This window comes from Dreissena polymorpha, chromosome 7 (assembly GCF_020536995.1).
Source record: "Dreissena polymorpha isolate Duluth1 chromosome 7, UMN_Dpol_1.0, whole genome shotgun sequence".
NCBI lineage: Eukaryota > Metazoa > Mollusca > Bivalvia > Myida > Dreissenidae > Dreissena > Dreissena polymorpha.
Window position 1 is genome coordinate 92,671,136 of NC_068361.1, and position 72,089 is coordinate 92,743,224.

At 35.8% G+C, this 72,089-nt stretch overlaps 3 protein-coding genes across 14 annotated transcripts in view; 2 read left to right on the top strand and 1 right to left on the bottom strand.

Moving 5' to 3' along the window:
* The first annotated feature begins 5,905 nt into the window (after nt 1-5,905).
* LOC127840059 (zinc finger protein ZFP2-like) lies at nt 5,906-8,098 on the top strand. Its single transcript, XM_052368447.1, has 2 exons — nt 5,906-6,160; nt 6,840-8,098. The coding sequence occupies exon 2, from the start codon at nt 6,846-6,848 to the stop codon at nt 7,911-7,913; it is 1,068 nt and encodes a 355-aa protein (XP_052224407.1). The 5' UTR covers nt 5,906-6,160; nt 6,840-6,845; the 3' UTR covers nt 7,914-8,098.
* A 9,829-nt stretch (nt 8,099-17,927) lies between these two features.
* LOC127836811 (protein zyg-11 homolog B-like) lies at nt 17,928-58,960 on the top strand. Of its 12 annotated transcripts, XR_008028930.1 has the most exons (16): nt 18,096-18,202; nt 29,066-29,986; nt 38,549-38,660; nt 40,390-40,530; nt 42,036-42,212; nt 42,461-42,625; nt 44,089-44,230; nt 46,084-46,154; nt 47,067-47,129; nt 47,790-47,857; nt 48,392-48,521; nt 50,555-50,607; nt 51,047-51,144; nt 52,690-53,295; nt 53,366-53,447; nt 53,518-58,960. XR_008028930.1 is itself a non-coding variant. In XM_052363409.1 (14 exons), exons 2-14 carry the CDS (start codon nt 29,076-29,078, stop codon nt 52,836-52,838), a joined length of 2,280 nt encoding a protein of 759 aa, XP_052219369.1. In that variant the 5' UTR covers nt 17,928-17,993; nt 29,066-29,075; the 3' UTR covers nt 52,839-58,960. The 12 variants fall into 12 exon arrangements, 2 of the variants coding, with proteins under 2 accessions (XP_052219369.1, XP_052219368.1); XR_008028933.1 differs by having other exon boundaries at nt 52,690-56,461; nt 56,992-58,960; XR_008028929.1 differs by having other exon boundaries at nt 52,690-56,331; nt 56,477-58,960.
* Nucleotides 58,961-63,953: 4,993 nt separating this feature from the next.
* LOC127836814 (proteasome subunit beta type-2-like) overlaps nt 63,954-72,089 on the bottom strand; it is a 17,119-nt gene continuing 8,983 nt past the window's right edge. Inside the window, exons 4-6 of the mRNA XM_052363419.1 lie at nt 69,532-69,694; nt 66,549-66,598; nt 63,954-64,601 (exon numbers count right to left, since the gene is read on the bottom strand). Of these exons, the coding sequence (XP_052219379.1) occupies nt 64,494-64,601; nt 66,549-66,598; nt 69,532-69,694 (321 nt within the window). The 3' untranslated portion in view covers nt 63,954-64,493. The remainder of the gene's footprint in view (nt 64,602-66,548; nt 66,599-69,531; nt 69,695-72,089) is intronic.

Here is a 72,089-nt window from a genome sequence, read left to right on the forward strand (position 1 = left end):
GTGCGTTGCTATACATGTACCTACCACACTTATCAGTCCTTCTGAATCTGATGTACTCCTCCGTCAAAATATTGTTGCCCGTTTCTTAGGAGACTGGTGATTGCAATTGGGAGTAATTCTCATGGAAATTGTGCATTTTAATTATTAATATTGTCAAAACATTTATTTCGACACATGAAGCATGTTAACAAATTATTATTTAATTAATAACCGAAATCTGTAAATGTTTTGTTGCATTTTCAAATGAGCATAATTAAATTTGAAATCCGAAACGTACTTCGGAATTTTAATGTTAACTCGACCAGTATCAAATTTTAGCTTCAAATGAACATTATACATGCATTTCATCTTCATCCTTTGTCACGATAAACAGTGCATGAAAATAATGCAGCTTATGTAAAACGTCACTTTACAGCATTGAAAGCGTTGGTTTATTGATTTGTATGCCCCAAAAGGGCGGCATACAGTTTTCACACTGTCCGTCAGTCGGTCAGTTGGCCGGTCTGTCCGACCGTCACACTTTTCATGTCCGCTCTCTAATTCAAGTAGTTCTCATCAGATCTTTACCAAATTTGGTCAGAAGTTGTACATGTGTATCTAGATAATGTCTAGGCCAAGTTCGAACATAGGTCATGCCGAGCCAAAAGCTAGGTTGCGGGGTCACTTTGTGCGTTTCAAACAATCAGCATGGTGTCCGCTCTCTAATTCAAGTAGTTTTCATCCAATCTTCTCCAAACTTGGTCAGAAGTTGTATCTAGATCATGTCTACGCCAAGTTCGCACATGGGCCATGCCGGGCCAAATACTAGGTCACAGGATCACTTAGTGCGTTTTAAACATTCAGCATGGTGTCCACTCTCTAATGTAAGTAGTTTTCATCCGATCTTCACCAAACTGTGTCACAAATTTTATTTTGATAAATTCTAGGCCAAGTTCGAACATGGGCCATGCTGGGCCAAAAACTAGGTCATGGGGTCAATGAAAGCCATTTCAAGTACAAGTTTTTTCTAGATGATCTCTAGGCCAAGTTCGAACATGGGCTACGCCGGGCCAAAAACTAGGTTAGGTAATTACTTCGTGCGTTTTAAACAAAAAATAGTTGGGGGCATCTGTGTCGTGTAGAAACATTCCTTGTTGTATAAAAAACTATGTACATGAAAAAAGAGCGGTGCAGTAAATAAAGGCAGAATGCATAAAATAAAAGAGGAGAAAAATTTCGTCATCTTGAGATCCCGACTTAGCTAACTCGTGGCCACGAGTTAGTCCCCAATCAAATACTATCTTGTTCCCTCAAATTTATCAGCCAATGAAAACGTCCCAAAAGCAAGGCTTTGATATAACATATATCGGCGCTGACTACTACTACTACTACTACTACTACTACCACTACGACGACGCAAAACGCCGACGACTACTACTACTACTACTACTCTACTACTACTACTACTACTACTACTACTACTACTACTACTACTACTACTACTACTACTACTACTACTACTACTACTACTACTACTACTACTACTACTACTACTACTACTACTACTACTACTACTACTACTACTACTACTACTACTACTACTACTACTACTACTACTACTACTACTACTACTACTACTACTACTACTACTACTACTACTACTACTACTACTACTACTACTACTACTACTACCACCACCACCACCACCACCACCACCACCACCTACCACCACTACCACCACCACCACTACTACTACTACTACTACTACTATCGGTACTACTACTACTACTACTACTACTACTACTACTACTACTACTACTACTACTACTACTACTACTACTACTACTACTACCAGTGTCGTAGCCAGACCCAAATTTAAGCAGAGGCAGTATCTTATGTCCTTCTAGGGGGGTGCGGGGGCATGCCCCCTGGAGTTTGTTTTTAACCTAGAACGTCTCTGGTGCGTTTTGAAGGCCATTAAAAAAACTTCATTTTATACCTAAATTATCGGAATCGTGGACGCTACATATTACCGTTTGGTATCAATAAAGTTCACACAAAAATCTGCAACACGTTCATTGTCAATTTTATATTCTGGTACCATAAACCGTGTTTGAAGTGACAATGATGTAACAAACTTAAATATAGAAAAATAGTCATATACTTCATTTGAAGTCAGATAGAAAAAAGAAAAAATTGAGACGCAGCTCTCTCATACAAGCCATAGTATGTATATGGATAATATAATGTGCTTTACATAATTATTATTGAAATACTAAAATAAAATAGATCTAACTTATAATATGAAGGAACATATTTATCTAGCGAATAATGTTTCATGAACATGTTTTATTATTCTTCCACTTTTAAATATCAATCTTATTGAACGCTAATTCAACTCTCATGTCTCCAGTCGAATCCAACATTTGAAGAATCAACTCGAATGTGTTTATGCACAAACATTAAAAGGATGCCATTTAGCCGTTCCTCTTTCATAGTAGAACGTGCCCACGTTTTAAGCCTTCGCAATGCGCTAAAACTCCGCTCACATGTACAAGAACCAATAAAAAAATATTATTTCTTAAGTTAACATCAAATCAGCATCCGCAAACTTGCTGTTGTAGTTCAGACAAGTTCACCGTGAAAAAATTCGTGGACGATTTGTTTTTTTCCATTTAGAGCTTGAAAGCACAATATGTCTCTTAAAAGAAATATTTAAATGCATTAAATCAAAAGAGTTTTCAATCATAAACACATATAAAAAGGATAATTGATGGAATTTACTTAAACACGGACCTACTGGGATTCGAACCAACGCAGTGACAACAAAATAGTGAGCAATGGATCCAGAGTCTGACGCCGTACCGATTGCGCCACAGGGGCATATTGTTTATCATGAGGAGTACAAATATTTAACTTAAATCAGTAACGTTTTTGGCCAATTTTTTTTCAATTTTCTTATGTTAACATGTCTTATGTTTTAGCACTGCGTCATCATTTTCTGTTAGTTGACAGTTCTATCATCAACGTTCTATCATCAACTTCATTGACTATTAAAATGAAAATACTGGAACTTCTTTATATCAAAAAAGTTTAATACGCGGAATATCATTATTTGAAAATTCTAATGTAAACAAAGATTCTTACCACCTGAAACGGTCCCGGATTAATCTCGACGCCGGCCATTAATATACGGATTTTCCTAATCATTTTGCTAAGCCATTGGCATCAATTGAAGTTATTAAAATGAAATATTTATCTGCCTCAACATGAACCAATTGTACTCAATGATAATATTTGTTTGTGAATATCATAGTGCCTTAAATTCATTAAATTGCCTCAATTTCTTAAAAAGATTTAAACTACTACTACTACTACTACTACTACTACTACTACTACTACTACTACTACTACTACTACTACTACTACTACTACTTCTACAACTACTACTTCTACTACTACTACCACTACTTCTACTACTACTACTTCTACTACTACTACTACTACTACTGCTACTGCTACAACTACTACGACAAACACTTCGACGACGACGACAACGGACGACGACGGACGACTAACGGACAACCGACCGTCGACCAACCGACGGACGATGGACGACGACCGACCGAGGGACGACTGATGGACGACCAACGGAAGACCGATGTTTGGACGAGGGACGACCGACTGAAGACCGACGGAGGACGCCGGATGGACGACCGACGGACCTCTTCCGGAGGACGACCGAGGGATGACCGACCGACGATGGACGACTGACGGACCACGAGTTAGATATGTCGTGGCCACGAGATAGAAAAAAGAGGAGTGCTTTTTTCTATTTCGTGATCTCGAGATCCCGACTTAGCTAACTCGTGGCCACGAGATAGAAAAAAGAGGAGTGCAATTTAAAAAAAGAGGAGTGAATGTCACCTCTATGCCACCGTACGTCATTAAATTTCTACGATTGTTGTTTTCAATGAAAGTGACGTCATTTGCAAAATATTTATGAATGAAAACGACGTCATATGTTTGTACAATCCAATGACGTCAATAAATAGTGAACTGTGTAATTTAGCGAAAACGTATATTACCAACATAGCGTTCAAACCAAAGATCTATCAAAAATCTTTGCATCCACATTTTAAAAATAATTATTCTATAAATTTTATTTTCCTGCTTAAATTCTAATTGTTATTTTCATTTGAAATATTCAGAGACTACAATGTCGTCTAAGATGAGCCTGTGCAGACTGCACAGGCTAATACGCGATGATATTTTACGCATATGCCTTAAACCTGTTTTTGCCAGAGCGCAACCATTAAGGACATTATATACACATGAAGACCAATTTGAGCTCACTGCGTAATATACAGATGAATTAAAGGGACGTTGTCTCAGATTTTGACATAGATTGAAGTTTGCCATTAACTGCTTTGTATTGATAAATAAAAACATTGGATCTAAAAAGCTTCAGTAAAAGCAATAATAAAATTAAAGAAAGGAAAAGTAACCCTCAATTGGGCTAGAACCACTGACCCCTGGAGTAAAAGTCTAACGCTTAGACCATGCGGCCATCCGTGCTTATACAATCATAATGTATTCTATACTTTATATAAGCAATCCTCGTGGTGTCACAAAATATAACGACATCAAAAGACCTCTCCAAATTATTCAATCTTTTAGCGTTGCAACGCTTTATAATTTTCAGGTTTTTGAATCGTCACAAGATGCATATAATGGATATTTTAGAGCATGGTAAATGTTTAGTATTAGTGTTTCCTCACAAATATCATAACTACAACTAAAATTTGCGAATCTGAAACATTTTTTTTTATTTCGATATGCATGTTAAAAAACTCTTAACTGGGGTATATCTAGTAGGTATTGCATTGCACGTGTTTGATGTTCATCTGCTCGTTGGTATGTACATTTTCAAAAAGTAAAATGACTCTAAAGTACCTCACCAAATAAACGTGGTATTCATATAAAAAGTGATATCATTATTATGAATAAGTCTTCATTTATCCATTTGTCTCATGTAAGTGATTAATGAACGCATTTCAGTAAATAATGAATTAACTAACAAATAATACATTTATGTCTACAAATGAAGAGCATTTTTAGTTTATGCAAAACATTTTTACCAACGTTATATGAATTAAAACAATTGTTGAAAACACATTCGTATGTTAATTGATTATGAAAAAACACTTGTAACAGAAAAGGGGATATGTTAAGTTAATGCACAATCTTTAATATGTGTTTCTATTCGTCGGTATATGATGATTTAATAACCAAATACATGTATATTCATATGGTAATTATGACATGTAACGGGTTCGATCCCCACTGTGAAGCGTTCTTTAGATTTCTCAAAAATACATCAATTACTGGTTCTACCCAGGAAACGGACTCGAGGGTATTTCAATAAGCATTAGATTTTCGGTGCAATCGAGCCAAAATAAATGGGTTGTAAATAATCTATACCTATCATGGTTTAAACTATGCCGAAGGACAAAATAAATAACATACTACAAGATTTCTACTGTATCTTATTTCTATGTTATGGTGTATGTCTTATCGAAGCTTTGTTAAGCAATGTATACTTGTTCTACTACGGTAATTGTAATATCTGCTGTTATATTTTTATTACATTCATTATGAATTAAATGATAAAGAAAACGTCAAGGTTATTGTTCTGGGTAGAAATAGGAGAAAGAGTTTTTAAATTATTATTATTTGTTAATTAGACACATGTAATCAGCAATCAAGTCCAATCAAATAAAATAACAGTAGTTGTTGTTTGTTTAATTGACTCCCATTCCTATCGCTGTTTTTCACAGTTTTCAAATGGAGTTTTTTTTTGAAGGGCTCAGTGTCACTGACTTAAATATATAATTGTAATAATTAAAGATTATGACGACTTTGATGTACCAAACTGTGAAAACATAACAGTTGTTTGTGATAATTATCGACTGAAGCTAAGCCAGGAGGCTTTGTTTGCCAGTACGTTGATTTAAAAGGCGTTTTTATCACAGAAGAACATCAAAATAGGATCACTGTTTGTGACTGGATGGATTAGTTTAAAATAACACACGCGATAATTAATTAGAATTAAACGCATTGTACAGAAATAGTTATTATACATAGTTTTTATATTTGTGTATGGATATATCAAGACAAGGTAATTGCATTTTCATTATTCGTTCATGAATAACTAAAGAAACATACTGTTCGTGTTCTATATCGCATGTGTTTTGTTATGTTGTGTATCGTAAAAATGTATGTTTTTATGCCATGCTGTAATGTTGTTTTAAAATGCATACTGTAATCAACAAATCATAAAGATCTGAAGGTATCTGATTTATGTCAATAAATGGTAGAACGTCACTTTTTGTATAAACATTTGAATTTTCAAATGGTTAACCGTTTGCGTTCTTATTGCTTTAACAAATATCCATAAGCTGATTTCAGTATCATTGACGCGCGTGTATAACTCTCTTTCAATTTTAAATCTGAACGAATATGTGAACATGATATCGGTTTATAACGTGAAATCTGTCATTGATGTTTTTAAATATCGTTAAATATTTCTCGTGCAAAATTCAAGTAACGGGCAATGTTCAAGTAATTCACACCAGAGCGGAAATGCCATGAGAAAGCATTTAATCGTCACCAAATGCACTTAAAATCGACTGGTTAACGTTTACAAACATTAACAACGTTGCTAAACGTGCAAACGGCTATGTAACGAACTATATATTAAAGGTACCTTTAAAAGTTAATGTATCGGAGTTTATAATTTTTGGCATTGATTAATTTTTTTGTTTGATTTTGAACAACGCATTTTCTTATTCTTTCAGATTAGCATGGCCACATTGCTGGGGCATGTCATGTCCTTAGTCCTGGATAAGAGCAGTAAAGTAGACAATCTCATCCCCTGTTACCGAGGCGACGACTTCATGGCAGACGAACTGACACCACGTGAACACATCTCGTCATCTCCCGAGACGTTTGCTACGGAATATGTTGTCTCTATGGATACTGATTCTTCTGTCAATTACGACTGCGCTTGGACCACATCCGGTTCCGGTGCGACGACGGAAGACGCGTACAAGTTCTCTGCAGGCGTATTTGAGATTAACCAGCCTTTTACGCTTGTTGCCAAGGACTATGTGAAACCCAAGAAAACTAACTCGTTCTCTATAGATTCCATACTAGGAAACAGGACTTCCGATACTCCGACAGTGGACAGTGCGGCTCCATCGTGGTTAGCAAATGCTTGTGTTAATTATTCGATGCAAACGCTCAACTGGAATACATGTCAAAAATATATACCCGATGGAAATTATCATGAACCGGAACAGGCCAGACTCTACTGGTGCCACGCTTGTGACGAGTTATGTGAAGACGAGACCGAGGCAGCCAGGCACCAGAGGGAACACGCCGACAACAGGGATCACTGCTTGCTAAAGGATCCTCTATTCTCCAAACACGGATACACCAGTGTCCACCAGAAAACATCGTATTCAAAACGACTGAAGTGTGGATTGTGTGACAAGATCGTGACCAGTGACTTCTTGCGTCGCCATATGCGCGCGCATCATTGTAACAAGTGCGATGTGTGTGAAGTCGCATTGAGAAGTAACTCAAACATTAATAAAAATATTCGCGCGCATGCTGAGCCTATGTCAGTGTCGTGTGAGAAATGTAAGTCGAAAGCTGGATTAAGACGAGTTTTGACCGTCCACAATTTAAACGTTCATCGCCAAACATTGTGCAAATATTGTGGACTGAAGTTCAACAATAAGTACGCATGCGCACAACACGAACGCTCGCACACCGGAAGAAAGCCGTACGCATGTCAAGTTCCCGGATGTGGAAAGACGTTTGCGCAGGACTTACAGCTCCAGCTTCACTCCAAAGTTCATTTCTGAATTGTGATTGAACAGTAAATATATAACTTATGTAGACACAGTAAAATTTAGTGTCTACATTTGTCTCTAACTGTTGTTTTAAGTGCTATTCTAGTGCTTGTTGTTGTAAACTTGTTCAGCATTAAATAGTATAAATATATCAATGTGCAAGAAGATACCTTTACCTTATTTAATACTTCATTTTGTATGAGCGTGTTGTATACGTTATATATAATTAGGAAATAGAAATTGAAATGTTACGATTCTTTTTTATCAATTCCCTTTTTTGAAAGAAAAATCAGAAGCGTTAAGAGAAACAATATCGTTTATGAAAAGAAGTATGCAATGGCATGACTATATAATTTATATTACAAATACACGACCTTTTAAAAAATCGACATATTTGATAACGTCTGACAGTTGGGCAATTATAGTTTACTATTAAAATGTATACACACATTTAACTAAAAACTATTTGAGACAAAATCGTCAATGAATCAATAGCAAATATCTTTTTAATATTTCTAATTTTAGTAACAAGAATTGTGCACAGATTCTCAAAGGTGTCACTTAATGAAAATTAAGTAAATAAACTATACGAATTTGAATGAATCTTAAATCTTAATGATTATACAAAATTTCTTTAAAAAAAATTGGACCTGAGCTTGGTTTTAACATTGGACCTCTAGAAGCCAAAGCTGACTACCTTCCACTACACGACGCAGCCATTTGTTTTAAGGACTTGGTTTGAGCGCTGTGTCATTATTTAAAGTTTTCGCAAAATTATCGACACATATCATTGCTTTCGCTTTATTATTTTTCAAATTCGATTGATGTATTTCAATTGGGCATACGTTTTGAAAATTGTCCTATATGCGATGTAATATTTTGCGTCTTTAAATAAAATGCGAGATAATTTTTTTCGGCATAGCTGTTCAGCTGTTCACATGAATTGACCTTTATCAACACGCTTTCCTCATCAAACGCTCGTTTTAGGTTACAGTATACTGAATAATCGTGACATACTGTCTAAAAAGATATCATACTGTAGTTGACTCGAAGGCGTTTTTACGCTTTAAACTATTCTAAGGATTTTATCTTTAGGAGATAATGGTAGGGCGTGAATAGGTTTTCACTACTAAATCCATGAAAAAATAATATACTTAAAGACCTATAGTAAAGCATTGCACTGAAAAAGGTATTCAGAATCGTGTTAGAAACGAAATAATATTTTTCTATGATGGTTTGTTATCGAATAACCTACAGTAAGGAGTATAGATGCGTATTATCAAATCACTCGTGATTTAATTCCTATGCATCTATACTCCTTACTGTGTGTTATTCGACAACAAACCATGATAGAAAATATTATTTCTTAAGTATATTATGACCGTAATCGTCACCCTATACCGCGAACGAATAACTAAATTGTTCCCGGAACGGGCTACATGCTACTATACTGGCTGTTCATATATTTGTCTTTGGCGTCTGTATTTAAATTTTCCTTTTTCCTAGAATAAAACTGTATATTTACCATCATCGGATAAATATGAACATAATAAATAGAGCAACTGTAAAAATAATGAACGCTGTTTATACATGTCAGTGTTAATAGCTAATCACAGCTTATGTTATTTTGTTAATATGCCGTCCGAATAATATGTATAACATATTGTACGTATTGCATTGTTTTGTATGTGTTTATTGTTTATTAACGTATTGTGTACACATTACTCAAACGAATCGGACGCAGTTGGAGATTGTCTTTCTCGAACAAATTCCCCTTTGTATCGTGTATTATAGTAACAATATCTACAGCAACTATTGTTGTTTACATTGCGCACTATATAACTAATACAAACTAGAACCAGACAATATTGTTAGAACTCGTTTTGTTATGTTGCCGTTATTGTATACCTTGTACACTTGGGTGCAAATAAAGAGTTGTTGCGTTAAAAATAAAAACAGTCAATACAATTTAATAAAAGAAATATCCTACCACCAGCCCGAATGAATAGCTCGGAATTTTCTCATTTGTTGAAAATACCTAAACTTAGCGAAATAGAAAATGTTATCACTGACTTAAAAAAAGCTAAATTATGTTACGAGAACCTAGGTGAATTTCCTTGTTGTGTAGTATAGCGTAAAGGATGAACGCTGGACATATTTGTCTACTTCTTAGACAGGTTTAATCGTTACATAATTGCACTGAAAAGGCCCTTATTTATGGACATGTAAACTTTCTTCGGTTAATTATAAGTATAACATTTACCCTTTCATTTGACACATCGCAATAAATGTTGGCCCACTTACATCGCACATTTTCAGGGTCAGTTGTTCTTCAGTAAATCGTCAGTGGAAGACATAATGGGCTATCGATAAATAAAAAATAACCTATTTGTGAATGCTTCTTATTTGAATTGTGAGAAACATAAGTACATAAATAGTATACTGTCGCGATAAAAGGAAAATCGGTGGTATAATGGGGGCGAAGGGGGGGGGGGGGCATGGGTTCGATTCCCACTGTGGGAGCGTTCTTTAAATCTCATTCAAAGACAAAAAGTGGTTCTATGCACAGGAAACGGACTCGATAGCGTTTCATGTAAGAAGTAAGTACTTCTTATGCAATCGAGCTAAAATAAATAAGTTTAAACAGGGGAGCAACATATATTCAACAATTTTGAACAAACTTGGATGATGAACACCATCTGGCTTGTCGAAAACTGGCCGATCATTACATACGAACAATGACGTTAAAGGTTATGATAACCGCCTTACCGGTAATCGCAGGTCAAAAACGTTTAAAATCTCTAAAGGGGCCTTTTTACGTTTTGGTAAATTGACAAAATTATTTTAAAAAAATCGGATTCGCTAATTTTCGTTTTAGTTATGATATTTGTGAGGAAATAGTAATTATGAACTTTTACCATGCTCTAAAATGTCCTTTATATGTATCTTTTGATGATTTGAAAACCTGAAAATTATAAAGCGTTGCAACGCGAAATGAATTAATGATTTGGAGAGTTCTGTTGTTGTCGTTTATTTTTGGGAAACTACAAGGATTGATGATGTAAGTAAACATCCGCTCATATCATGAGCACGGATGGTCGAGTGGTCTATGCGGGAGACTTTTTACTCCATCACTCCAGGGGTCAGTGATTCGAGCCAAATTGATGATTACTTTTGTTCTTTTTAAATTGTATTCTTTTTTTCACTGAGACTTTTAGGTCCAATGTTTAAATTTATCAATATAAAGCATTTAATGACAAGCTTCAATACATGCCAAAATCTGATAAGGTCCCTTTAAAACAACAAACCTGGAAAATACACAAATTTCTGGATATCGTCTATCATAATGTTGTAAACCTTTACAAATAACGCATTTTGCAAACGTGCGGTTAACCATATGAATGCAATTATGTGTATTAACAGAAAAGTCAATATTTCATTAAATGTATGAATGCAACATTAAATGAACATGAAAAACATATTATTTCGTACATGGGCATCATGGTCCGAAAATGGGGTTCGTACAATCATACTACATACCAGTGTCATAGAACGTAAAAATATGCTGTACATTTAAATTTTTAATATTTTATTAAATTAATGAATGTACTATTGGATGAACATGAAATTAAATGTACTATTGGATGAACATGAAATTACTGTTATTTTGCATATGAATTGTCTCGTTTGCAAAAGTGGTCTGTTTGGTCTGAAAATCTGGTCTGTATGGTCCGTGCCGTCCGTAAATATAAGAAAGAAAGAATTACAAAAATACTGTTGGTTTCTTTCATTGAAAAATGTGTCTAAAATAGTTTTAGTATGTGTTTGTATTGAAATTGTTATATTTAAGGCACTTCCTATTACAAATGCTTTTAAATGTCAATTTATATCAATTTATTCACAAATTCGATAAATGTAATCAATACATTCATTTCATTATGAATGTACGTTTTATAAATTATCGATGTTATTTTCAAAGCGTCGGTTTATGAGGTATAAAGGACAATATTTAAACACAATTAATAGTAAATGTTCAATTTATTACTAAATTGTATTTCACATATTCAAAACTCATATACTAAATGTGGTATACAATTAAGTGAATGTTATTGTATCTTCCTACACAAATCAATATTCATAAAACTTGTTTAAAGCTAAACAATAATACATCGAAAAGCACTACAAAAATAGTACTTAATAGTAAATACAATCGCGAAAGACACAGACAGACACTCAATATTACTGTGTCTCAACAAACTATATTTATTGATCAATAAATCACAAATGAACTTTCGCGTGAAGCTGAAGCTGTATGTCCTGCGCAAACGTCTTTCTACATCCAGGAACTTGACATGCATACGGCTTTCTTCCGGTGTGTGAGCGTTCGTGTTGTGCGCATGCGTACTTATTGATGAACTTGAGTCCACAATATTTGCACAAGGTATGGCGAGGAACATGTAAATTGTGGACGCTCAAAACTCGTCTGCTTACTGCGTTCGACTTACATCTCTCACACGACACTGACATAGACCCTGAATGCGCGCGCACATTTTTCTTTATATTTGCGTAACTTCTCAATCCGACTGCACACACATCGCACTTGTGCCAGTGATGCGCGCGCATGTGGCGGCGCAAGAAGTCACTGGTCACGGTCTTGTCACACAATCCACACTTCAGTCATTTCGAATACGATATTTTCTTGTGGACACTGGTGTATCCGTGTTTGTAGAATAGAGGTTCCTTTAGCAAGCAGGGATCCCTGTTGTCGGCGTGTTCCCTCTGGTGCCTGGCTGCCTCGGTCTCGTTTTCACACAACTCATCACACGCGTGGCACCAGTACAAACTTCCGGTTCCGGTTCATGATAATTTCCATTGGGTATTCATATTTGACGTATAGTCCAGTCGGGCGTTTGCATCTGATAATTAACACTAGAACTTGCTAACCATGAAGGAGACGCAGTGTCCACTGTCGGACCATCGATTGTCCAGTTTCCTAGTATTGAATCTATAGAGAACGAGTTAGTTTTCTTGGGTGTCACCGAGTCCTTGGCAACTTGCGTTTTAGGCTGGTCAATCTGAATTGTATGTGCGGAGAACTCGATATCCGCTGGGGTACCGGAACAGCATGTGATCTCCGCGCCATCGTTATTGCCAGACGACGAGGCCGTTTCCGTGAATACGTCGTATACCGCCGCAAACGTCTCGGGAGATGACGGGATGTGTTCACGTAGTGTCACTTCGTCTGCCATGAAGTCGTCGCCTCGGTAACAGGGAATGAGATCGTCTGCTTTACTGCTCTTATCCAGGACTATGGACATGACATGCCCCAGCAATGTGGCCATGCTAATCTGAAAGTATACGAAAAAAAAATGTTGTTCAAAATCAAACAAAATAAAAAATCGAAACCATCAGTATGAATTGAACTATGATAAAACTTAGGTGAACAATACCGTTTAATATAGTTTGGTACGTATGAGCTTGTTTTGCAACGTTGTTTATACCGGTACTCGTAAAACAACTAGACAAAGTATTCTGATTGCATTCGGACTAGAATTGAAATGTATTTATTAACAGGATGTTTTCGTGCTGATGTGATTTACGTGAACCATTTCCCGTTACTCGGATTGTACACGCGAATTTAATTAATAATTTATGAAGACGAATTTCAATTTGAAAATTGTGAAATTAAAATTGATAAAAAAACTGTGAAATTTTCCCTTATTTACAGAAAAACATCTTCATCAAAGTTTCGTTAGATTTGTAGATTACATTGTGTTTCTTTAACTGTAACTACAGAAAGGTCAAGAAATATACATTTTAATATTGTATAAACATGACAATACAACGCTGTTAGAAACAAACAATTGGTCTCTTGAGTTATTCATTAACGAGTGTTTAAAATGTACCTACAGTGTCTTGATATATCCATACACAAAAATTAAAAAATTATGTCAAACAGTTGTACTGTTGATTCCGTTTTCAATATTAATTAGATTTACAAGAGTGTTTTTGATAGAATCTCAAATACTTGTCTTATTTTGATGTGCTACTATCATAAAATCGCCTTTTAAATCAACATAATGACAAACAAGGCCCCTTGGCTTAGCATTTTGTAGATAGTTATCACAAACCAATCTTATTTTTTCACAGTTTGTTACATCAAAGTCACTCTTATCTTTAATCATTACAATTATATATTGAGCCAGTGACACTGAGCCATTCACGAAATAACTCCAGGTGAAAACTGTGAAAAACAGTGATCTCATTGCGAACAAAACAAATTAACCGTGTTTTTTTATTTGATTGGACTTGATTGCCTATTTCGTGTGTCTTATTAACACATAGTGATTATTTAAAAAGTCTTACTATTTCTTCCACATAAAACATCGATCTTTACAGTTTGTATTTCTCGTTTTTAAATGAGAGTTACTTGAAAAAAGAGAGATCCGGTGGCTAAATTATAATTTACTTGACAACGCTAATATATATATAAAACGTAACATATAAAGATATAACAAACATTATACAGAAGACATATTTGTAGAGGTTGTACAAACATGTGTGTGTGTTTTATTTCGTAAGTCGACATCGTTTAAACCATACGCTCTTTAAATAATTGGTTTCCAGTGTTCACGCAAAAGAAGTGATGCAAAATCCCGAGAATCTACAGTTAGTGACGGCGACAGAAAATTAAAAAGTTCACAGCGTTTGCTGCGTAAAGCACGGAAAATACTGATAAATTGATTTTCTTAACTGCAGCTAGATTCAGCCATATGATCTATGCGACAGGTCGCGTTTAGCATGTAAATACGTACATACATAGGTATACAATCAGTCCTAAACATGTGCATAGTACTGGGCCCGGGGCTGGGGCGAGTTAATGTTCGAGCACTCGACGCATATGGGCGGACTGGACAAAGCAAGAAACATGACGGCGGAAAGGAAAGGATCCCTCAGTTTTTACCCAATGACCTTACCTTAGACCACATTGGTCCAATGTTCGAACTTAAATTAGATATTTTAAGAACTGTAAATTTTCGTCATGGGTGGCTACCTGCTTTTGTCAATTTCGAAATATATAAGGTCCTTCCAAATGAAGAAATAATATTTAAAAAAAATTGCTTAGATGAATAACTATAAAAATTGTAATCGTATAGAAATTCAAAGAAAACCAAGTGTTTAGTGAATTGAATTTAAAACGACTTGTACCTACTTGAACCGCGCTCTGGGCTTAATTCATGTGAGCACAGGCTAATTGGGAAGACACTTTCCGCCTATGAGCACATGCTAATCGGGTAGAAACTTTCCGCCTGTAAGCACATGCTAATCTGGAGGACACTGTACGCATGTGAGCACAGGCCAATCGGGAAGACACTTTCCGCCTATGAGCACAGGCCAATCGGGAAGACACTTTCCGCCTATGAGCACAGGCCAATCGGGAAGACACTTTCCGCCTATGAGCATAGGCTAATCGGGAAGACACTTTCCGCCTTAAGGTAGCGCACCTCTAATGATTTCCCGCGATTTCTTCGAAGGTTGAAGAGCCTACTATTAGGTGCCGTAGCCTAGTGGTTAAGGCGATAGACTATAAATATTTTGGGATATTCCCGCGCAGGTTCGAATCCTGCCGACGACGTATACTTTTTTGCGACGCGTTTTATTTATTTTCTAACGTAATTTGATTTAATATGGCATATAAGCTATATTTATTGTTAAATATGTAGCAATTTTTATGCACATTCTTCAATTATTAAAATTAAAACAACGTTATGGCGAAATTGGGTGATTTACTGTTGAAAATACGAACCATGCATGTTGCATTTTTATTTTTATTTCAAAAAGTAAACGGTAAATCTGTCTAGTTCTTGGTATTTTTGCTGTATATAGTGTTTCTATAAAAACTAAGTTTAAAATATGACTTAAATGATACTATTTTGAAAATTTTATGACACTTTGTTTTTAACCGACCCAATTTTTACTTGGCTGAAATCACTTACATTTCATGGCGCTCTTCCATAGATAAAAATTTGTAAAAAATATATGTCTGTAAAAGAATACTTATTTCATCTTGTTTAAACTTTAAACACCTTTACAGCATCTGTACACCCCAACTGCATGCACATATTTGAAAATTTGAATGAATTATGGAACTTTTATATACCCCAGGGGTGAAAATAAACTGGACAAAAGCCGAGCGTGGGGGTGGTTTTGAAAAAATCGGTATATTTTTTTTTTTAAAGCATGGAAAGCCTACCTACAAATTTGCATGTAGTTCAGTGAAATGATGCTGATTAAGAAAATAATTAATTAGATTATATTTGGATATGTGCCAATTAGAGGTGCGCTACCTTAACTTGATACTCGCAAAGAATATACTTCCTTTAAAAAAACATAAAAGCGGAAAAGGCTGTCCCTGATTAGCCTGCGCGGACTGAAACGATGGAGAAATGAAAAGTTAAAGTAATGCATTATTATGTACTCACTTTTTATATGAATACAACGTTTCGCGATTGTATGTACTTTTCGAGTGAATTCACTTTTGGATGACGGTCCGAACAGGAGCAGATGAACGGAGGATGGGAATGACACAAAAAATAACAGCCCACCGTCACTGTGACACAGTGTTCGGTATACCAATTTATTACGTTAAACAGTATTGGTATACTTTAAATGAAATTTTCCTCCAAGCACCAGTACACTCAGAACCTTCTGATAAGTAGCAAAATCTGTATTTTCAACTCTAAACATATAGTAACATTATTTGATTATTTCCATTGCTCAGATGGGTACGAAATGATATTAGAACCTAAATAATTTCCGTATTATATTATGTATCGGTCCATAATTGGGGAGGCGGTCCAGTTTCTGTTCTGTGGACATAAAGGGGTTTGTTTGAGAAGGTTGTCCTCTCCCGTGGTTCCGAAAAAACAACAATTACAATTAATATGGTCCGTTTTAATGACGGAGTTTAAAAAGTGATATGAGAAAAAATAACATTAACATTACATTCACAACACTAATATTTTATTCCTTATAGGCATGTTTAACACCTGAAATGGGAAGACTGTAATAAATAATCACATGAAAATACACAACAACCAATATTATATGATATGAGTAGTAAAGAATATATATACATTTATACCGAGGTAGGTATTTTATGCCGTTTTATAACTTTTATTACTTGTACAACTTTATATTACTTTTGAAATTTCACTCAATTTCCATACATAATAGCAAGAAAGTTACTGGCGTTATTGTCATTATAATACTCGCTTTATATATCACCGCTATTTCTTTAATAAGGGGGGCACTTCTCCGGGTCATCAATTCTGACAAGGGGGCAGTTCTCCGCCCCTTATTAATCAGCAGGGGGGCAGTTCTCCGCCCTATACAAAAACAGTGAGGGGGCAGTTCTCCGCCCAGTGAAAAATCTTTGGGGGGGCAGTTCTCCGGGGGGGGGCACTTCTCCTAGAGCCATTTCGAGCACTATTTAAATACTGAACCAAGAATAGCCTGTCCTTAATCAAAACACCGACAGTGCAATCACGGAAAAGAACAATAAAACAATTAACACGATGACATTTACCCGGGCCCCTGGTTTATGACACCTAACAAGCGATATGGACACATCACTATTGGCAACCTCGGAGCAGACAGAAAGGGGACACATGGCTTCTGCACTGACGGCGCGTGATTACAAAAATACTGGTTTTGGGGAGGCGTTTCGGGGGGATTTTACGCCTTATTTATATAACGATGACTAGCCGAAATATTGGGGAGGCGGCCGCCTCCCCAATCTCCCCATTATCTACGCCTATGCCAGATATAAGTTTGACACAAATTTGATTTAAAACACAATTTCAAGTATTTAATTGTTGGAAGATAGATCTTCGTTATTCATTTTTGTGTGACCGGTCAAAAGATTTTATGCCATAGATTCAGCGAAATTGATAACATATTTGATTGAAAATAGTTTGTTCCATAGGGCCGGATGAACTAATGACCATTTTGTCCTGTGACCAGAGATGATGCCGATTAGAATGTTCGTGTAGAAATGGCTGTCAAGCAGGAACATTTTTGTCTATAAATGTAAATAGTTATATTTTCATTACATATGTGTTGTTTTGTGGACTCAACTCGACTGCATAACGCGACAACCATTGCATGTATTAAAGATATGCATGTAAAATTGTATCTTTTAGGTGTATAGTAAATAAAACATCGGTCATGATGTTGACCGAATTTCGTTTTGACTTCTTGGACACATAAATATTGAACAGGTCAACAGGTCAAATTTGGTCAGTTACCAGCTTATACATTAAACAAAAGTCGCATAAATTGTAAAAATTAAGTGTTTTTCTATATTTGAATATCAGGAATCATCGGATGAAATGTTTGCACGTTTAGTGCTGTGGAACCCATGACTGCAGAAAAACAGAGTGCCATTGCACCACACTTTGACACTCTACATCGCTTACATTTAGTCCATATAAATGGACTCCGAGAGCATTTAATAACTTTTGCTATTACGTCTCTGGGAGTCCATATGTGACCCTTCAAAACCTGCCTCAGACTGAACAAGGTTTCCCTCAGTAGTCTGGACTGTCAATGAAATGTTTCAATAATCAACATCTGACAACTACGCGCTAGACTCAATATTTGAAACATAATCCCCAATTTTAAAAAGTCTGAATTTTATCAATGAGGGAGTGATCAGTACTATGCAAACAATTTTGAATCACTTACAAGTGAATAAACCCAGTGTCACCATCAATTGATAATTTCAGTGGTTTTGTGGCAGTTTGTGTGCGTTGCTTTACATGTACCTACAACACTTATCAGTCCTTCTGAATCTGATGTACTCCTCCATCAAAATATTGTGGCCCGTTTCTTAGTAGACTGGTGATGGCAATTGGGTGTAATTCTCATGGAAATTGTGCTTTTTAATTTTTAATATTGTCAAAACATTTATTTCGACACATGAAGCATGTTAACAAATTATTATTTAATTAATAACCAAAATCTGTAAATGTTTTGTTGCATTTTCAAATGAGCATAATTAAATTTGAAATCCGAAACGTCTTTGGAATTTTAATGTTTACTCGACCAGTATCAAATTTCAGTGTTTTTTTATGGCAATTTCGGCCCCATTCCCCTTAAAAAAGAGTATAAATGTTTCCCCCATTTTGTAAAAAAAATCCCCTCCAGAAGTTAATTTTTTTTATATTTTTTTTAAGAACTGTCTCATAATCATGATAAATATATCTCAAATTTATTTCATAAACAACTAACAAAGTATATCACTATGATTTAAATTATTTTTAATTATTATAAAGAGTTATATTAAATAGTTTTTCCCAAATCCGTGGACTTTTCACATTAATAGCATTTTTCTCCAAAAATGGCCAGGAAAAAGCCTGATGTATCTATATTGTGTCAATATTTGTTGATAAAATCATTCCAATTTGGTCCATTTTATTGATAAAAAATGCTCAAATTTGCCATTTTATTGATTTAAAAGATCCCAATTAGACTCAAAATGGATAAGAAAACTGAGACTGTGCATGAAGGCTGAACAATCTGAAACTAATGTTAAAAAAATCATTGATATATATTTTAATTTTAAGAAAAAGGACAAAGACATTCGGCTGTGAATATTATATTCATACAAACATATGTATTAATATCATAAATATCATTACATATAAACAAGTGAATTTTTAATTTTCCCCTTTTCCTAAAAAACAACGCATTTTTTCTCCTTTGGACGGGCCCTGCCACCATTCCCCTATAAGTGAAAAAAACCCACTGATTTTTAGCTTCAAATGAACATTATACATGTATTTCATCTTCATCCTTTGTCACGATAAACAGTACATGAAAATAATGCAGCTTATGTAAAACGTCACTTTACAGCATTGAAAGCGTGGGTTTATTGATTTGTATGCCCCAAATGGGCGGTATATGGTTTTCACACTGTCCGTCAGTCGGTCAGTTGACCTGTCTGTCCGACCGTCACACTTTTCATGTCCGCTCTCTAATTCAAGTAGTTTTCATCCGATCTTTACCAAATTTGGTCAGAAGTTGTACATGTGTATCTAGATAATGTCTAGGCAAAGTTCAAACATAGGTCATGCCGGGCAAAAAGCTAGGTTGCGGGTCACTTTGTGCGTTTCAAACATTCAGGATGGTGTCCGCTCTCTAATTCAAGTAGTTTTCATCCGATCTTCTCCAAACTTGGTCAGAAGTTGTATCTAGATCATGTCTACGCCAAGTTCGCACATGGGCCATGCCGGGCCAAATACTAGGTCACAGGATCACTTAGTGCGTTTTAAACATTCAGCATGGTGTCCACTCTCTAATGTAAGTAGTTTTCATCCGATCTTCACTAAACTGTGTCACAAGTTTTATCTACATAAATTCTAGGCCAAGTTCGAACATGGGCCATGCTGGGCCAAAAACTAGGTCATGGGGTCAATAAAAACCATTTCAAGTACAAGTTTTATCTAGATGATCTCTAGGCCAAGTTCGAACATGGGCTACGCCGGGCCAAAAACTAGGTTAGGTGGTTACTTCGTGTGTTTTAAACAAAAAAATAGTTGGGGGCATCTGTGTCGTGTGGAAACATTCCTTGTTGTATAAAAAACTATGTACATGTAGCATAGAGACAAATTAAGGTAAAAGTTTTGTTGTTGATTTTTTGCTTAATTATAGTGGGTATGCTTTTGAATAGACATTTCCTCAAAATTGATTTTAAATCAAACATGCTCCATCTTTATTGTTATGGTCTTTAAGATGATTCATTATACACGGCTATGCCCTTATGATGCCCCAACATCAACATCATTTTATTGTTTTTTAAGACAAATTATAATTTTTAAATCTCTTATTACATTGTAATTAATTTGTTCCTCATTGTAGACATCTTATTTTCATGGTTTAATAATAATGGCAATAATGTATTCTAACAATTATTAATAGCATAAAAATAAATATGCAATAGAGAGCATTCCCGATATGCCCGAGCGCTCGAAAGTGCCCTTTTTGCAAAATTCTGCGCGTTGAAAGTGCCCTTTTGACAAAATAGCTCCCCTGCCCTTTTCAAATCCTAGCTTGAGCACTGGTATGGACTCATTGACTACATGTTTATGGCTTTATTTATTGTCATTTGTAAATAGTAAATTACATGTATATCAGCTATTAAAATAGGAAAGCACCAGTGGGGAATGGCTAAATGTTGGAAGGTCCAGTGTCTCAGATGGCGTATGTTCCAGGGAACATATCCCTGTCTATGCTTAAAATATGGGGAGGTTGATGTCCTGGAAGGCAAGTATTTGGCTTCCTCCTGAAAATTCTGTCATGATAAAAAGGGATTTGTTCACAATTTTTCGTATTTTTGGAAAAATGTCATTAAATTTGTTCATTAACAAATCTATATTGTTTTGAAAGGTCTAAACTATTTTCAACAGCAAGTAAAAAAGGTGAATATAAAACAATTTCTTCCCTGAGATTCAACCCCAGCCCTCTGAAAGCAAAAGCTTTATAGTGTGCTTTAGGCCATGCTGGCTTTAATATATTAACCAAATTTTGATATATATCATGTTAATTCTCATATATCCATATTTTTGAGGAAAAGCGTTCCAAACAATGTATTATGATTCCAAACTAGACTTATACAATGTGCATTATTGAACTAAAATCTAACAGTTTTTAGCTCACCTGAGCTCAACGTGCTCATGATGAGCTTTTGTGAACGCATTTGTCCGTCGTGCTCGTACGTTGTCCGTTGTGCAGCGTCAACATTTGCCTTGTTAACTCTCTAGAGGCCACATTTATTGTCCAATCTTCATGAAATTTGGTCAGAAGATTGGTCTCAATGATATCTTGGATGAGTTCGAAAATGGTTACGTTTGCATAAAAAACATGGCTGCCAAGGGGCGGGGCATTTTTCCTTATATGGCTATATAGGGCTATAGTAAAATCTAGTTAACACTCTAGAGGCCACATTTATTGTCTGATGTTCATGAAACTTGGTCAGAAGATTCATCCCAATAATATCTTGGGCGATTTAGAAAATTATGCGTAGGTTGAAAAATATGGCCACCAGGGGTGGGGCATTTTTCCTTATATGGCTATAGTAAAACCTTGTTAACACTCTAGAGACCACATTTATTTTCTGATCTTCATGAAACTTGCTCAGAAGATTTGTCCCAATGATACATGTATCTTGGATGAGTTCGAAAATGGTTACGTTTGCTTGTAAAACATGGCTGCCAAGGAGCGGGGCATTTTTTCTTATATGGCTATATATGGCTATAGTCAAATCTTGTTAGCTCACCTGATTGCTCAGGTGAGCTTTTGTGACCGGTCTTTGTCCGCCGTCCGTCTGTCCACATTTGTTCGTAAACACTCTAGAGGCCACATTTATTGTCCGATCTTTATGAAACTTGGTCAGAAGATTCGTCCCAATGATATCTCGATGGAGTTCGAAACTGGGTCATGCTATGTCAAAAATTAGGTCATTAGGTCCAAAAAAAAAGAAAAACCTTGTAAACACTGTTAAAGTCACGTTTTATGCCCAATCTAAATGTAACTTTGTCAAAATGTTTGCCTTAATGATATGTTGGTTGAGTTCAAAAGTGGTTCCTGTCCGTTGAAAAACATGGCCGCCAGTGGGCGGGGCAGTTTTCCTTATTTGGCAATAGCGAAACCTTGTAAACACTCTAGAAGTCACAATTTTTGGTCAATCATCATGAAAGTTGGTTAAAACATTGGTTTTATTGATATCTCGGATGAGTTCAAAAATGGTACAGATCGGTGAAAAAACATTGCCGCCAGTGGGCGGGTCATTTTTCTCTATATGTATTTAGTGAAAACATGTGAACACGTGAATACTCTAGAAGTCACATTTTTGGTCCAATTTTCATGAAATTTGGTCTGAACATTTGTTTCCTTGATACGAGAGTTGGGTTCGAAAATGGTTCCGGTCAGTTGAATAACATGGCTGCCGGGGGGGGGGGCAGTTTTCTTATATTTATATAGTAAGCTTGTGAACACTCTAGAAGTCACATTATTTGCCCAATCATCAAGAAACTTGGTGAAAAGATTGGTTTTATATATATCTCAGATGAGTTCGCAAATGGTCCCGGCAGTTTTCCTTATGTGACTAGAGAGAAACCTTGTGATCGAACACTATAGAAGTCACATTTTTTGCCTAATCATGGTGAAACTTTTAAGTCAATACATTGGTTTTATTGATTTCTTGGATAAGTTGGAATATGGCTCAGATCGGTGAAACACACTTTTTAGCTCACCTCAGGGCTCGAAATTAACACTCGCACACTCGCAAAATGCGAGTGAAAAATACCGATTGCGAGTTAAGTTTTAAGCCACTCGAATTTTTTTGCGAGTGAAGAAATAGTGAAAAAAAAGAGTTATATTGCTAAATGCGCTTGACGTTGTTAACGCTAAACTGCAGGTCAATTAATAGATAGATAGATAGATTTATTTCGGCATAGGAAGCATATACACAGCTCACAACATAACATAGAATAAAATAATAAGCAATTATTGAAAACTATATCATGTACAATAAACTATGACATGCTCACCAAACCAAGGATAACACAAAAAAAAGCAAGCCCTTATTTCCATTGTGGTCCTTATTATTGGTGGCATGACAAAAAGAGGCAGACCTTAAACAGAAAGTCTGAATACCCATATGCGGAAGCTCGCACCTTGTATGTAGACTGGTATACTTAAAGTACATATGTGCGGATGGTATTGTTACAAAGAACATAAAACAGTCAATTATCCACACATGTTCACTATAAAAGACAAAAAACCTGAACAGTCATGTCGTCGAAGCAAAAAATAACTAGTTTCATTTTGCCCACAGATTGAAATAACAATATGAAATATAAAGCAAAATTAACCGTTGAGTTGAGAGAAAACAGAAATTAAATTCTTCCACGAAAACAGTGAAAAGTGGGAAAAAGAACTTCATATAAAACACCAAAACTTGTGGTTGATGTCATATTTTATTTAGTTTTAATAGTACTAAACTAATGTCCAAACTTGTTTTTATTTATGTTTCCAGCAAAATTTGCGAGAATGTTTTTGATGTTGCGAGCTGGTATTTAAGCTGCTCGCAATGTTTTGCTAGTAGAAAGAAAAGTTAAATTCGAGCCCTGCACCTGATTGCTCAGGTGAGGTTTTAGGATTGGTCTTTGTCTGCCGTCCGTCCGTCCACATTTGGTTTGTAAACACTCTAGCATTCACATTTCTCAAGCATTCTTAATCAAAGTTGCTGAAAGATCTCAGTCAATTTTGATAGAGTGCAAAATCACATAATTAATGCCATAATTATTGCCCTAAGATTGTCCAAATTTTCTTTATATTATACAAAATCCTTGTAAACACTCTAGAGGACACAATTTTGTTTCAGATTTTATGAATCTTGGTCATAATATTTATTTTTTTTTAGCAAAGTTTGATGTTTGGTAAGAGGGGGTCAACTCAAAATAAAGGTAACCAGGTCAAATCTTTAAAAAAAACACACTCCATGCGCAGAGTTTTGGTTCAATAATGACGAAACTTTGACCCGAATGTTTGTCTGGGCAATATCTAGGTAAAGTTTGACATTTGGTAAAGATTGAATGAACCGACTCCTCTCAGGTGAGCGAACTAGGGCCATCTTGGCCCTCTTGTTAACACTCTAGAGGCCACATTTATTGTCTGATCTTCATGAAACTTGGTCTGAAGATTCATCCCAATAATATCTTGGACGAGTTCGAAAATGATGCCGGTTGGTTGAAAAACATGGTCACCAGGGGGCGGGGCATTTTTCCTTATATGGCTACAATAAAACCTTGTTAACACTCTAGAGGCCACATTTATTTTCCGATCTTCATGATACTTGGTCAGAAGATTTGCCCCAATGATATCTTGGATGAGTTTGAAAATGATAACCTTTGCTTGAAAAACATGGCTGCCAAGGGGCTGGGCATTTTTCCTTATATGGCTATATATACATTGTATATGGCTATAGTAAAATCTTGTTAACACTCTAGAGGCCACATTAATAGTCCGATCTTCATGAAACTGGGTCGGAAGATTTATCCCAATAATATCTTGGACGAGTTCAAAAATGATGCCAGTTGGTTGAAAAACATGGCCACCTTGGGGGCGGGGCATTTTTCCTTATATGTCTATAGTAAAACTTTGTTAACACTCTAGAGGTCACATTTATTTTCAGATCATCATGAAATTTGGTCAGAAGATTTGTCACAATCATATCTTGGATGAGTTCGAAAATGGTTTTGGTTGCTTTAAAAACATGGCCACCAGGGGCGGGGCATTTATCCTTATTTGGCTATATATGGCTTTAGCAAAATCTTGTTAACACTCTAGAGGCCACATTTATTGTCCAATCTTTATGAAATGTGGTCAGAAGATTGGTCTCAATGATATCTTGGATGAGTTCTAAAATAATTATATATGTTTGCTTGAAAAACATGGCTGTCAAGGGGTGGGGCATTTTTCCTTATATGGCTATAGTAAAATCTTGTTAATGCTCTGGTTTCCTTTGCAATGATTATTTCACAATGGTCAATCTGTCTCATACATTTTAAGTTAACCAAACAAGCTTTTATCAACGAGCATTGCGTGGAAAAAACACCTGACTGTTTTATCCATTTGTAAACTCTCATAAAAAATTAATGATTAGTACTTATGACTATTTTTTAGCTCAACTGTTTTCAGAGAAAACCCGAGGTATTGTCATAGCCACCTCATCGTGTTTTCTGCCTTGCGCTGTCCGCATCTTACTAAAACCTTGACATTTTGCTCAAAAATCAAAGTGCTTCCACCTACAACTTTGAAACTTCATATGTAGATGCACCTAGATGAGTTCTACACGCCACACTTATTTTTGGGTCACTGGGACAAAGTCAAGTTCACTGTAATACCTCTAAAAAACAAGAAAACACTCTGATAAGCTTTTATTTATTCAAAACTGCACCCGCAGCCGAGCTTTGGCACCCATTATGTGGTGCTCTTGTTTAAAGTAATTATTATAGGACAGAAATTTAGTGTTTCAATCTTCACCTGCTTGTCTGGTCTATATTTCAGCCACAATTTGTTGGAATTCAATGGCATTATTTCAAATAGAAGGCACTGATTTTTGAGGGCTTATTTTGATTAATTTTTGTGCCCCATTCCCCTGCACAAAATGTATGTATTTTTTTCCATATCTACATAACCTAAAATTCCCCTTTTAATGAAAGCTTTATTTTGAGAAAAAGTTGACTGTTTGGACTAAAATGACTATACGTTGGGGGAAGTTTTATCACTTAATTAGCAGTTATCATCTAAACAAGTTTAACATAATCTTAATCTTATTTAGCATTTGTAGAAAAGTTTTAATCTCAGATGTGAATATGACTCTTGTTCTGATAAAACTGGGCAAAATGCATGTGCATAAAGTGTCGTCACAGATTAGCCTGTGCAGTCCGCACAGGCTAATCAGGGACGACACTTTCCGCTTTAATGGTATTTTTCATTTAAAGGAAGTCCCTTTTTACCGAAAATCTAGTTTAAGCGGAAAATGTAGTCCCTGATTAGCCTGTGTGGACTGCACAGGCTAATCTGGGACGACACTTTACTCACATGCATTATGCCCAGTTTTCTCAGAACTAGGCTCATATTATGAAAATCTGTGCAAGTTGGATGCAGGTTTGTGACAATTTCAATTGCTGCTGGTATGAGCCGTATTTGAATTGATCAGCAGACATCTTTGTGCATCGGGGGCCGTCCATAAAGTATGTCACGCTCCAGGTGGGGGGAGGGGGTTTAAGAAAGTGTGACAGTTTGTGACATGGGGAGGGGGGTCAGGCCATGTGTGATGTCACACATTTATTTAAAAAAATAATCTAATTTATTTATTATTTCTTAAGTAGAATTTTAAAATAATTTTCAAAAAATTGTAAACATTTGAATTTGTTTTATTTCAAAATAAGACGAATTGCGTATCTCCTGAATGTGTTGTTCGAATTTTTATGCTTCCCCAAAAATTTTGGGGGGGAGCATATAGTAGCCGCTTCGTCTGTCCGTCCGTGTGTCCGTCCGTGCACAATTTTTGTCCGGGCTATTTCTCAGCAATTAATGACCGGAAATCAATTAAACTTTATGGGGAGCTTCACTACCAAGAGGAGATGTGCATATCAGCCGGTTCTGGTTGGATAATTTTTCACAGAGTTATGGCCCATTAAAATTTTCTATAAACTGTACATATAGTGCAATTCTTGTCCCCCCAACTACTGACTCAGGGCTTTTCACCCTTATATAACAGGGGCCGAAATTCTGCCCCTTCGCAATTGAAAATAATTAATTCATTTTTTCCCAAATTTGATAAAGGAATTTCCCAAATTGTAAAAAAAATATTTATTTTTTTTTACTTAGACATATTGGGCATCTCACAAATTGAAAGCAAAGAGCTCTAATATGATTAAGAAAGCACCACAATGTGTCTTTTAATACGTCTGCACACTGAAAAAGACCCTGTTTCAAAAACTTTTAAAAACACGGCCTTCCCAAAATGAGCAGTTATTGCGCATGAAATTCTCAATTTGAAAGGCTAGGGCCTCTTCCTAATTTCCTGATGAAAAGCTCTGTGACTTGAATTCAATGAAGCTTTATGGGAAGCTTAACTACCTTGAGGAGATGCACATGTTATTTGTGGGTTCTGGTTAGAATTTTTATTTAGAGAGTTATGGCTCTTTGAAATTTTTAAGTTGCTAGACCATCCGTCGTATTATTTTGTCCAAAGTTATGCCCCTCAAGACGTTTCCTTTTATCTGAATATATAGTGCAATATTGTGACAAAAAAAAACTTTGGGGAGCATCAACCGTCTCCGACGGTCTCTTGTTAATTATAATAGTGAATTGTGTTTTAGATTTAATTGGAAATAGGTATTGATTAAAAAAAAATATGTTTGAAAGTGTTAGTTTGTGACATACTTATGGGGGGGGTCCAAGATTGTGTGACAGGGGGAGGGGGGGTACAAATGGTAATAAAAAGCGTGACATACTTTATGGAAAGCCCCTCAAGTGTTGACAAGACACAACACAAAAGTTGTTTTCCATCTTTTGCTAATGAATTTTAGCATCCATTCTATTAACGCAATGTTTTGTTTCACAGCTTGCCTTGTGAAGTCCAGAATTGGACTGCAAGTAACCGTTATTGGCATTTGACTTGTAGTGTTGTTTTGTCCATTGGATGTTTCATCTGGTATGTGGTTTATGGACTTGGGATGGCTTCATACACTGTATGAGTCAAAAGAAGAATCTAAATTTTTACTTTTGAAATGGAATACAAAATTGTGATTTTGTGTTGTGTTTTTACTTTATTTTTAAAGAAATTACGTGCATGTGTAATAGGTGTTAGCTGTATTTAAGTATTAGTTATTTTCCATTTCTTTCCACATTACAATTGGATAAATTTTAGTAGATATTTTTAGTGATATTTATTTCAGTATTAAGTGATTTGTGTCTTCAAATACCTCTTTTTCCATGTTATTAATATATCTTCAAAGCACCCATGTATGAAATTTGCGATATAGAAACAATAATAACCATATATCGCGAATCAGCTATGGTTCCCAATAATACAATGAGCTTGATCACTCGATACAATGTTTTAATCTGCAGATTTGCTTACTTCAGTAAAAATCAGTCCTAGCTAAAAAAAACGCTATAAAAAAGAGTCACAGTGAAGTTATAATTTATGTTTTACTTTAAAGGTAAACTATTTTGATAAAAATCAATCACAATTGCTGTCAAGATTTTTTATGAGTACTCATGTACTCTCACGTTCACTTTTCATAATTCATACGAGTGTTTTCTCCAAAACTTGTCTTACAAACCAAATGGAGTTGTGCTCGGAGAAAACATGGCTGTATGCATGTGCTTGAAGTGTCATTCCAGATAAGCCTGTGCAGTCCGCACAGACACATCATGGAGGACACTTTCTGCCTTTATTGTAGTTTAACTTAAGTGGTTAAGGGAAAATCCAGTTTAGGCAAAAATTGTTGTCCCTGATAAGCCTCAAGCAAGATCCTCTGTAAAAGTGTTTTTATCAGTTATTTATTTTTTTTCCACAGCTGTACATCCATGCTTGACGTGTTGAATCGCACAGACCCGCCCCAGGACTGTGACGCCATGTACGACACTCCAGTCAGCCTCCACAACTGCTGTATTGACTTCATCTGCGATAACCTCGAATCGCTTTGCAATGCCGAGGTCACGCCCCTTGGCCACTGCAAGCTTACATTCAAAGATCAGGACATTTACTTCCAGCACCATCTCTCTGAGCGGCTGCTGGAGGCGCTATGCGAGAAAGACAAACTAACGGATGACACGCTAACGCTGTTTGATGCGAAGATTATGAACTTGCGCCAGGTGTGCATTCGAGACGTGCAATTGACGACGAAAGGTTTAAGAACGTTAAAACAACACAAGATCTCCGATCTTGAGGTCACTGGACTGAAAACCGTCACTATTAATGATGTGATTGGTTGCCTTGGCGAATGGAGTCTCACGAATTTGCGCTCACTCAATGTCAGTAATAGCACGTTTTTGAACAGCACGAAATTCTGCGTGGTGGTTTCACTTTCGAAGCTACGAAACTTGGTCAGTTTAAATGTTAGTCGAACAGAATTCAACAAACATGGACTGGAAATTATCGCCGAAGACTTGCCAAAGCTGGAGAGTCTGGATATTTCTGTGACGCCCATTGATGATATTTCTGCCCTGAGGAAGTGTCGTGATCGATTAAAATCCTTGTCAATGTACTGTTTAAGGGCTGCCCAGACCTCAGACATGGTACCAGTGCTTTCAGAACTCAAGAAACTCGTTCATTTGGATGTGTCAGATGACTCGTTTCAAAGTGTGCATTCTATCTTGTCAACTTCGCCGTTGACGAAATTTAAAATCATTGACCTACTTTCTCAGTCATCGTGTCTACCTCATTTGACCTCGTTGGATATCTCTGGGAAGGATGGAATAACAGAGGAGGTCCTATCGTGAGTAAATGTTTATATTTATTAGCTGAACATGATCATGGTTATGTTTTGTGTTTTTATGCTCCCCCAATTTTTTTTTGGGGGGGGACATATAGTCGCCGCTTCGTCTGTCCGTGCGTGTGTTCGTCCGTCCGTGCACAATTTTTGTCCGGGCTATTTCTTAGCAATTTATGACCGGAATTCAATTAAACTTTATGGGAAGCTTCACTACCAAGAGGAGATGTGCATATTATCAGCCGGTTCTGGTTGGATGATTTTTCACAGAGTTATGGTCCTTTGAAATTTTACATTAACTGTACATATAGTGCAATTATTGTTCCCCCAACCACTACATGCTTCCTTTTATCTGAATATATAGTGCAATATTGTGACAAAAAAACCTTTGGGGAGCATCACCTGTCTCAGACTGTTTCTTGTTCCATTCAACAGTTGTTATTTATGCATTATTTGTTGTTTGTTGGTGTGTAATGGGGATGCTCTCTTCTGAAAGTCAATTTTACTTTTCAATAGGAACTAAATCAACATTTACACTACATTTACTGTAGAGCTATTAAACCACATCACTTTCTTTCATTATCTTTATTTTTCTTTCTTTATTTCTTAAATTTCATATACATGTACGCAGCATTCACATGTATCCGTTACATTGCCATCACGGAATCTGCTGCAAGAAATTAAAAAGACCCATAATTCCCAATCTGAAGATTTCACTATGCACATTTTCCGCATTTCTGACTTTTTGTCGCTACTTTTTCCCAATTGGTACGGCACCAGTACTTTTCCCACTTGGCCAAAACAATTGCTGATATGCCTGCTTGAGTTCTCATTTGCTGATTATATTATGGACAAAAATTGATTGACAGCTATGTTGTAAAGGGTGGGACACATAATGACCGAAAAATGTTAATGTAAGATGTTGAGCAAGTTCAGTTATTGTTTGAGGCACTATTACTTTAGTAACAGTTACTTTATCAATTTTACGATTGAAGGCACTATTTGTGATGGAACTTTAATATACTACAATTACCATTACCTCTGTTGCTCCAGACATAATGTCAGCCAGTTTGTGATAACCACTTGACTTAATTTGCATGTCATCATAATGCAGTAATATAAGCATCACCATTTTACCTAATTTCTGAATTATGATTTTTTTAATTTATTTTATAAGCTCTTACACTGGAGACGACACTGTGACATTGTAATAGTTTTTTTCAGAATATTGCTAAAAAAAATTAGTGTCAAACAAACAATAGTTTAACTTTGAAGTTTTTTGTGGCATGCTATAATTTTTTCATCCAAATGAATTTCCTGGAAATGACAGCTCAATCATAGACCTGGTTTTTGCCATTTCTTGATTGATTTGGAAAGATGGCCTGGGAAACACCATTGCAGGTAATTGAAGGCTGAGCACAGAATCAGATAAATTAAATACTCTAGATTTTCAATTGTATTTGTACCAAGCTACATGTAGACTGAGCCCTCGTTTTTCACTTTTTACCGCCTAATATCGGCGGCTTTCCCCATGAAAAAAATATACTTTTTTCCCCTATTTCAGCTAAAAATTCCCCCTCTTAATTTTTTTTAATTTTTTTTTATACTTTTATTCCTATGTTGTCAGCTGGTATTGTGCTACTAACCTTTGATTAAATGTTTATCTATGTAAATAACATTAAAATATTATAGTGCAAACATGTACAAAAAAATGAAGTAATGAGAGACTAAGTAAAAAAATCTCTCATAAAAGGTAATTGACGCGATAATTCCCCCTCATGACAGCTGCAATAAAGAGTTGGACTAACTTTTGAAATCAATATGTTTTCATTAAGTCAGGATTTGCAAAGGTTTCTTCCTATCATGTTGGCGTTGTTGGCAGTTGACATGAAAGATAACGAGTTAACAGTTGAATGACAGTTCAAGGATTTGATGGAAATTATGTGGTGCTTGTAAATTAAGAGTTCATCAGAAATACCGACTTTTCCCATGTATAATGCAACCCCATGTATAGTGCCCACCCTGTTTTTTGAATGCAGAATTAAAAAAAAAATTCAAGCCAAGAAAACTAGAAAATCGGACTGAAAATGGTAGCCATTTTCCTAATGAGCAATCAAATTATCCGAGTCATTGGAAAGCTTAATTTTGTATTCAACAGAGGAAGCGTTATTATGATAAGGAGCTTGGATTTTAAAGCAGTATATTTTGTCTGACAATTATGTTATTTTCAACCAACAAATACGCAGTCCTTGTGTATTTCGTGAAAATCTGATGTACTGATTAATATTAATATCATGCTAAAATAAAACTTCATGAATATCATGTAATTCTTGCTTGGTGAAACTCTGGGCATTACATTTGAGTGCTGAATAAATACACTCTTTACTTTTAGTTAAAAAAATCCTATTGCATTTTCATTAAAAATGTTGAATGCTAAACAAAAATTTCATAGCACATATTTGAGACAACTCATTCTAAGATCTTTACTTTTGGTTAAAATATCAGGAATTTTTGTTTAAAGCGGAAACTTTTTGTTTTAATTAAAAATAAGTGTTTAATGCTGTATTTCCAAGGGCTATAGTAGTTGAGATAGGTCAGTATTGACGTAAAACTGTTAAATTTGTTATTTAAACTTATTTTGGATAACTTGGATAATTGTTTGTCACACTACACATGCGTTAATGTTATGTACAATGAAGGAGCCAACAGTCTGGACCATATTGGAAAACACCGAGAAGTCCCCGTTAACACCTCCCTTCACCAGCGAAAAAGAACTCATTAACACCATCCTTTACCAGCTATCTGTTCTATGAACAACCAGTGAATTTTTTGCCATTGAATTGGGAAATGTACTGGTACCAGCCCTTTGTGAAGTCTTCAAATTGGGAGATTGGTGTATTTGATTTTTCACTCCCAAATACGTTCAAGTATTGTCAAGTTGCCAAGTTATATTTACCTAGGTTCAAGCCATAGAGCTTTTTTTGAAACCTTCAATTTGGAATTTTTTGGACAGCAATTGGGAAAGGTGTGTTTTTTCCCAATTGGGAAAGTGCCATTTTCCGGTACAAAATAAAGCAGCAAAAAATCACTGGAACAACAGGCCAACCTAAACTGTCAATTAAGAAGTGCACAAACAAAGACAACGTCTGTTTGTTTATTTACTTTTTTTACATTTTCATTTTTGTCTAAAACTGTTGCTACCCCGTTTATAACTACTGTTACCAGCTTTTAGTTGTTCTGACAACAGCCCTTTCTGCATGTAAGTTAATAGGATTTAATATTCTGGAATGAAACAATGTCGGCCATTATGATCATATACGATTATGAACGATAGCATATTGAATTTTTCCAAGTTAGCCGCCAGGATAGCTTTGTATGATAGAATAACTGAATCATTTTTATGCCTCCGAAGGAGGGCATATACATGTTCTGATCTCACTGTCTGTCTGTCTGTCCGTCTGTCTTTCTGTTACAATTTTGCGCTTAGGTTTCGAAAAATGCTCATTACTTCTATGTCGCTTCAGATGTAACCTTCATATTTGGTATGCATGTGTATATGGACAAGGGCTTTCCATACGCACAACAATTTTGACCACCTTGACCTTGAACTTAGGGTTTATTTTTGGTTTTGAAATCTATGTTAGGTTTCAAAAAAAGCGTTTTTCGGGGACATATGTCTTCCGATGGAGACAGCTCTTGTTTAAATTTGAAATTTTACGTTAAGAACTGTGCGCTATACATGATATAATACTGTTTATAAATTACTGAGTGTTTGTTTGTAAAATTATTTATTTAGAGTATGTGTTATCTTTATTTAAATTATAGTTAATAATAACAGGCCTTTTCCGCTCAATTTTGGGAAAACGCCACACTGGAATTTTGGGAATTTCGCGTCGTGAAAATTCCCATTTTGGGAAAAAAATTAATCGCAAAACTGGCTCAATTATGAAAAATAATCGCATGTTAATAGTGTTTCTTAAAATTCAAAAAAGCAGTTAACTGGTAAATAACGACTATTTTGATAACATATTATTAAAATTTTACAAAATATTATGAATATTTGTGATAAGCGCATGTTTTTTTAATCTGATTTTGTGGAAAGGGCCTGGCCTTTTTTTAGGAAAAAAATCGCGCGAAATGCCTGATTTTGGGGAAAATAAGGAAAGTCTAAAATAATATATTTAACATATTTTACTCAGTTTTTAAAACGAATATAAGGCCACAGATAATTTAATTATGCAACAGGGCTATAGATAACTTTTGGGGTATATTGGGTAATTCACCCCCTGTTTTTGACAACAATTGGGTTTTTGTAAATTCGATAGTTTTAGCAAAAATGTTCACCCCCTACTTTTGAGCTTAATTGGGTTTTTCACCCCTGTTTTTTTTAACTCAATTGGGTAATTTATGAAATGACATATACAATATAATAAAAATCTACTAAGGTTACTATATTATTTATACAAATGGATTTCAAAAAGGTACCTGTACATAACAACAAACAATTACTGAATTTCTGATCAAAGTTCATTTATTTTTGGCAAATATACCGTAGGTTTCCACGTATCATAGCGCGCAGTGTTTTACCTCCTAAATTCAAATTAAAAAGCACGCGCGCGCTATACATTGATACAACGCTATCCTGGCTGCTAAATTGGTAAAAAATATGTTGTGTAATCGTACATAATCAAAATGGCCGCCATGTTTTTTTCCAGAAAACTACCACCCTATAATCGTACAGACTGAGGGTCCACTGGCGAAACAATAAGAAGTCGCTACTGGTAGTTATGAATGCGGTAGAAGAAGTTTTGGTCAAAAATAAATTTGTTTGAATAAACTTGCGGACATTTCTTTGTTTGTGTTTTTACACTTCTTTATTCATGAATTCCGATGGGGGTTGTTGTCGACATTCCGGAGAGCAGGCAAGGGTAGGTGTGAACGAGGTCTTTTTGGGGGGTAACGGTAGGTGTGAAAGGGGGTCATTTTGCACTTTGTAATTGGCAGATGTTATTGAGTAATATGTGCCACGACTTGTTAAGACGCTTATTGACATTTGAGACACTAATTGACACTTGAGAACGTGAAGATATGCAATTGCATTTTGTGTGTATAAATATTGAACGTTCAACAGTGGTGTACCTCAACAACTGTATCCCTGTCTCCCATGCGACATTCAAATTTACCGGTAATGCCCATGCTTTCCCCGAGGAAAAATCACACGATGTACAGTAATTCTTATTTTCTCACGTTTTTCACGAAATGCACGTGGACTGTAAATCTTTTGCTAGAAAATTACAAAATTGTCAGAAAAGTATAGTGCTATGCAACCCATTCTCTTAATCATAATGAAGCTTCCTATTTTGAATGCTTTCCAATGCCCCGGATTATTGGATTGTGCAATAACGCAAGTACGCTTGTAATCTATAGCCCTGATGCAATATTTTTCTATTTTCTACACTGGATCAGGTTAACTTATATATTTAAAGGTTTAAAAAAAAAAAAAATTATATATATTTTTTTTAATGGGGATTTTTTTTTAGCTCACCTGATTGCTCAGGTGAGCTTTTGTGACCGGTCATTGTCCGTCGTATGTCCGTCCGTTTGCATTTGCTCGTAAACACTCTAGAGGCCACATTTCTTGTCCCATCTTCATGAAACTTGGTCAGATGCTTTGTCCCAATGAAATCTCAGCCGAGTTCGAAACTGGGTTGTGCCTGGTCAAAAGCTAGGTCACTTTGTCAAAAAAGAAAAACCTTGTAAACACTGTAGAAGTCTTATTTCATGCCCAATCTTCATGTAACTTTGTCAAAATGTTTGTCTTAGTGATATCTTGGTTGAGTTCAAAAGTGGTTCCGATTTGTGAAAAACATGGCCGCCAGTGGGCGGGGCAGTTTTCCTTATTTGGCTATAGAGAAACCTTGAAAACACTCTACAAGTCACAATTTTTGCCCAATCATCATGAAAATTGGTCAAAACATTGGTTCAATTGATGTCTCGGATGTTCGAAAATGGTCTAGATCGGTGAAAAAACATGGCCGCTAGTGGGGGACATATTGTTTTTGCCCTGTCTGTTGGTTGGTTGGTCTGTTGGTTGGTTTGCGCCAACTTTAACATTTTGCAATAACTTTTGCTATATTGAATATAGCAACTTGATATTTGGCATGCATGTGTATCTCATGGAGCTGCACATTTTGAGTGGTGAAAGGTCTTGGTCAAGGTCATCCTTCAAGGTCAGAGGTCAAATATATGTGGCCAAAATCGCTCATTTTTTTAATACTTTAGCAATATTGAAGATAGCAACTTGATATTTGGCATGCATATGTATCTTATGGAGCTGCACATTTTGAGTGGTGAAAGGTCAAGGTCATCCTTCAAGGTCAGAGGTCAAATAAATGTGGCCCAAATCGCTTATTTTATGAATACTTTTGCAATATTGAAGATAGCAACTTGATATTTGGCATGCATGTGTAACTTATGGAGCTGCACATTTTGAGTGGTGAAAGGTCAAGGTCATTCTTCAAGGTCAGAGGTCAAATATATGTGGCCCAAATCGCTTATTTTATAATTACTTTTGCAATATTGAAGATAGCAACTTGATATTTGGCATGCATGTGTATCTCATGGAGCTGCACATTTTGAGTGGTGAAAGGTCAAGGTCAAGGTCATCCTTCTAGGTCAAATATATGGGTCAAAATTACTCATGTAATGTAACTAATGCAATATTGAAGCTATCAATTTTATATTTGAAATGCATGTGTATCTCATGGAGCTGCACATTTTGAGTGGTTAAGGGTCAAGGTCAAGGTCATCCTTCAAGGTCAAACGTCATATAGGGTTGACATTGTGTTTCACAAACACATCTTGTTCTCGATATGTATATACATTGTAGTGAAAATTTTTGGCCCAATTTTCATGAAATTTGCTCAGAACATTTGTTTCCTTGATATGAGAGTTGAGTTCAAAAATGGTTCGGGTCAGTTGAATAACATGGCTGCTGGGAGGGGGGCAGTTTTCTCATAATGCGCCCCCCCCCCCCCCTTTCGAAGAAGAGGGGGTATATTGTTTTGCTCATGTCGGTCCGTCCACCAGATGGTTTCTGGATGATAACTCAAGAGCGCTTATGCCAAGGATCATGAAACTTCACAGGTACATTGATCATGACTCGCAGATGACTCCTATTGATTTTAAGGTCAAAGGTCAAGGTCATGATGACCCGAAATAGTAAAATCGTTTCCTGATGATAACTCAAGAACGCTTAGGCCTAGGATCATGAAACTTCATAGGTACATTGATCATGACACATAGATGACCCCTATTGATTTCCAGGTCACTAGGTCAAAGGTCAAGGTCACGGTGACCCGAAATAGTAAAATGGTTTCCAGATGATAACTCAAGAACGCTTATGCTAGGATCATGAAACTTTATAGGTACATTGATCATGACTCGAAGATGACCCCTATTGATTTTCAGGTCACTAGGTCAAAGGTCAAGGTCATGGTGACCTGAAATAGTAAAATGGTTTCTGGATGATAACTCAAGAACGCTTATGCCTAGGTAAATGAAACTTCATAGGTATATTGATCATGACTTGCAGATGACCCCTATTGATTATCAGGTCACTAGGTCAAAGGTCAAGGTCACAGTGCCAAAAAAACGTATTCACACAATGGCTGTCAAGGTCACGGTGACTCAACTTAGAAAAATGGTTTCTGGATGATAACTCAAGAATGCTTTTGCCTAGGATCATGAAACTTCATAGGTACATTGATCATAACTAGCAGATGAAATAACGATGAAACTTTACCAGGATGTTTGTCTGGACAATATCTAGGCCAGGTTTGACATTTAGTAAAGATTGAATGAACCGACTCCTCTCAGGTGAGGGAACTAGGGCAATCTTGGCCCTCTTGTTTCAATTTGGAAAAAAACAACCAGTTTTGCATTGGGAATGGGGCCTCTATTCGGACCCGTGGCATAGCGTGGAAAAGTCCTGAATAAATACTAATGATAAATGTTAGCTTGCTTTCTTCCTAACAAACTTTTGCAAGCTTAAGATAAACATGTAAAATTCCTCTTATTTCCTTCTTTTAAGCACATATAATATGTATGCAATATATATGATCTGTTATATATATTACATATTATGTAATCCAGTTTTGAATACTTACTCATGTCTTAATTGAATCTCAGTATACTCACTGTTTTGTTTGTAGAATCAGAGATTTTTTAAGCATGGACATCAGATAATTCTTCGATCATGGACTTGAAAAGCATTAGGCAGTTCAAGCAAGCTCTACTGATTCAACCCCTTCCAGCTCAATATGCAGTTTTACGTGTTTTCTAGTCCTTAAGAAATTATATTAAATTAAAGATCTTTCTTCTCTTCACAGATTCAAGTTTAAATGGCTTCATTTCCAACTGAAAGAATGATGAGCAGCAAACAGCATAAAACCTGAACAAACTGCATAACTTGCATGCTATTCTTGTTTTATGCTGGTTTGATGTTGCAATTTTCACTATGCTTCTGAGCGGGAAAGGGTAAACTCTTGGTTGTTTGTAACCTTTCAGGGACTTCCTGCGAGAACATGAGATACGTTTCCTCGGTCTCTCGCTGACACCTGCCTGCAAGTTCGACCGCTTCAAGGAACCAGCCTGTGCAGAATTCAAGTCCGATCTTATGGTAAGTGCAATAGCCTTACTCCGGAATTGGCCAGTTGGGCAAAGGTGTTGATTGGGCATTGATATTTAAAATTTTAAAAATGTTCCTGCTAAATAAGCTTATTTGGAATGAGATACTGTGATATAACATTGAATGCAGAAAGCTTAAATGCAGACCATGCTTTCAAACTAAATTAAATTAACTAAAAGCATTTGTAAATTATTAATAGTTCTATTATTTCATTCAAAGTAAGAAATATAAAAAAATAACTATTATTGATACATGTATTCTAACTTAAAAAAGTTAAACAAATGATTCATTAAACTTCTTAACATTTTGTAAATAAAAATTGCTGTAAGTTAGTTTTCTCAATTTGATGTAGGCCGTCATTTATTGTCCAATCTTTATGAAACGTGGTCGGAACATTTGTCCCAATGATAGCTTGACTTCAAAACTTGGTCATGTGAGGTCAAAAGCTAGGTTACAAGATCAAATTATAGAAAAAGCTTGTTAGCACTCTAGAAGTCACAATTATAGTCGAATCTTCATGAGACCTGGTCATTCTTTTTATTGACTGAAAAACTGTTGAATGCGAGAATAAGTTCCTCACTTGACGGTCTATGCCGAAAAGATATGAGTGTTTACAGAGACAGTAAGAAGATTTTTTTTCTGAGATATTTTTTGAAGACATTATATTTGGTATTTATAAACATATTTTTAAATATTGTTATTTTGTTTTGCGTTAACAAGACATTCCAGAAAAAAAAAAAAAAAAAACGACAACAATTATTCACGATCATTCTCGGAAATAGACAAAGTAACCGGATATGGTATTTCACTGCGCAGATTGAGCGCGCAAATCGAGAGCAAAAAGTTCTACGTGAGACAAATTACATAATCTGTACACCGTTCTTTATCAGAGTAAGTGAATTTTCTTTTGTATACACATAACAAAGGAAGTATGTTTGTTTGCCTGATCTGTTAATTATGTAATAAAACGCTATTTTAGGCTATTGAAAGTGATTTATTTGACGCCGACAATAACAGTTTTTTGCGGCCATGTTGTTGTTGTTGTATATCTTTACTGCCTATGTAGACTAACCTCTACCAGATCTGTAGAGTTGAACAAAAGGTTATCGTTCCCACCACCAGTATCGTGTAGTCCTTCACCATCTATGTACACTGTAGTATATACACAAATATTGTCTTTTCTTAAAGTCTCTGAGCTTCTGCACTCAACCGCTAGGGTCAATCCGTATAAATTCCGACAAAGGGAGAAATTCAGACAATACTTCTTCTCAAGCAAACTAACTATAGCCCCAGCCCTTCAGCGCCTACAGCGCTTTGATTATAACTGAGATCATCAGTAACATGTGTAATGCAAAACTGTTACATTCTATGAAAAAAACAAAAACATTTGGTAACTGACTTTAATTGAATGACTGAAAAGCTGTTACATTTATCAGATAATCTAAACAATCAAACGCAGCATAATTACATGTAGAGTCTTGATCTGCGAAAACTGGGCTAACTGCATGTGCCTGAAGTGTCATCCCAAAGAATATTCTCTGTCCGCTTCTTTTATTTCAAGGATGTGTATACTAGAAGAAAATCCAATCTAGGCAGAAAGTGTCGTCCCTGTTAAGCCAATCCAGACTGCTGGAGCTTTGTAACATTGTAATCTGGGATGACATTTAAGGCACATGCATTAAGACCAGTTTTCACAGAACGAGGCTCGTTATGTTTCCAGGTGACAGGGGAGGCTACTGAGAGGCAGGTGACGGAGGCTCTGAGACGCTACACGACACGGGCTCTGTACATGCAGAAGTCACTGTACACGCTGTTCAGTCTCACTCAGGAAATGGTAGTGCCCAGGGAAGACATTATAAGGGTATGCAGCAAGGTTTAACCCTTTCCCACTTTTCTTCCTAGATTCAAGTTTTAAAGGCTTCATTTTCAACCCTTAGATACTGATGAGTAGCAAACAGCATAAAACCTGAACAGACTGTAAGTTACTCGCAGGCTGTTCTGGTTGTATGCTGCTTGCAAAAGACATTTTCACTTTGCTTCTAATGAGGGAAAGGGTTTATCATGATAGCTTTCTGGGAAAACAAGGCTTAATGCATGTACATGAAGTGTGGCCCAGACTAGCCTGCTCAGTCCACACATGCAAATCAGAGATGACACTTGTCATCTGAACGGAATTTTTGCTTAGAAGAGACTTTCTACAAACAAATAATACCATTAAAACTGAATGTGTCTGCCATGATAAGCCTTTGCAAAATTATTTTTTTCTGGGAATTATCTGTTGTTGATTACTCTACAGTGATCCTGATGAAGCTCCTTGAGTGTGGATCTAATCACTTCACAACCAACCATAACATTGCTGGGCTATCCATTTCAAGAATGCTATCCATAAGAATTGATTTTCATTTGTTACATAAAAAATGTATATAAAAACAATAATGAGAGACTTTGTACTTTTAAGCATGAAAAGGATTTAATGAATGAGTGTCATGCTATTGTGTTAAAATAATGTAAAATACATGAATTTTCATGCAAAGGAATCTAGTTCAATTGATTTTACTGGAATCCATTTAAAGAAAAAAGATATATTTACTATTTTGAAGACAGGTTTAACACTTTCCCAGTAAGAATCACAGTGAAAATATTCAACCAGCATAAAACCAGAACATAAAACCAGAGTAATTGGCATGTTTTCCAGGTTCCATGCTGGTTGCTGGTCATCAGTATCTAAGGGTTGGAAATAAAGACTTTAAAACTTGCATCTATATAGAAAGGTCTTTCATTTACGTTGATTTTTTAAAGGACTACAAACACGTCAAAATGCATATATGATTGGTAAGGCGTTTAATAAAAAAGAGTTTCTGGAGAAAGTGGGTTTAATGCATGTGAGTTAAGTGTCATCCCATATAAGCCTTTGCAGTCCGCATAGGCTAATCAGGGAGGACACTTGACTTTTATGATTTTTTTTTAAGTCTCTTATAAACAAAAATTCAGTCTAAGTATAAAGTGTCATCCCAGATTAGCCTGCGCTGATGCAAAAATGCCCCATGAAGCTGCATCCCTGTCAGCTGGGGGTCCAGATGGCGCCCACTGCCTGCTTGTACAATCTGTTCAAATAAGCCAGGGTCTTGGAAAACGGGGCTTAATACATATGAATTAAGTGTTGTCCCAGATTAGCCTGTGCAGTCCGATAAGGCCTACTAGGGATTTCCGCCTTAACATGATTTTTGCTAGGAAAATAGAAATATTTCTTTAAACAAAAAATACAACAAAAGTGGAAAGTGCTTAAGCATTATGATTAAATCCCCTTTTGCCAGAGCAAGGCTCATTTTCATGACAGGTTTGACAATAAGAGTGTGTGCCTTTCAGCTGGTTCTACCGGCCATGAAGCTGCATCCCCGTCAGCTGGGAGTCCAGATGGCGGCCACGGCTTGCCTGTACAATCTGTCCAAGGCCGAGCTAGGCCAGAAGATACACCCAAAATGTCTCAAGGAAATCATCGTACTCACGCTGAAGGCGATGGAGAACTTCCCCAACCACCAGCAGGTCGGTAGATACAAGTTCTTCCACAACACAACTCATGTATTAAAAGAAATCAAAAAAATATTTGAACTGATTTATTCTTATTTACATGCTTTTTCTTCCTTGACAACAAGTTTGGAAGTGCTTGAACTTCCCTATCTGCAATCCTAAAGTCCTCCAAACCTAACTGGAAGTAAATGAGTCCTTTACATTCGTTTATGCCAGCTCTCCTTGAAGCTAACCCACTGTTACACAAGTATTTACCACTACAGCTGCAGAAGAACGCCCTTCTCACGCTGTGCAGTGACCGCATGCTACAGGACGTCCAGTTTGACCAGTTTCGGTGCGCCCAACTCGTGATGGATTGCCTGTGTCTGTTTGACGATCCGTCCATGAACAGAATGTCTGTAGCAATCTGCTCCATCCTGGCCGCTAAGGTGAGTGCCATGGTGTAGTGTTCCAGGTGTCCATCTAGCCACTTGGAGTACACTGGTTCAATCGCCCTTAAAGACACCAAGTACTGGTTCTACACGGGAAATGGACTTGAGAGCCTTTCAGTAATCAAAAGCTTTATAATTCAATGGAGCTTAAATAAATAGGTTTAAAGTTACTTAGGTGAGGTGCCAAGAAAAGTTTTTTTGCCCCAAAAAACAGAAACAGTTAAAACCCCCATGAAGGTAGCCAAGCATATTTTTTATTGTGTGCTGCTAGAGACCAGAGGATCCAAATTTGATCCCCACAGTGGGAGCGTTCTTAAGATCTCCCTAAAATAGCAAGTACTGGTTCTACCCAGGAAACCAACTCAAAATCATGTCAATGAGCTCTAGGCTTTTGGTGCAATCAAGCTTTATAAAGAGGTTTAAACTAGGGCCCCATTTCCATACATTGACAATTCTTATATGTTTACCCTGTATTTATTACTCCCTTGCAACAAAAATGCAGCCCTCTGTCCCTCTGTTAGTCTGTCTATCAGTCTATGATTATCTGTATTATTTTAGTGTCCGCTCCATATCTCCTACTCCCTTTGAGGATGTAATGAAACTTGCATCAAATGTTTAGGCTGTTGAGACAATGTGTAGAAGGCATGAGTCATTCAAGCCTGCTTAAGTTAATGTCATACTTAAAAGTAAAAGGGTTGTGCCTTTTTCATATTCAAAAAGCTCGTCGTCTGACGTCCTCTGTCTGCCGTCCGCCGTCCACGTCGTGCTAAAACCTTAACATTGGCTCTAAAATCAAAGTGCTTCCACCTACAACTTTGAAACTTCATATGTAGATGCACCTTGATGTGTTCTACATGCCACATCCATTTTGGGTTCACTAGGTCAAAGGTCAAGGTCACTGTGACCTCTAAAAAAAATAAAAAATTCTGACAAGCTTTCATTTATTCAAAACTGCACCTGTAGCCGAGCGTGGAACCGGTTATGCGGTGCTCTTGTTTTTGATAAGCCATTATTTCATTCACTGGATGATGTTTACTCTGCATTTGGTATAAATGTTTTGTGTGGTTCATCTGATGATATTCTCTTTTCAATACTGCATTTCTTATGAGCCTTTTCTTGCGTACCAGGGAAAAATACACCTTACAACCTACCACATTAAGTAAGCCTTTTCTGTCTTTTAAAGAGTTATATACACTTAATGCATATGCATCAAGTGTTGTACCTTTGTGCCAGTGCATTGCTCGGAGGCCAATCCGGGATAACACCCTCTACTTTATGGTATTTTTGTTTACAGGGAGTCTTTTCTTAGTGAAAAACAATTATATGCCGAAAGTTATATGTCTGATTACCCTGTGCAAACTGCATCTGGGACGACACTTTACACACATGCATCAAGCCCTCTTTTTTTCCCAAGAGCCAGGCTAATTTGCATTGTAACTCTTCATTTCTCTTTTGGATAGATATCCACTCAGAAGACCTCACAATTGGGCGCCAAGACCCGTTACATGAAGAAGATGTTGCAGCTGGTACGGCAGAAGATTGAGAACAATCATGTCGATATCACTCTAAAGTTTACACTCAGCGCTTTATGGAATCTCACAGGTAATAGATGCGTGATTCCCTTAATGGAAAGTTTCTTGTTTCTTTTATGAATTGAATACCAATTGTCTGCAGGTGTTTCGCTTGCCCCGAAAAGTTGTTGCCACTTTTTGGTGACATAAAAATTGCTATGTGTCAGTTGATACCCCAATAGGATTTACATAACAATCCTTTAATGAACATTAAGGTCATTGCCTATGTTATACCTTTTATCTATGTTAGCGTTTCCGATCGCCAAAATCGCCATAGGCGATTGAATCTTTCAGCTGGCGATTAAAGTTTAAAATGTGAATGAAAATGGCGATTGCAAGAAACCCTGATATTTCTCTAGAAGTACATAATATTCCCTACTTTAAAAGAGAACTCGGTACCGATTTCCACATGTAATCGCCATAAAAGCTCCAGGTGGTAACTTTCCAGTCGCCAAACTGTGATATTAAACGTCCAATCGGTTACGAGAATGTTTATGGAGGCGGAGTTATATAGCGATTATTATTTTTGATTGACGTCGGTCACAGAGTAAGCGTTTATCGCAGGTTTATTAACAATGAATCACAGTTGTAGCATTAGGCCTAATGCGTGATATAAAACCTGTAAATATGCTTGTACATTAAAGGCGGTTTCGGGCATCATCATCACACCTTTTTACCGTACTGTAAACAATCATTAATTATGAGAAGTTAATTGCAATTGGTGAGCAGTGTAAAATTACTTAGGCGATTAAGTTGTGAAAAACAAAACCCGTTAATAATTTGATGCGGTAACAAATTAAATCCAGTGCATGTATATTTTATCATGTCTATTTGTAGAACTGATTTACACCGTTTTTCTACAGCCACGTGATGATAACTATTCACTATGCATTAATACCGGTATGCCATGTAAAACCCGTGTTATAAGAAAGAGCGCGAAATTATTGCTGTCGTCTGCAATGCCAAGTTCTACGCATGCAAAGCATGCTTTTTTTAAAACAGACGATGTGTTACTAAATATAGCCTAGCCACTCAGTACATGCAGTATTTAAGACTTACAAATTTACAGGTAGGTTTGAATAAATTATATATTGCAACTATGGAAAAATATGTCAATTCAAGAATACATTGCAGTAAATGTATTTTTCAAGAATCAAGAAGCACCAGACTACGGCAAAAATTATTGGGAGAAGGGGGGTGGCGAATAGGAGTTACGCAAGACCCACCCAATCAAAGACCGGGGCATATCTGAAAGTTCTAACATTGTATACTGTTTATGCCAGTGCATGAAAATAAATAATAATGAAAAATAAAAAAACATAAAATAATTTGATTTCAGGTAACAAATAATTTATTTAAATGTGACTTCATTGATAATTTAATACAGTCATTGTTGATACCTATAGATTCATGATAATGATTATGTCGTTCATTGAGCAAATAAGGTTATAATGTGGGTGGTAATCGTAGTGCTGAAAATTGGCTACTTATTTTTTTTCCTTAGCGCCAACCTAGCTTTTATGTATAAATACCATAGTTGTTTATAGTAGAAGAAGAAAGTTGTCCAAACAAAAAATGTGCATGATAAAGAACACAACAAAAATCTTCAAATATAACTTTAACATCAATGAAACAGTATGCTGCGTACATTTTCAGAATTCAGAATTTCAGAATGATGTAAAAAAGAAGTATCACACAAAGAACATCTAGTGTTTGCTGCATATCAGTAATTAAGGGTTGGAAATAAAGCCTTTACAACTTGAATTTAGTAGTAAAGGTCTTTAATTAAATTTAACTTTCTAAGGGACTACAAATGCATAAAAATACATAGCTAAGTGGTGAAGGGTTAATCCTAGAGATGTGAATGTTATCAAACTATTTCAGATGAGTCCCCAGCCACTTGCAATGTGTTTCTGAAGGAAGGGGGCCTGGATTTATTCATGAGCACCCTTCAGGTACTGTTGTAGCTTACTTGGCATTGAGCCAGGCTCTTGAAAAACTGGATAGAATGCATGTGGGTAAAGTGTAGTCCCAGTTTAGCCTTTCCAAGCAGCACTTGGAAAACACTTCCACCTTAACTGGATTTTCAATGAGAAGAGACTTCTTTTAAACAGAAAATACCATCAAATCAGAAAGTGTCATCCCTGATTAGCCTTGCACGGTGGTGTGAAATGTTAATATGGGCTAAAATGTAATAATATGTTTTAATGATTATCCTATCGTCAAAAGCAGCCCCAAACCATGCTTCTTGAGTATTATTCTATTTGGCTAAAGTTTCTCAGGTGATCGTTCAAGTTTCCTTGGGGTCCTCTTGTTACGCCATTGTAAATTGTAGGCAGTATCGCAAGGTTGTACCTGTATTAATCATTTGTTATTTTTGTAAATATTATTTGTTTACCCAGGCTTATCAAGGTCACAATTATTGCATGCAGAATGTCATAAATTTTAATGCACTTTCAACCCATAATTTTAAATGCACTTTCAACTTTTTTACAAATAAATATTTTTATGCCCCCGGATCAAATGATCGGGGGTATATTGTTTTTGGCCTGTCTGTCTGTCATTCTGTCTGTCTGTCATTTTGTCTGTCTGTCATTCTGTCCCAAAACTTTAACCTAGGTTAAAGTTTTAGGTTAAAGTTTGCAATGTTGAATAACTTTTGCAATATTTAAGATAGCAACTTGATATTTTTTCATGCATGTGTATCTCATGGAGCTGCACATATTAAGTGGTGAAAGGTCAAGGTCATCCTTCAAGGTCAAAGGTCAACAAAAAAAAGCGGCGCATTAGGGGACATTGTGTTTCTGACAAACACATCTCTTGTTGTTGTTTTTTTAGATGTCTGATATTTTGTTTCTGGATTTCAGATGGTTGAAGGAATGGACACGGACACAAGAGTGCAGGTTGAGACCAAAGTGCTTGGTCTTCTGGTACGCTGTTTGACATACCAATTTTGTTTGGCTCAACCCTAGGAAATAAATTCAATTTCTACTTTTACCACGCTTTCCTTGCTTTTAAGCTGGACTGTTTATAAAAAAGATCAATGGCTATTAGTCAATTATGTAGAGGTAATGATATGGTAAAGGTAACTATTGTGTGCAACTACTCCAGATTGCTATTTCTACTACACGCATTTAAATAAAACTTTCATAAGATTAACATGCCCTGTATTTACTCATGCATGTTATGGTAATCTGTTGTTATAACTATTATTATACCCTCTTCTAATATGAAATAAAAGGGATATACTGGAATCATAATGGGCGTCTGTCTATCTATTCCTCTGAACATCTGTACCAAAAAAAGCGTTGTCCTACACTTTTCAACGTACAGCATTCAAACTTGTAGGTTTTGTTCCTAATGATGATATGAAGTTTTTCTTGTGCAAAATAGCCTTTCCTTTATTGATTATAATTACAAGTTATGCCACTTTTTAACATAGACATTGCAACATAGTATTACAGCCTTGGTCAGTTGGGAGGGGTGTATTGTTTGACGATCGAGTTACAAACTCCAGTTAAAGTAGTTGTCAAACATGTGTCATATTCTTAATGAACAAACTTAATGTATTAGAGTTACTGCTTTTTCAGAATAACATTGCGGAGGTCCAATCATTCCGTAACTTCTTGATGCGGGAAGACTTCCTTATGATTGCTAAGTATGTCCTTTTCTCTCTGTGGTCCTCTAGTGAGCATTGGACCTCTCATATAGAAAGAAATTCTTTGCCCTAAAAAAGAGATTCATTGCAAGAACTTACATTTTCAGAATTGAATATCTTTCAGCGAAAACAAAAAAGCTGGAACTTGCAGCTATAATTTTAAATTTGTCTCAACTTGTATGAGCTCAGTACACGTATGTTACAAGGACTCATTGGGGTGGTAACATAATACAGTCTCCAGTTCAGAAGAAGCTTGTGAACTCCAAAACGCACACACAAACATTTTCCAGAAACAATACCAAATTATGTAGAAAACAAAGCAAAACATTTACTGTAACTTGATTTGGTCAGTGGTTTTTACTTATAATGATTATGTAAATAATATAAATATATTAAAATGAGTTAGATAATATGAAAGTGATTTTTAGTGGCAATATGACTGAAATACTGTTGAAAACAGGCACAAATCATCACAAACAACTTTGTTGACGCATCTCTTTGTCTTAAGCTGATATGCACTCTTCCACCCTACAGGAGACTACTGAAGGCTGAGCAGATAGATGTGAGCTACTTTGCAGCGGGCATCGTGGCACACCTGGCCAGTGATGGCGCCCAGTCCTGGCTCATAGCGGGCACCGACAGAGCAGACATACTCACAGAGCTGGTAAATACAACACCCATTGATCAAATTTACCCTTTGGTTTTGGAATGCCGTGTATTATGAGTCAAGTGTCATGCCAGTTTAGCCTGTGCGGTTAATTAGGAACAACACTTTCAGCTTTTATGGAAGTTTTCTTTTAAAGGAAGAAATTTCTTTACAAAATACAGTTTATGTGTAAAATGTCTTCTCTTATTAGCCTGTGTGAACTGCACAGGCTAATCTGCACTACACTATGCACATGCATTAAGCCCAGTTTGCACAGAACTAGGCTCCATTGATTTACATTAATGATGGCTTGTGCTTTTTGTAAGCTTCGGTGGATTGTATTAGTATTGGGTTTGAAATGGCCATTTTACACAAAGATATGACCATTTAACACAAAGACATGGTCATTAAACACTAAGACATTGCTATTCAACACAAAGACATGGCCATTTTACACAAAGACATGGCCATTTAACACTAAGACATATTACCATATAACACTAAGACATGGCCTATTAACTCAAAGACATGGCCATTTAACACAAAGACATTGCCATTTAATACAGAAGCATGGCCATTCAACACAAAAGACATGACCATGTAACACAAAGACATGGCCATTTAACACAAAAACATGGTCATTTAATACAAAGACATCATTAAACACTGAGGATATCAATTTAATACTAAGATGTTTGCCATTTAATACAAAGACATGGCCATTTAACAAATACATCGCGATTTAACACAAAGACATGGCCATTTAATACAAAGGCAGTACGCTTTACACTACACATAATTATATTTCAAAAAGTAATGTACATTTAGTCCTAATGCATTTTGCATACATTATTGGTGATGGCTATGGACTATCTAGGGGGTCCAAAAAGCACATTTAAGCTGTCAAATCAGCCACCCGCAGCCTCTTATTGAAAACAATTCATATAAGACACATTTTTGTATGTAATTGACAATTAGAGACATGCCAATAAATAAAAATCAAAGCACTGAAGGCGCTGAAGTTGTTCCGTTATTTCATAATCTTAGACACACTTCAGTTTTCAAAATTAAATTATGTTATAGCTTTTTATATCGCAAGTTTGAAATGAACACAACCCATTTAAATTTATAAAGAGCGTGTCTTAAAGAACAGGTCGAGGTGTGTGTGCACTGTTTATCCTCATTTATTTTATAGAGATAACTTTGACAATTACACTATGTCTCTTTTTTCACAATTGGTTGCTGCACTGGCAACCATCTTTAGAATTTTGTTTCCTTGCTAAAAAAAACAACAAGCCTATAATCATGTACATATTGTGTTATGTGTATCTAATACTGAATCAATTTTCTTAAAATTATTGAGCAACAATTTTGCCAACATGACAGACTTTTAATGCAGCATTAAGACTCGTTTTCCTTGAAAGCAGCCAATATGTACAGATTTCAATGATAAACTGGCAAATGTCGTCGCACAAGCTGTTATAAACACTAGACTGGCCAATATCGTTGAACAAGATCTTAAACTTATACATGCTGTTTGCTACAGTGTACCAGTGGTTAAGTATAAACAGGCAGTGGTTATCGTTACTAGCTGCAGATGTCGTCCCTAGTGTAGTTAAAGCAGACTGATTTGCAAAACCTTATACATGCTGTATGCTACAGTGTACCAGTGGTTAAGTATAAACAGGCAGTGGTTATCGTTACTAGCTGCAGATGTTGTCCCTAGTGTAGTTAAAGCAGACTAATTTGCAAAACTGCCTCTCTACTTGTTGGCCATTTTTTTTAATATATTTTTCATTGCTGAATTAAAGCACTTTAATCAATGTAATGTAAATCTTTTGACAAGCAGCCTTGGACACACCGAATATGAGAAGGGCAGTTCAACTAAACCATTTAAAAACTTAATTGATGTGTTGTTAAAAGGATAAAATTGAAAGACATTTTACTATCAATACTATAATACTATGATCTTATTAAAATAAATTTGCACTAAAAATTATGTTTCTGTCACTGTGTTTGTGCCTGATTTAATATTGTTGCATTCTTTTTAGTACAATGTTGTCCTGAAATGGGAGCAACCCAATGTCGAGATGGTAGCGTACAGGTATGTGCTGGGACAGTTGTAGTCATGTTTTGTTGATAAAAGTATTAACCCTTTCCCCCTCAGAAGCAAAGTGAAAATGGCGATGTACAACCAGCATAAAAACCAGAACAGCCTGCCAGTAACTCGCAGTCTGTTCAGGTTTAATGCTGTTTGCTGCTCTCATCAGTATCTAAGGTTTGGAGATGAAGCCTTTAAAATTTGAATCTAGTAAGAGAGGTCTTTAATAAAATTTAACTTTCTGAGGGACTATGTTGCAAAAAATACGTATTAAGTGGTAAAGGGTTAAGCCATGACAGCTCAGATTCGCATTTTGTTGTGTTTGTAAACCCTTAAAAAATCAAATTAAATTTAAGACCTTTCAGATCTTTCAACTCTTTTCTACCACTAGTGACTACTCTAACCCATAGAGATGTCATTGAGTATGTTTGTCTGGTTGCAGATCCTTCAACCCCTTTATACCCCTACTCCAGTCTTCTGAGATGCCTGCTGTACAGCTATGGGCAGTTTGGGCTATACTGCATGTCTGTACTAAGAATGGTAAGACATTATTTTTCTCCTGGATGAACTTTTATTTATGAGTCGTGTCCTGGGAAAACTGGGCTTAAACATAATTTTCTCTAAGAAGAGACTCTTTTTTAACAAAAAATACCATAAAAGTAGATGGTTTTGTCCTGCATTAGTCTGTGCGGACTGGGACAATATTTTGAGTATGTGCATAAAATCCTGTGTGTTTATAATAGAGTCTGGCTCATGCTCATCTTTTTTTAAATCAATTGTGTTTTTACTGCGTGTGTGTATAATGACCAGGAAGACTTAATCATTTACCACTTAGATGTGTATTTTGACGCATTTGTTTTCCTTTTAAAAGTTTAATTTAATTAAAGTACTTTCTTATTAGACTCAAAGTTCCAATGCTTCATTTCCAACCCTTAGATACTGACGAGAAAACAGCATAAACCTGTTACTCGCAGGCTGTTCTGGTTTTATGCTGTTTGCACATAGACATTTTCACTTTGCTTCTCAGTGTTGAAGGGTTAAACAAACCCCATTTACTAAGGAAAGGTTGGTCTCCTAGAATCATGTAAGGTTTTCTCCTTCACTTTTCAACAAACAACAATCAAAATTGCAGGCATTATTCTTTATGAGATAAAATTTTGTGTATGTGTGATTGTTATCATCTTGCGTTAACAATTACAAAAATAATGCCCCTTTTTTTGCAACATAGCCTTTCTATAACATCATCACTTTTAATAGACATTACATGAAGATTATTTTCTCTGAAATCACATGGTCAACACATATTTTATTAGATTTGTGATATTTTAGAGAAATTTTCTATAAAATGTTTTTAAAAAACCATGCTTGCCATGCTGTTGGGTCACAAGATCTATTTATCTAATAATAAGAATACTTATTTTATAAAATCTTTCCCTGTAGCGTCTACCTTCAGATGTTTAATATTTTTACATTGAAGACCATTTATTGTGGCCCTCTACAAAAAATTCCCAGTCATGATCCAATGTCAAAACCAGCCACATCGTTCAGGTCACATGATTAAAATGTATATAGAGCTGTACATGTATATCCCTTTACCACTTGGATACCTATTTTCACGCATTTGTAGTCTCTTAGAAAAATACATTTAATTAAAGACCTTTCTTGCTAGATTCAAGTTTTTAAGGCTTCATCTGCAAACCTTAGATACTGATAAGCAGCAAACAGCATAAAACCTAAACAGACTGCGATTTACTTGCATGCTGTTCTGATTTTATGCTGTTTGCACATAGCCATTTTCACTTTGCTTCCGAGTGGGATAGGAATATCACAATGAATTACAAATTCTTCCAATTCACAGTATACACTTTGTATATAAAATTGTCTAATTGTCCTATTCAAAGTTGTTTTCCATTGTGACAAACTTATTTCTTTTTGGTTTATCAAGCCTTTCCTATAGTTGAGAATATTTTGTAAACTGCTCTTTTCAATTAGCTTTATACCAATATTGTATCTTTTGCCTTAAAATCTTCTTTGAATATTCTGTATTATGTTTATATATTCAAGTTTAATATTTTACTATTTCAGCCCAAAAGTACTGTGCAATGTTACAAGAGGAGAAAGTGTGTCGAATACTGGAGCAGGTTATATGCGAGCCCTGTCTAGATACAAACGTTCGCAACATAGGCAATCAAGTTGTCACACTCGTTCAATCAAATGGAAAGAAAAGTCCTTGACAAAATTGTGTATAAATGATATGTTTTGATATTAGGATACATGTACATTACATAAGTGTCCATAATATTGGGATTATATATTAAGTTTCTACCAATTAATATAAAAGAATTGTGCATTTTGGTCTTACACTAAACATGTCCTTTTGAATTGAAACTAAGTTTGTATTAAAATAGATTTTTGGTGTTTCCTTTTCTTAAGTTGATCTTGATATGGGAATTTTATAAAAGAATGCAATAATATTTATTTGTCACCTTGGATGTATTATTGTACTTTAATATGCAATAATTTGTTTGAAATTTTCAAATTAGCCTTACTCTTGGAAACTGGTTCTTAATGCATGTGCATGAAGTGTCATACCAGATTAGCCTGTGCAGGTCTCAGTGCATGAAGTGTCATACCAGATTAGCCTGTGCAGGTCTCAGTGCATGAAGTGTCATACCAGATTAGCCTGTGCAGGTCTCAGTGCATGAAGTGTCATACCAGATTAGCCTGTGCATGAAGTGTCATACCAGATTAGCCTGTGTAGGTCTCAGTGCATGAAGTGTCATACCAGATTAGCCTGTGCAGGTCTCAGTGCATGAAGTGTCATACCAGATTAGCCTGTGCAGGTCTCAGTGCATGAAGTGTCATACCAGATTAGCCTGTGCATGAAGTGTCATACCAGATTAGCCTGTGCAGGTCTCAGTGCATGAAGTGTCATACCAGATTAGCCTGTGCAGGTCTCAGTGCATGAAGTGTCATACCAGATTAGCCTGTGCATGAAGTGTCATACCAGATTAGCCTGTGCAGGTCTCAGTGCATGAAGTGTCATACCAGATTAGCCTGTGCAGGTCTCAGTGCATGAAGTGTCATACCAGATAAGCCTGTGCATGAAGTGTCATACCAGATTAGCCTGTGCAGGTCTCAGTGCATGAAGTGTCATACCAGATTAGCCTGTGCATGAAGTGTCATACCAGATTAGCCTGTGCAGGTCTCACAAGCTAATCAGGGACTAACCTTTTGTCCTCAATTGGGTTTTGGCTCAGAAATATTCCTTAAAAGCAGACAGTGTCGTGCCTGATCTGGGGCAACACTTGGCGCACATTAACACTTCAAAGAGCGTGGTTCAAATGCATGTTGTTGTATTAAAACATCTGGGGCAACACTTGGCGCACATTAACACTTCAAAGAGCGTGGTTCAAATGCATGTTGTTGTATTAAAACAAGTGTATTCTGTAGACAGGATGGACTGGGAACTTAATTTGCTGTTTTGGATATTAAATAGTGTAGGTCGTATGTCGTCAAATATTATATCTTGATGTTTTTGCAACAGATTTGTGATGAATGAGTGTGGGTATCTTGTTTACATTTTCAATAATAGCCTTTGGTACACGGGCACTTGGTGTTGTTTATTAACTGACTTCATTTAATTATTGAAGAAGTTAAATTGTGGCATTAACATGTACTTTCACTTATCAGAAGGTACAGATTGGCATAATTATATTTTATGAAGTGATGTTGTTATGTCAAGTGTTTGTTTGATAAAGCAAGTGATTGTTAGCTGTTGTATATTTCATTTCTGTCATTTGTTTACCCTCATTTAAGCCTACTAGTGTCGTACATAAGTTAATTATATCTTTATTGTACTATCACTCACTGATGACAAAACATTAATTATTATTAAAAGTGTATTATAATAATGTATACCAAACTGTTTAGCCCATTGTTGATAATAGCAATCAATACCCAAAATTATATTTTAGTTTATAACAAAATTATAGAAAATTATTTAATGTATGTTTAGTTGCACATTGCAGAAGTAAATTAAAAACTGTTTCCAGTTCTCTCATAGGTTGTTTATCACAAGTTAATAATTAATACAGAAATCTTGTAACGAATAGTAGGTTGTTTATCACAATTTAATAATAAATACAGAAATCTCATAAAGAATAGTTTTCGTGAGTCCTTACAAAATGCAGCTCAAGGTTCTGAAAGACTTTCAACTCTTAAGACAGGGCAGGACTAATGGCCTGGTGTCACACAGAGCAATACATTTATATGGGCCATGCTCTGTGAAAAAGGGGGTTAAATGCATGTGTGTTAAGTGTTGTCCCAGATTAGCAAGTGAAGTCAGCAGGGACAACACTTTCCGCTTTATGATATTTTTCATTTCAAGAAAGTCTCTTCTTAGCAATAATCAAGTTAAGGCAGAATATGTCGCCCCTGTTTATCCTTTGCAGACTGCACAGGCTAATCATGGATGACACTTTATGCACATGCATTAGTCTTCCTTTGCACAGAGCGCATATTAATTATCAAATAGATTATGTCTAGAAATTCATATTACTTCTTCTGTAGAAATGTTTGTGTTAAAATATGAGTGTTGTTTTGTTTATTCGTTTTGAAGATTATTGGAAAATGCAATATATATGTTACGTGACAGAATAATTTATGCTGTGTTGTTGATGTCTTACCTATTACTAGAGAAGTTTTACATAAAGCCCTTCTGACAATTTCACGATATTTAATAGGGTAAAACAAAAATCTGTGAATGGCACACTTTTGTTATATTTTAGTAAAGACAATAATTGTATTATTGTTTCTAATATTTTTAGCAAAGTAGCCAATAAATAAAGTAATTTAAATCAACAGCTGCTTCATTTAATTATATATTTCCGCACAAATTGAATGATTCAAAGCTACAACGTTGTCACCTCCATTTATATATATTATAATTCCTATTATTTAAGAATTTTTGTCAGAGTTAATATTTTTGCATGATACATGCTGATAAAGAAAAAAGACAAAATTAAAATACCTGGAAAAGAAAACGGCGAATTTATTTTAAGTGATAACTGCAAAGTAATGGGTCACAGTTCTTTCTGTTCATAATAAGTTCTTAATAAATGACACAAATTGCAGAAAAAAAATCAAGTCATCGTTCTTGACTGTTATTGAAATAAAATTTTCTAAGCTGCATGTTGCTTTTGCAACCTTTTTTTTACTGATGACAGGTACAAAGTTAATTAACAGCCCTCGAGAATTACGGGTGATGGTTTAAACTTAAGTTGTGATTTTTTAAATCCCTTTATTTATCATCTTACATTATTTGAGATAAGTTAGAGTGTATTATTATTAATGAATTATTTTACCTGAAGAGAAACATTTCCTAAGAAATTTTCATGAAAATGTTAGTATGACCTACTTCGCAAGTTGCTTGAAAATGAATCATAGCCAGTCATTTTTATGTTGGTATACGCCTATAGTATACTCCAAATATTTAGCATGGTTAAGTTACAAATAAGTCAGCCATGTACATTTTGCTATACATTATATTTATGGCCCCCTTCGAAGAAGAGTGGGTTTATTGTTTTGCACATGTCGGTCCGTCGGTCGGTCCATCGGTCCGTTTGTCCACCAGATGGTTTCCGGATGATAACTCAAGATCATGAAACTTCATAAGTACATTGATCATGACTGGCAGATGACCCCTATTGATTTTCAGGTCACTAGGTCAAGGTCACATTGACTCGAAACAGTAAAATGGTTTCCAGATGATAACTCAAGAACGCTTACGCCTAGGATCATGAAACTTCATAGATACATTGATCATGACTGGCAGATGACCCCTATTGATTTTCAGGTCACTAGGTCAAAGGTCAAGGTCACAGTGACTCGAAACAGTAAAATGGTTTACGGATGATAACTCAAGAATGCTTACGCCTAGGATCATGAAACTTCATAGGAACATTTATCATGACTGGCATATGACCCCTATTGATTTTCAGGTCACTAGGTCGAGGTCACAGTGACTCGAAACAGTAAAATGGTTTCAGGATGATAACTCAAGAATGCTTACGCCTAGGATCATGAAACTTGAAAGGTACATTGATCATGACTGGCAGATCAAGGTCACAGTGACTCGAAACAGTAAAATGGTTTCCGGATGATTACTCAAGAATGCTTACGCCTAGGATCATGAAACTTCATAGGAACATTTATCATGACTGGCATATGACCCCTATTGATTTTCAGGTCACTAGGTCAAGGTCACAGTGACTCGAAACAGTAAAATGGTTTCAGGATAATAACTCAAGAATGCTTACGCCTAGGATCATGAAACTTCATAGATACATTGATCCTGACTGGCAGATGACCCCTATTAATTTTCAGGTCACTAGGTCAAAGGTCAAGGTCACAGTGACAAAAAACGTATTCACACAATTGCTGCCACTACAACTGACAGCCCATATGGGGGGCATGTATGTTTTACAAACAGCCCTTGTTGAAATTATTGCCAATGCCTGCACAATTGATTCATTTAAATTTACAATGTATAGCCGACATTATAGCGGAGGAATTTAAACAAAATATGCAAATGAACAAAGTCATGTTCAAGTTTCTTCAGGGAAAATATTATTATGTACAGGGATCTACTGACTTGATTCTGACAAACAAATACTGTTAAAGAAGTTCAAATTATGGTTGTTATACCTCCACAAACAAAGTTTAAGGGTGTACATGTATATAGGAGTGAACTTGTCTGTCAGTCGGTCAGTCTGTCGGTCTGTCTGTTGTTCCGTATTAAGTGTCCGCTCTCTAATTCAAGTAGTTTTCATCCGATCTTCACCAAACTTGGTCAGAAGTTGTATCTTCATGATGTCTAGGCCAAGTTTGAACATGGGCCTTGCCAGGTCAAAAACTAGGTCACGGGGTCACTTAGTGCGTTTTAAACATTCAGCATGCTGTCCGCTCTTTAATTCAAGTAGTTTTCATCCGATCTTCACCAAACTTGGTCAGAAGTTGTATCTAGATGATCTTAAGGCCAAGTTTAAACATGGGCCTTGCCGGGTCAAAAACTAGGTCACAGGGGTCACTTAGTGCGTTTTTTAACATTCAGCATGGTGTCCTCTCTCTTATTCAAGTAGTTTTCATCCGATCTTCACCAAACTTGGTCAGAAGTTTTATCTAGATGATCTGAAGGCCAAGTTCGAACATGGGCCATGCCAGATCAAAAACTAGGTCATAGGGTCACTTAGTACGTTTTACACATTGAGCATGGTGTCCTCTATCTATTTCAAGTAGTTTAAATTCGATCTTCACCACACTTGGTCAGAAGTTGTAACTAGATGATGTGAAGGTCAAGTTCGAAAATGGGCCATGCCGGGTCAAAAACTAGGTCACTGGGTCACTTAGTGTGTTTTAAACCTCACCATGTTGTCCGCTCTCTAATTCAAGTAGTTTTTATCAAATCTTTACCAAATTTGTCAGAAGTTGTATCTTGATAATGTCTAGGGCAAGTTTGAATATGGGTCATGCCGGGTCAAAAACAAGGTCACGGGGTCACTTAGTGCGTTTTAAACATTACAATGTTGTCCGCTCTCTAATTCAAGTAGTTTTCATCCAATCTTCACCAAACTTGGTCAGAAGTTGTTTCTAGATGATGTCTAGGTCAAGTTTGAATATGGGTCATGCCGGGTTAAAAACTAGGTCACGGGGTCACTTAGTGCGTTTAAAACCTCACCATGTTGTCCGCTCTCTATTTCAAGTAGTTTTCATCCAATCCTCACCAAACTTGGTCACAAGTTTTATCTAAATGATCTTTAGGACAAGTTTGAACATGGGCCATTCCGGGCTTAAAACTTGGTCACAGGGTCACTTAGTGCGTTTTTTAAAATTCAGCATGGTGTCCGCTCTCTAATTCAAGTATGGTAGTTTACATCCGATCTTCACCAAACTTGGTCAGAAGTTTTATGGAGATGATCCGAAGGCCAAGTTAGAACATGGGCCTTTCTGGGTCAAAAACTAGGTCAAGGGGTCACTTGGTGCGTTTTAAAAATTGAGCATGGTGTCCGCTGTTTTTTGTGAAGACGACATGCAAAATATTATGTGTCAATGCGGCATTTGGGGGTATTCCTCAAGTCTGTGACAAAGCTCTAGTTAGTCTTATACCAAGATTTCGATTTATAATGCTGATTGATTAAATTAATTACAGATCTTTATCACATCAGCCTTGCAAAATACTTGAATATCGTACTGTAATTTATCGTAATATACATATACAGTGTGCTTATTGTTGACTTGTTGTTAACGTGATTTCGTATTATAAATCATGATTTCCTGAATAAAATGTTCTGTTTTAGTTTTGTAGGTTTCTTTACTTTAATGGATATTATTTTGCATATTTTATCCTCATTTTACTGAAGCAGTGGTACTGGTACTTACAAAAAGTGGAACACAGAACACCAAGGGTATTGCAGTCGGGCACTACCAACTGAGCATCTGAACATAGGTTTTTCTAATAACTTTAATATTTTATTTACCAACTTAGTTTGTAGAGCTTGGAGTAAAGTTTTAAGACCGCGAGTTTTATTACCAAACCAGCCATGTAACTTGAAGGACAGTTTCTGTTACTGACATAAATACAAATTCAATATGTTTGCACAGTAAAGCGATGATACGTAAATTGACAATCATTTTACTACTAAATTAGTGATAAATATAAGATAAATTTGACGAAATCTTTAGATTTATTAATGATGTATTAACTTCCATTACAGTGCTCTTCAAACGACCATAAAATGAGCATGTTTTCCCCGTACCGTTATTAAGCTTTGGTATATGTATCAGAATTATGAAATAGAAGAGTATTTATACACCTAAGACGTTGCGTGGAGAGAAACTGTCAGCACCATCCTCTCGAGCTCATGAAGCACATCTTGATTCATCCCTCCTTAACATTTTATTTTTTTTTGTTATGCCCCCCTTCGAAGAAGAGGGGGTATATTGTTTTGCACATGTCGGTCGGTCCATCCACCAAATGGTTTCCGGATGATAACTCAAGAATGCTTACGCCCAGGATCTTGAAACTTCGTAGGTTCATTGATCATGACTCGCAGATGACCCCTATTGATTTTCAGGTCACTAGGTCAAGGTCACAGTGACTCGAAATAGTAAAATGGTTTCCGGATAACTCAAGAATACTTAAGCCTAGGATCATGAAACTTCATAGGTACATTGATAATGACTGGCAGATGACCCCTATTGATTTTCAGGTCACTAGGTCAAAGGTCAAGGTCACAGTGACTCGAAATAGTAAAATGGTTTCTGGATGATAACTCAAGAATGCTTTCGCCAAGGATCATGAAACTTCATAGGTACATTGATCATGACTGGCAGTTGAGCCCTATTCATTTTCAGGTCACTTGGTCAAAGGTCAAGGTCACAGTGACTCGAAACAGTAAAATGGTTGCCTGATGATAACTCAAGAATAATTAGGCCTAGGATTATGAAAATTTATAGGTAAATTGATCATGACTGGCAGATGACCCCTATTGATTTTTAGGTCACTAGGTCAAGGTGTCAGGGACAAAAAACGTATTCACACAATGACTGCCACTACAACTGACAGCCCATATTTCATTCATTATATGTGTGTGTCCAAAAACTTTAATCTTGGTTAAAGTTTGATAACTTTTGCAATATTGAAGACAGCAACTTCATATTTGGCATGCTTGCGTATCTCACTGAGCTGCACATTTTGAGTGGTGAAAAGTCAAGGTCACGGTCATTCTTCAAGGTCAAAAGTCAAATATCATTGTATTTTTCTTTCCTAAAACTTTGACCCATTTATGCCTAGTGAACTCTCCCATCCAGCTAAATTGGATCAATTTATCATGACTGGCAGATGACCCCTATTGATTTTCAGGTCACTAGGTCAAAGGTCAAGGTCACAGTGACAAAAAACGTATTCACACAATGGCTTCCACTACAACTGACAGCCCATATTGGGGGCATGCATGTTTTACAAACAGCCCTTGTTGTTTTTTTCTCCTACAGGCAATTATCATGAAACATTTGTCCCAATAGCTAAGTTCGAAACTGGGATATGTGGTGTCAAAAACAACATAAATAGATAAAAGTAATATATAAAGGGAAAGCTTGTAAACACTATTATTCACATTTTACCGAATCATTAAACATCTCCAGAACATTTGTTCTGATGATCTCTTTGACAAGCTAAAACAGTGCAGGTCTGTTGATGAGCATGGACACCGGAGGGTTGGGCAGTTTTAAATATGCCTAGTGAAATCTGATTAAATTTTAACCTTAATCTTTCTGAATCTGCTCTAAGAATCTTTAATATCCTCGTTGTGTAAAGAACTAACAACAAGTTATTCAACTGATTGCAATGAATCCTCTGGATTGATTATTAATTACCGGTAAATGTTCGCATCCAATGCAAATCTGATCTTATCCAACGGGATACCGGAGCCTACTTTGTCTCAAAGTATCCGTTTTAATTGCCCTATTTTCGGACATTTGAGTATTCAAAACGTGTTCACTCAGCCTTTATTCCAATTTTTAACAAGGGCAATTATGAAATATTGAGTTGATAGATCTTCAAAACAGGTCGTCCTTCGACAACGGACATTTACATCAAAGACGTTGATACTTTTGCTGAAAATATCACATCTCATCTTATTTTGTTATCAACGCTGTAAACTCAGTAGACCCAATAGACAAGTTTTTATTGCATACACGAACCTGGTGATTTTGCAAACAAATTACGTAGCATTAGAGAATGGAAAACTGCATACCAAAATTAAAGCAAGCAAAAGTGTTAATCAAAATATTACATGGTTACACCACAAATCTAATCAAATTGCACATCCTATCAAACAATTCACTGGAAAGCTCAAATAAAAAAAACTATCACCATCTTGTGTGGTCATGTCTTTAAACATTCATCAAACCTTTGAACAAATTGTCTATATAACCTCTTATAAATGGATCAGATGCACTTGGCAAAGATCCAGTTAAAGAATCAACTTTTATTACTTATTTAGAGGCATGCAGCTAGTTTTTTTGAATAGCCGTCTATCTATGTACATGTACATAGCAAACCTCCCTTTGTGATGTTAACATTATGTCCGAAGACTTAACTTGTGAATAAAAATGGCTTATAAGGAAAATTGCAGAGCCCGATGGAATCTTTCATATCTCAAGCCTTTTCAATTTGTGTCTACTTTGAGGTATCTACCCACAGTCATGGAAAGAAGCAAATGCCCGGCTTATCTTTCAATAGGGTGATCCTTCCTTGGTAAACAATTAGCGGTCTGTTAGCGGTCTTCAACTTTCTGTAAACAGTTACTCCACCATAAATCAATGAACATTTACATATATTATACATTTTCAAGCGGATTGTGAATGGTAAAAAGAAAATGTAGTATTTTGTGACATAAGCAGGGCATTTGACTCGGTTTTGTGCAAAGGTTTACTTCACAAACTAAGCAAAATATGAATTCATGGGTTACAATAGAATGAAATACTTCATATTAAGCTAATGTTAATGAATCTACACAATGTATTGTATAACCAGGCAGACATTTAATCTGAAATAATATATTTGTGGATGTTCCCAAGTGAACTTGTGCTTCAGCTTGCTTCAAACACATATCAATTTGTAGGGAATGCTTTTAATAGCTTTTACCTTCAACCCTTAAATCCTTCAATAAATTATCTCCTATATATGTTCAGTTGAATTGGATCAATCGTTTAAACGTATGCTTAAAGGCAGGATAACAATAGGTAATTTTTTATTATCTGAGGGGCCAAATTATTTTAAGCATACGTCATACCAGAATACCAACATATTGTGGTGTATTTGCAAATGATAAGTCCATCCCTTTCTATCATACTCCAAGAGAACGAATTGGAGCCGACTGAATCTGAAAGCATTATTGTAAAAATTGTTTAGACAAAAATTCAAAAGAACAAAGAGTTTCTAGTTGTCAGATCCCTTTTCACTTGCCGTCTTTTTTTTTTACATACAAATACACTGTGTTGACACCAAAACTTGATCTAAATTTCATTTGTTCTTTCTTATAATATATGTCCTTTACTATTTGAAATCGAGATCTTGCTTTTGAACATTGGAACTTGTCTCACGATTTTATTTTACATAATATAAAAAGCACATTATTATTATGTCAACCAGAATTTTGAAATATATCTAGTTATAACTTACATTTATGAAGTATCCCTATAATTAACACCAGCTTCCAGCCCAACCCAAGCATTATCTTTAGGTCAGAATGTACCTTTTAAATTTCTATTAATATATATGATTAAACCATAACGTCTGAAAACTCTAGACATCAAATTATTTGCCAAAACATTATGAAACTTGCTCAGTGTTCTTTTGTTTTGTCACATGGGAACAAGTAATTCTGTTGCTTTTTTTAATGATCAAATGTTTGATTTATGTTATTTTTATTGGTATACGTTTTCTCCCATTTGTTGGTTTCTTTTATAATTGAAAAGAGCAAGATAGTTGTGTTTAGTGGAATATTTTAATATAATAAAGTGGGTGATGCTAATGTAATATATCAACATAGATTGTCATAGAATGTTTGATTTACATGCAAATCATAATAAATCATCATTGGTTCTTTAATACTAGTAATTGCAGAAAAAATGTTACTTTTTTAAAAACACAGCTGCACAAATAATGGCAATACTTTCGCAATCTAACTCTTATAAAGGCTCTTATGCAATCTTCAATGACTATTGTTGTTCTTCCTGCAATGAGATAACTATTGAAAAGTATGCACACTTCTATTGCATGGAATGTCAAAGATTTTAGTGTTTTCCCCATCATGGTCAAGTGTTCAAAAAAAAAATCACATATTGGATAGCAGTATTATCTGAAAGTGGCCAGTGACCAAGGAAGTGGAGGATTCCACTAGGAAATGTGACATGAAATCTTGACAATCCTTTCATTTATCACGGTCAACTGAGTTGTCTAAAATGTGTCCATAAGGAACAGATATCTGAGATTGTGTTCGAATTATTATTTAATATTAATTAACTTAACATTATGTTCAATTATTGACATTAAAAAGCTGTTGAAGAATCAATGAAAATATAAAACGTGTTTGTATGCCCAAACATAATATGGAATATTGAATGTGTATGATTACTTGATGACCTTTACAAGGTAATAACATTACCACATATTTAAAACTAAGAACTGTATACAAACTGCTGATTAAGATAGGCCATTGTGAAGAACTCAAGAAATATACTTCATGTATTATATGCAAAAAGAACATTTGAACAGAAGAAAGAGACATTGTTCAAATGAGTTTATTGTTTATTAAACAATGAAAACATGAAACATGTTGGTTGATATTGGTAGCACTTATCAATGCATGTACAATTACATAGCAGACAACAAATGACTTTCATTGTTGCCAAAATGAAACACTTTTGTCATACATCTTGCATGCCCTGTTGTTGATATTCTTGTTTAATGGTAAAGTTAGCCTTCACTAAATTATCCAAATGGTCCATATGATTACACATTTTCCCAACAAGTCAAGATGATGATAATTTTCAATGTATTAGTTATGTGCTCAGAGTGAATGACCTTTTCAATGTGAATAACTCAATAATTAAATCTATTTCAAACTGATTAACAACAACCTTATAAGCCTTAATGACATCAGAAAACAGTAAATTGCAGCTGATTATTTACGTGTTCATAGTAAAAATCATTTGAATGTAGAAACCTCCATAATTAAATCCTTCTCAAACAACCACATTCATAACACAAGAAACTAGTTGAATCAATCTGAACTATCCCCCTAGTGCTTTCCCAGAATGCATCACTATGCTGGAGGTCCAGTGGCCACTATGTTGGGCAGATCTTGGATCCCGTCCTTCGTGATACATCTGACCTTGAATGTGGGCATGTTTACAATAAACCTTTGCTTGATCTGAAATGAAACGGTCAGAAAGTTTGATCACCGTTGCTAAGACGCAAAGTTGTATGGCTTTGCGCTTATTTATTAGGTAGTTTATAAATATATTAACACTTGTATTACATTATATCAAGTCTTTTTCTAACCCTTTGGGGGAAGAACATTTCAACCGTTGAAAATTGTGTGCTTTTCAATTTTTCAAGTAAGGTAAATTAATTACCCTAGATTAAAATGTTTTTTATATGAACTTAATTCTCACAATGTATCTATATTTTAAATACTAATTTCCATTTAAAGGTAATTGTTATAGAACTTCAATTTAGTTGATAAAAATTATTGTCTTGCTATTTAAAACACTTTTTGGGGGCATTTTTACAATAAACGTCTGCTTGATCTGAAATGACTCTTTTGGAAAGCTTGATCACTGTTGCTAAGGTGCCAAGATGTATGGCTTTTGGCTGATTTGTTTTACAAATAATGGCTCAGAAAATGATTCAGAAATTAAGACATGGGAATGCCATTAAAACAAGATCTACATGTTATATATATAAATTTTAATTAAAATAATTGTACAATCTCAAGTCAGGTTTACAAGTTAGCTACCAACAAACAAAATGCCAATGCAATACCTCCATCCAAACACAGAATATTTAGCAGAAATTGAATTGATATTTCAGCAACAGTGAAATTGAAATTTATCAGACAGGCCAAGCTGAGCACAAACTCACTTCAAATGCAATCCCAAGCTAAGTATGTGCATTAGCAGCAGCACAAACACACATTTTTCCTGTAGCATCTTATTAAAAACTAAAGTTATTGGGCTGCAACATTTCATCTACTTTTAGTAACAGTGTTTTTTACCTTAACCTGACAAGCACAAATTAAATCTAAAGCTACCTTATCAAGATTACTATATTTTAAGTTTCATTAAGATTGATTCAATCATATTTAATGTAATGACTGGACAACACCTATGAGAGAGAAGACATGATAAATTCTGCCATATTCGGAAAAATGTGTGGACCATAACTACAAAGCACTTAATGCAATTTGACTGGGTTTCCAACCTGACCAAGATACATTATTACCAAGTTTCGTGATGATCCTATTAAAACTTTTGAGTAACTAAGTGGAAATAATTTTCCTGAATGCTGCCAGCCCACCACATGTGTTTTCTAATACCCCCCATTTGTTGTTTTCGGCAATTTCTTAAAACTTTCATAATAAAAGGCCTATAAATACCCGGTATGTTTGGAATTACATGCTTCAGGGCCCTCAATCCATTTTAGGGGAAGTGGGGCGCTACCCATAGCAGGGGGAATTTTCACGGCGTGTTTCCCTTTTGGGGGGATTTTTTTACTTACTCTCCAATTATAACATTTGTACATGTTTGCACTATATTCATTGCTTTTTTCATAATTTAGTATGTTTGATAAGATTAAATTGAAATAGCATTGAGATATAATAATCATGAGACACATCTATCTATAAAAAAAAAAATTTTTTTTTTAGGGGGAATTTTTCCCCCCAAAAGGGGAAAAAAGTATACTTTTCAGGGGGGGAATGCGGCCGAATTTCGGCCGTGGATTTGACAAATTGAGGGCCCTGTGTTTTGTCAAGTTTTACCTTGAACAAGTCCATTTCAACTATAAAACTAAATAAATGTTTGTATGAATCTTGGATAACATTACTAGAACGATCACAGGTTACTAGCTGGTCAAACACTGATCGTGAACAATTACTTTTTTTAGTCCACAGAAACAACAGTAAATGTTTTATTCCGAACAGTTTACTTTAGCAAAAAAAATAAGAAAAAAACAAGAGCTGTGTTTGTGAAACACAATGCCCCCTACTGCACCGCTTTGAAATCATATATTTGACCTTTGACCTTGAAGGATGGCCTTGACCTTCATTTTGACCAATAGTAATTTGATAGTGAATAAAACAAACATCTATCCTCACCTCATTAACACACTTAGCTAAAAGTTTCTGTGCCTCATCTAAGGTAATATCTGAAAAGAATAAACTCCATATTAGCAAATGCTATTTATTCACCATATCTATGGAATGGTGTAAGCAATGCACGAACACAATTCATGATAACCACAACATGCTCATGTTATTCAAAACTTATAACTTAAAGTTAGCGTATACACTGGGCAAAAGTTACATTCCATCACAGACAGTCTGGCAATTCTTCAGACAAAATTATATGGTAAAGAAATTTCACAATTATACTAAAACAAGAGCACCAACTCCATGCTGCGGGTGCAGTTTTGAATAAATGAAAGGTTGTCAGATTTTTTTAAGAGGTCACAGTGACCTTGACCTTTGACCTAGTGACTTAAAAATGGGTAGGCATGTAGAACTCATCAAGGTGCAGCTACATATGAAGTTTCAAAGTTGTAGGTTGAAGCACTTTGATTTTAGAGCCAATGTTCAAAACCTTAACAAAATGTTAAGGTTTTAGCGAGATGAGGTTGACGACGGACACGACAAGCTAGCTGTGACAATACCTCGGGTTTTCTCCGAAAACAATGGAGCTAAAAATTAATCACCCCCAAAACCATGTATTAATGGTATTTGTTCCTTATTTTGTATGCCCATCCACAGCATGAATCACTGCTCACACCAATATTAAGTTGCCAGGTCAGCAAATGTCATGTACCTAAGGGCCATGTGCTATGGGTGGACATACCAACTAACATTCAAGAGATACAAACTACAATGAATAATAATTGTATTTTCCATTTATTATTGCATCCAAAACTATAATTTTTTACATGGTTAATTGTGTTAAACAAAAATTGACTAAATATGCCATGTTTCATTTCTATCAATGATGTAATTTTTTAATTTAAAGGTGTTCCTCACACAAAAAACAGATTAATTATGTTTTGGTCAGAAATCAATCATGAATTTAAGTAGAATGGTTGTGAAAGTGAATTTTTCACATAATAATCAAAAATTCAATTCATGAATACATAAGACGATACAACACACTCCATAAAACTTGTCATACACATGTTGCCCCAATATTAATCAGGCATAGTTCCTATTTTATCAGATTGGTCTGACAGGTTTTGTGGAGATTAGCACAACGAAAGAGAAAAAATCTGTTTAATAAATATTTCTTATTCCGTGGTCACTCTAAATATGGGTTAATGAGTCTTCAACAACTCCAGCTATTATTCCCAATGAAGCCCATCGTGTCTGCCTAGCAATCAGAGGGTCCTGGCTTCCAACCCCACTATGGGAGCTTTCTCAATATCTTACCTGTTGACACCATGCAAGTACTGATTCTTGTCAGACATTGGTTAAACAAGAGCTGTCAGAGGACAGCGCGCTCGACTATATGAGTGCTTGACAGTATAACGTAAGCCATGATGGGGAAATTGTTCATATTCAACAATTTATTGGACGATCTTTTTTTTTGGGGGGGGGGGGGTAGGGGGGGGTAGGGAGGGTTGAGAGGGGGGTATACTGTGGGGTGTGGTCATTTATTAGACGATCTTTCAAAAATAAAAAAAATAAATATTTTTTGGGGAGGGGTAGGGGGGGGGGGGGTTGAGAGGGGGGTATAATGTGGGGTGTGGTCATTTATAAGATGATTTTTCAAAAATAAAAAAAGGAAAAAAAAATTATTTTTTTGGGGGGGGGGGGAGGTGGGGGGAGGCAGGGATTCTGGGTTGGGGCGTGGGATATTGTTTGGGTGGAATCCATTGTGGTATTCAGGTAAGTGTTGTTTTGTCAAAGTATTAATAAAATCAGATCATAAATAAAGAAGTTATGGCAATTTAAGCAAAATGCTCAATTATCTAAGTATAAAAGGGGCCATAATTCAGTCAAAATGCTTGATACAGTTGTCTGCTCTTGTTTATAGGTTGGGGTCATGTTGGTAAACCAGTATGCCAAATATGAAAGCAATATGTCAAGGGACATAGGAAATATTTGGGGTAGTACGCAAACTTTAACATAGATTTATCAATAATATGCATATTCGAAGTATAAAAGGGGCCATAATTCTGTCAAAATGCTTGATTCAGTTGTCTGCTCTTGTTTATAGGTTGGGGTCATGATGGTAAACAAGTATGCAAAATATGAAAGCAATATGTCAAGGGACACAGGAAATATTTGGGGTAGTACGCAAACTTTAACATAGATTTATCAATAATATGCATATTCTAAGTATAAAAGGCGCCATAATTCTGTCAAAATGCTTGATACAGTTGTCTGCTCTTGTTTATAGGTTGGGGTCATGTTGGTAAACAAGTATGCAAAATATGAAAGCAATATGTCAAGGGACATTGAAAATAATTGGGGCAGTACGCAAACTTTAACATTTGCTGCATATTCTAAGTGGAAAAGGGGCCATAATTATGACAAAATGCTTGATAGAGTTGTCTGCTATTGTTCATAGGTTGGGGTCATGTTGGTAAACAAGTAAAATATGCAAAATATAAAAGCAATATGTCAAGGGACAAAGAAAATATTTGGGGTAGTACGAAAACTTTAACATTTGCACGCTTACGCAGACGCTAACGCAGACGCTCACGCCGACAACGGGGTGAGTAGGATAGCTCCACTATACATATTTCATATATAATAGTCGAGCTAAAAATGTTTTATTGAGCCTAAGACTTGCAATGCAATCAAGCTTAAACAAGTAAGTTAAACCCTTTCCCACTAAAGCAAAGTGCAAAAGGCTATGTAGAACCAGCATAAAATCAGAACAGCCTCCCAGGAACTCGCCGTCTGTTCAGGATTTATGCTGTTTGCTACTCATAAGTATCTTAGGGTAGGAAATGAAGCCTTTAAAATTTGAATCTATTCAGAAAGGCCTTAAATTTAATTAGATTTTCTACGAGACTACAAACACGCAAAGGTATACCAGTGGTAAAGGGTTAAATAAGTAGTTTAAACTAAGAAATTCCTATGAAAGTACCTTCGCGATAATGTCTGTCCAGTATACTGACAGTGAAGAATGATCCGTAACCATGAGCTCCGAACGGGACTTTGTTTAACGAGGCAAGGTAGTCCATGAAATAAAGGGCTGGCCCCTCGTCTTTGTCATATCCAGCTAACAACAGATTCACCATGTAGGGGGTCTAAAAACAAGTAACACCAATTATAAAGAAAGGGTAAAAGGAAAAGAGTACCGTACTGCTATTAGTTAACAAGTTTACCATGAAGGACGTTGGTCGTTAGAAAATGAAAAAAGAAAATTTCTTTTAGTTAACAACAATAAATTTACCATAAAGGGCGACAGGAAATATAAATATATATATGTGTTGAAGATATTGTTGAATTACATAACACTTATATTTAACTTTCTGTCAGTTCCAAATCAGGCACATTGGTATCTGTGAGTATATATATTGGTTTAAACACTATTTATTTAGTTCAGTAGAAAGTATATATAAGCAATACAATACAAACATACATATTATTTTCGAACAATACACAAGGCAGGAAGAAATTGCAGTATTGCTTAATATAAAGGCTGTCGGATACAATTTGACAGAATTGAGAAAAAAGCTCGAGGCTTATGCTATGTCTCTCTTCTGTCTGTTAGAAGCGCTGCTGATATGGTGTAAACAACCAAACATGTAACTACAACTTATAAAAATGACAAAATTTTGAAACATATAGTTCAGTAATTGGTATTTGAATACCGTTTAGAAATGGAGAAAATATATATGTTGTAATACAAATCATATAACAGGGTAGCATAGATACCAAAAAATGTAATAAGTTGAGATGGAGATGGAAGGAAGTGTAAGAGTAGAGTTCGAGTAAGAGAAGTTGCGATAAGAAAAGAAGTAGTTGCGGGACGGGGCATCGTTAGCAGAAATGGTTTGTTCCTGAGATGGAGTAGGATTAGAATCTATGACTATATCGGATGAAAGACTGAACATGTTTGAAAATTAATGAATTTACTTCGTATGATCCGTCTTTAACACCAAAAAGAAGTAGTTGCAGAGTTATTGGTTGAAAACTGGACAGATTGTCATAAAGGATAACTCTTTTCGAAGTATAAATGGGACAATTGAAGAAGAAATGATATGTATCTTCAATCTCACCACATTGACAATATGGACTTTGTACAATATTTTTTGCGTACAAATGTTCATTTAAGCTGCTACAATGCATTCGTAAACGTGCATGTAGAATATTAGACTGCCGCTCTCCATTGTAGTAATGCTGGGGAATTATTTTTTTATCTTTGTTTAGATTTGCTTTGAAAGCTGAGAGAGAAGGAGCTGTTCTTACAGAATCAGGTAAATTGTTCCATAAGTTTATAGTTGATGGTAGGAAAGATCGTGAAAAAAGTTGAGATTTACATTGAATGCTGCGAATATTGTTAGAATTGCGAAGTGAATAAGCCGAACTGTCTCCAACGCTAGAGGGGATCAGAGTACACAAATAGGGGGGTGATAAAGAATTATACATTTATAGAAATTGGTAAGTTTATGTTTTGTTCTCCTATTTTTTAATGGTTCGACTTCGAGAGCCGTTTCATTATATAGATTCTGCAAAGATGCTAAACGTGTTCCTCCGCTGATTATATATTCTTGCTGCGTCCTGTTGAATCTTTTCAAGTTCAAATTCATCTTGTGTAGTAATGTTGTCCCAGACTACATCAGCATATTCAAGAATTGGTCTGATAAATGTTGTGTATATCAATAGAAGGGACTTTCTATCGAGCTTAAACTTGAACGTTCGCATTAAATTAATTCTCTGCCATGCTTTCTTCTTGATTGATTCAATATGGTCGTGCCAGGAACATGAATCAGAAAAATTTAAGCCAAGATGTTTATGAGACGAAACCTCAGTGATTTGGAAGTCGTTGAGAAAAAGAGGGGAATGGATTGGGCAGTTGACTTTTCAAGACATTACTAAGGATTCGGTTTTGGATGGATTGAAGGTAACCAATCACTTATCAGCCCAAGAATGGATTTTTGCAAGGTCAGAGTTAAGATGGTTAGCTGCATCAATCGAGTTGTCAACGATTATATATAGCGCAGTATCATCTGCAAATAGGCGAATTGGACAGTGAATATCTCGTACAATATCGTTGATGTATATAAGAAAGAGGAGGGGCCCTAATATAGACCCTTGAGGAACACCAGCATTTATGGGTAATGTGTCAGATTAGCAGCTGGAGATTCCAACACACTGGATCCTCTCCTGTAGGTAGTCTTTTAACCAAGATAGAAGATTTCCAGAGATACCACACAGTCGGAGCTTGTGAATAAGTCCTTCGTGCCAAACTCTTATCAAATACCTTAGAAATGTCACAAAATACGGCTCTAACCTCTATACCTTCGTCGACAGCTTTAATAAAGGTGTGATATACCGAGACTTATTGGTTGACAGTGGAATCTTTTGATATGAAACCTGATTGAAATGGGGTTATAAAATCGGTAGCCCTTAAATGGTTAAAAATGTATTTGTGGAGGATTCTCTCCAGACATTTACTTAAAACGCTTAAAAGGGAGT

What these genes read in the sequence shown, in the direction of transcription:
- LOC127840059 (XM_052368447.1), top strand. Translation starts at nt 6,846, where the DNA reads ATGGCCACATTGCTGGGGCATGTCATGTCCTTAGTCCTGGATAAGAGC.
- LOC127836811 (XM_052363409.1), top strand. Translation starts at nt 29,076, where the DNA reads ATGCTTGACGTGTTGAATCGCACAGACCCGCCCCAGGACTGTGACGCC. An exon ending in CGCTTTATGGAATCTCACAG is followed by an intron (nt 44,231 to 46,083) that starts GTAATAGATGCG and finishes AAACTATTTCAG; the next exon opens with ATGAGTCCCCAGCCACTTGC. An exon ending in CAGACATACTCACAGAGCTG is followed by an intron (nt 48,522 to 50,554) that starts GTAAATACAACA and finishes CATTCTTTTTAG; the next exon opens with TACAATGTTGTCCTGAAATG.